This window comes from Pollicipes pollicipes, unplaced genomic scaffold (assembly GCF_011947565.3).
Source record: "Pollicipes pollicipes isolate AB1234 unplaced genomic scaffold, Ppol_2.1 Scaffold_3447;HRSCAF=4054_pilon_pilon_pilon, whole genome shotgun sequence".
In the NCBI taxonomy this organism is placed as follows: domain Eukaryota; kingdom Metazoa; phylum Arthropoda; class Thecostraca; order Pollicipedomorpha; family Pollicipedidae; genus Pollicipes; species Pollicipes pollicipes.
Genome location: NW_023596297.1, coordinates 37,864,794 through 37,936,882, shown reverse-complemented (window position 1 = coordinate 37,936,882; position 72,089 = coordinate 37,864,794). Strand labels below are relative to the sequence as shown.

At 51.3% G+C, this 72,089-nt stretch overlaps 2 protein-coding genes across 2 annotated transcripts; both read right to left on the bottom strand.

Moving 5' to 3' along the window:
• Positions 1 to 44,152: 44,152 nt before the first annotated feature.
• Positions 44,153 to 58,987, bottom strand: LOC119091915 (coiled-coil domain-containing protein 77). Its single transcript, XM_037214842.1, has 4 exons — positions 58,876 to 58,987; positions 57,519 to 57,635; positions 55,495 to 55,695; positions 44,153 to 44,796 (listed from the first exon to the last, which is right to left on the bottom strand). Exons 1-4 carry the CDS (start codon positions 58,936 to 58,938, stop codon positions 44,674 to 44,676), a joined length of 504 nt encoding a protein of 167 aa, XP_037070737.1. The 5' UTR covers positions 58,939 to 58,987; the 3' UTR covers positions 44,153 to 44,673.
• A 39-nt stretch (positions 58,988 to 59,026) lies between these two features.
• Positions 59,027 to 64,717, bottom strand: LOC119092520 (coiled-coil domain-containing protein 77). Its single transcript, XM_037215480.1, has 7 exons — positions 64,593 to 64,717; positions 63,402 to 63,564; positions 62,586 to 62,763; positions 62,059 to 62,108; positions 61,787 to 61,941; positions 59,094 to 59,212; positions 59,027 to 59,031 (listed from the first exon to the last, which is right to left on the bottom strand). The coding sequence occupies exons 1-7, from the start codon at positions 64,715 to 64,717 to the stop codon at positions 59,027 to 59,029; spliced, it is 795 nt and encodes a 264-aa protein (XP_037071375.1).
• Positions 64,718 to 72,089: the final 7,372 nt, after the last annotated feature.

The window sequence follows — 72,089 nt, the reverse complement described above, 5'->3', positions numbered from 1 at the left end:
GCCGATGGCACCACAAACAAACCGAACGTTTTGGGGAGCTCAATAAGCTGTGGGGCAGTCATCTGGTCCACCCGATTGCTCTGTGGGGCTTGCAGTTTGGTCTTTGAGGCATAACTGACCTTCGGACGGCTCTCTTCGTATAACTTCCTTGCCTCACGGAACGATAATTGCTTTGTGAAGTTGAGTGTGATTATCTCTTTCTTTTTGGCATAATCCGAACACGACCTATCAAACGTGGAGTGAGGGAGCTGCTCTTTACCACAGTTTGCGCACCATGGTTGGTCTGCGGTGCGGTCTTCTATTGCGTGGTCTGGTGAGGAACACTTACCACAAACAGCCTGGTTGCGACCGGTGGTCCTCCCAAACCGCTGACAACCAAAACATCTCATAAGGTTGGGAATAAAACGGCGCACTTTCAATCTCACATAGCCCACTCTGATGTCTTGTGGTAGGTCGGTTCTATCAAAGGTGAGGACGATGTTGTTGGTGGGGATCAGGTCAGCACCACGCCGCACCTTGATCTGGCCGGCGTCCGTAACCCCAAACTCGGCCAATCCTTCCACGATCTCCTCCTCATTCATACCCTTTAGGTCAAAACAATTGATAATGTCCTTGGCAGAATTTTTGTCTTGTGTTTCTCTACAGTCAGGGCGAGAGACGCGTCTCTCTTATCCTCTGCGTCTCGCATGCTGTACACGAAACGTGAAGCATCCATTGCTCGCTTAGTATCCGTTCCGTTGCTAAAGTCCTCCTCTATGCTGCCATCTCGTAGTTTATCACATCGCACCACAGTGCCAAAACGGTCACATCCATTCCGACGCTGAAATGGAGAAAGGGATGAAAGGGCCTTTCATCACTGATAAACACCAAGATCCGAGGAGCAGGGGCAGAACCACTGCAGTCGGACGCCACGACGGTCCGTCCCCCTTTCGGGGACCGGGTGCTTTTGTAGTTGGAGATGCCATACAAGGTACGTTCAGCTTTCGGCACCAGGGCTCCCTACCCGCCCCGGAGCCCAACTGGGGGACGGCCCAGCACTCCCTTGAGAGGTGGTCGCCGCCAGGGATACCCCGGTGCTAACGGGACGAACGACGCCTCCCCCACGGCCAGGTGTAACCGGGGAGATCCCTCCCCGTCCTGACCGTGGTTCAGCGCCGACGCCCCTTGATCCCTTAAACCGCTGCGCGCAGCCAGGCGCCCCAAGCGGAGACCCGCAAGGAGCACCCAACCGCAACGCGAGCGACAAGCCGCTAGACCCGTGTGGGGCCCCACGGGCCCCCGCGCCACCGGATATCCTGGCCAAAGTGGAGTGTTGGGACGCGCCGTGACTAACCCGCACGGGCGCTGGTCCCCTACACCGACCGAAGCCGGTGTCACCGCGGGCACTGATATGCGACTGATTGTGTGACATCAATGGCCTTGGGTTTTCACGGGCTCTTTTGGACCGGCTGAATGCCGTAAGGCATCAGCTGACGATATAACGTCACGGATATTTGGCTGGACATCAAGCAACAAGCCATACTCCATCCATACCTTTCGTATCCGTCTGCTGCAAGTATTGGCGTGCTGAAGGGAGGCTCTGCCAAATCACCTGTGTATGTGTGACGTCACTGCTCATGAGTTTTTATGGATTTGTGGGGGCCAACTGAAGGCCATAAAGCATAAGCTAACGATGTGACGTCACTGGCATTCGACCGTGTGTGATGTCACTGGTAAAGAGATTTTACGGCCTTTTTGGGCCGACGAAAGGTCATACGGCATTAACTGACGATGTGACGTCACCGGTATTCGAATAAACTTTAGGCGCGATAGGCCATGCTGCACCTTTGCCTTTGGTACCTGTCCATTGCAAGCATTGTCATGTCGAAGGAAGACTTTGCCGAATTACCTCAGTGTGTGGCGTCACCGACCATGAATTTTTATAGACTGTTTTGAACCCACTATAGGCCATACCACACCAGCTGACCATATGACGCCACTAGTTTTTTACTGGACACCTTGCGCAACAGGCCATGCTCTATCTTTACCTTTCGTACCTGTCCACCGCAAGCATTTGCGTGTTATATCAAGGCGATGCTGAACCATCTGAGTGTGTGACGTCACCGTGCATGAGTTCGTACGGGTTCACTTGGGCCGCCCAATACAACGAAGCATCATATCCCGTGAAATATCGCGGGAGGATATAACATCGCTGGTATTCCACTCAACATCAAGCGCAACAGGCCATGTTCCATCTTTACCTTTCGTACCTGTCTTTTACAAGCATTGGCGTGCTGAATGAAGACTGTGGAATCTCCTGAGTGTGTAACGTCACTGGTTAATGGTTTTTACGGATGTTTTACGGATGATGTTATGGACCTGTCTTTTACAAGCATTGGCGTGCTGAATGAAGACTGTGGAATCTCCTGAGTGTGTAACGTCACTGGTTAAGGGTTTTTACGGATGTTTTACGGATGATGTTATGGACCTGTCTTTTACAAGCACTGGCGTGCTGAATGAAGACTGTGGAATCTCCTGAGTGTGTAACGTCACTGGTTAAGGGTTTTTACGGATGTTGCCCCTTTATGGTATAATGCATCAGCTGACGATATGACGTCACTTGCATTTGACATAACCTCAGGGGCAACACCATGCTCCATCTTTACTTTTCGTACCTGGCTACTGCAAGCATTCGCGTGCTATATGAAGGCTCTGCCGATTCACCTGCGTATTGACCCACACTGAGGAGACTCGACAGAGCCTTCATTCAGCACGCCAATACTTGTAATAGACAGGTACGAAAGGTAAAGAAAGACCATGGCCGGTTGTGCCTGATGTTAAGTCGGATACCAGTGACGTCATATCGTCAGCTGACGCAATATACCGTAGAGGGGGTCGGAAAGAGCCCGTAAAAATCTCTTGACCAGTGACGTTACACACTCAGGAGACTCGAACGAGCCTTTATCCAGCCAGTGCCAGTGACATCATATCATCAGCTGATGTTTTGTGGCCTATAGTCGGTTCAAAAGAATATACAAATTGATGGTCAGTGACGTTACACACTCAGGTAATTCGGCAGATCCTTCCTTTAGCACGCCAATGAATAGGTACCAAAGGTAAATGTGGAACATGGCCCGTCGCGCATGAAGTTTATTCAAATACCAGTGACGTCACATCGTCAGTTAATGCCGTATGACCTTTCGTCGGCCCAAAAGAGGCCGTAAAATATAATGACCGGTGACATCACACATAGTCGAATATCAGTGACGTCATATTGCCAGCTGATGCCTTACGGCATTCCGTCGGTCCAAAAGGACCCGTGCAAACCCACGACCACTGACGTCACACAATCAGTCGTGTAGCAGTAACGTCGTTAGGTGACACCTTGTGGCCTTCAGTGGGCCCAAAACCACCGGTGAAACTCATGACCAGTGACATCACACGCTCAGGTGGTTCGGCAGCTTTCATCCAGCACGTCAGTGCTTGCAGCAAACTGGTACAAAGGTAAAAATGAAGCACGGCCTGTTGCGCCCAATATTTATTCGAATACCAGTGACGTCACGCTATCCAGTGATTCTTCACGGGACATGACACACCGTGGCCGTGGAGCCTAAGTGCACTCGTATCAGTGATGATTAGTGACGTCACACATTCAGGTGATTCGGTCAAACCTTTATTCGGCCCCCTAATGTTTGCAGCAGGGAGGCACGAAAAGTACAAATAGAACGAGGCCGGTTGCGCCTGATGTTTAATCGAATGCCAGTGACGACATATACCCAGCTATCATCAGCTGATACCTTACAGCATTCAGTAGGCCCAAAAGAGTTCTAAAAACTCACGACCAGTGACGTCACATACCCAGTCGAATACCAGTGACATCATATCACTAGCAAGAGCCTTGTGGCCTTCAGTTGGCCCAAAAGAACCTCGATCCGATCGACTCAGAACCATTTTCAGTGACGTCACAATGTCAGCTGATGCCTCACAGAATTTCATCAGTGCGACATTACGCGAATCCCTGCAGCGAGCGTAGCTCTTCCCTCCGTTGGCCGTATAGGTACCAAAGTAAAAAAAGTCTCACGTCCACTATACCCCAGCCGCAAACGCGTCGTGGGCGTCGTTATGCGTTGCTATGTAAATACCCACGAGCTACCGCATTTACTTTGCCTCTCGGCCAAGTAAGGAATGGGCTTGGGCCATGACATCATAGGTAAGTCGGTAGCCACGTGCTCCATCGACTGGGCTTACTCGAAGTAAAGAGTGGGCTGCAGCCGACCGCTCTCAACAATCATTACAGGATTATCGTCAGAATTTCGCCCAGAGACAGAAACCTAGTTCACATACCACCAAACGACAATTCTAACTCTATCGCGATCAAAACATTGCACGAATGCACACACTTGGCTAATGGTTGTCTCGCAAGGCTCGAACAGGATCCCTGGTTCGGGTGACTACTCAGAGTGGTCTGACAGGCACGGGGGCATGCTACAGCCCGTACATCATCGTCCGTCAGATGTTCACGAGCCGACTGCATGTGGCGCACGTCTGATCGTGCATATGTGGTCGCACCTGCAAGTCACCACGAAGCTATTCATGAACTGGCAGTGACGTGTTGCACCTCAGGAAATGCAACGTCGCAAATAAATGCACGGACAGCACGTTCCCTACAGGAATATTGCGGCGGCTCTGCCTGTGCATTCAGACAGTAGTAAAAGGGTGTTCTAACATACATGTCTGTGATGATCAGCTCGCGACTGAAAAATGCATGTCGAACTGTGAATCGAATGTCAGAGAAAATAAAGAAAGGGAATGACCATTTCGAACGGCCTTACACCTATGACACATACGCACTGAAGTCGCTATGCACGGGGAAGGTTCTTCCCCAAGCTCCGGTCTGTGTAGCAAGTCTATCTCTGGTAGGCAATGTCCTTTTGGCATAACTCCCATGCAAGCCCTCACGCACGTATGCTAGCACTACACCGGCACACAGCAGGCGCCGGCACCACTACTGGCCAAGGGACCGCACACTCCACAGCCCAGTCGCCGCCTCACCCGACGTAGTCAAAAGTCTTCTGTAGACAGGGGCGCAGACATTATCTGCGGTGGGGGTGGGGAGGGATACCATATTATGCGCTGGGCTTTTTTGCGAGTGAGACTCAACGTCGCGGACAGCACCTACGCACTGCGAACAGGATAAAAGGCCCCCCAAACGCTGATAGGTACATTATCTATGTATCAATGAGCTATTCCATGCTAGTTTGCCCTGGTATGTTAAACGATTCTTTCAGCTGCGTAACGTGCCAGCCCACTCCGCTGGTCTTATAACCAACTTGCGGCTGTTAGGCTCTACATGGCACTGACCATGGGAGTGGCTATGGAATGCAGGACCAAAATAGTGTTCTTGGTCACAAAATGCCAGAATTATATTCGATAGTGGCATGACAAAAAACAGTTCTTAACCCTTATGGGGGGGCCCCACGAGCCCTCCCCCCCCCCCCCGCTGTGGCACTGACTGCAGAGAGCAGCGCCGGTCCTGGCGGAGGGACGATGGACTCCGCAGACATCGCCAGCCTGCCTGGCGAACAAAAGCAGCGCTGGTCGGGTGTCGGGCCGCTGCTGTCGGAAGCACCGCCCAGTGAGCCGCGAGCGCCGCTCGTGGCAACAGGCGACGACAGAGGCCCGACGCCAGTCGACCGCGGCTCTGGCGGTCCTGCACCGCTGCCGTGAACTTGGGTGGCTACGCTGGACACGCCGGCAGCGTAGATCACAAGACGCCGGATAAGGGGACCAACTGCTCAACCCAGGTCAACCAGCTCAACCCTGGAGCAAAGTGTCAGCAGGCAGTAAGTAATTATGTGATGGAACACGTGCCTAAGGAATTATTCTGTGGCAAAGGCTAAAGGAGGCCATATACAAATAACCTTAACGTTAGAAGGCAAAAATGTACGCAAATGTATCAGCATATTTGTCAAGTCCGTGTTCATGTATCAGATGGTTAGAGCGCGTCTCTTCCGATCCACCCACTCACAGCGAGGTGAGTTAGCGTCGCTTTAGGTGCTCACTATTTTCCCTTCACAGATATGACCTGTAGTCAGTGCCAGTGCTCTCGCTAAAGGTCAGTTGACGTCAGGGGGCGGGACAAACTGAGCCAAGTACTGCGTAACGTTATTATTTCACTTAATCCTGTCGTTAGCCTGACAGTACACGATCGGGTGGTTGGAACCAGAGCTCACACAACAAGCATTGCTTAGCGTTAGATCTGATCCCAGAAATCCCTCCATTCAAAAGGCTTGGATTAGATTAGCTGACAGAAGTTTCCAACATACCTGTCGGTTTTTAATTTTTTTGTAAACCCTTTAACTGAAACAGGAAAATTTATGACACATGCTTTGCTACTTCGCTTCCTTCTTCGCCCTTTTTTAGTGAAGCTCTCGATAAGTTGTTGGTGCAGCATCTACAGTCTCAAATACAAGAGGCTGTTACCTAGGCCGAGCAAGCTGGGGTGTGAAATTAACACAGACCTAAAGCCCAGCCCACGGTAACCAGCATCGATGTGAAACTGTCTCGTGTCTCGCAGTGCTTTAGCTGCAATCGCCCAAAATGTGTCATCGCAGGCTTCACCGTTTTCGTCAGTCCAAAATGCCGCATTTATTTGCCGGTCTGCCCACAACCACAGCACCCATTGCCGTTGGGCCTTCGCAAGTTTAAAGTGATATAGTCAGCGCGGCGACAAGTTTTCAGATGTGTCGCTCGACATTCGGAAACCAACGATCGCAGCTAAACGTGGCAAAACGATTCTCCTCAGATAATAAAAGCACACGACTGCATTTTCGTTCACATCTGTTCCCGTGTAAAGCCAGCCTTTCGATGTCGAGGGCCATTGTCGATCTGGCTGTTTCTCGCATATATCGTGCATGTCAAATATCCGTGCATTTAACTATATGAAAGACTCTGCGGCCCGCGGCCGTAGCGAAGGCCATCAAAGCTATTCGACTAGGACAAGGTCGTGTAAGTGTATTAGCACACATCCACGTTCTGTGTGCTGCTGGTTAGGGGCTGTCCAGTGCAATGCATGAATTGGCTAATGCATCATGCGATGTGACGGGCTTCCAGAAATTCGACCAAGATTATTGAGCTAAGTCAGCTCACCGCCGAGAAAAATTAGCTTAGACAGCCTTAAGCTCCACAACATTTGTTCCTCAAGTTATCAAAATACAATGCATGATACACGATCAAATAAATTGCACGATACACGATCAAATACACTGCACATCGCGCAATGTTGGCTTTCCAGTACATTACAGCTTTCGCAGTGTTCGTCTGTGTATAATGTTCCAATATGGACACGGCTTGGCACCGGTGCCAGCTGACTGTAATTTTTGAATTACAGCCAGGCCAGCAGAGTCACGCCATTGCAATGCTGCGATGAAATGGTCACGCGCCTGGCGGGCGTATCTGGTCCTAAGCGGGCATCTGGTCCTGAGCGGGCATCTGGTCCTAAGCGGGCGTCTGGTCCTAAGCGGGCGTCTGGTCCTAAGCAGGCGTCTGGTCCTGAGCGGGCATCTGGTCCTGAGCGGGCATCTGGTCCTAATCGGGCATCTGGTCCTAAGCGGGCGTCTGGTCCTAAGCGGGCGTCTGGTCCTGAGCGGGCATCTGGTCCTGAGCGGGCATCTGGTCCTGAGCGGGCATCTGGTCCTAAGCGGGCGTCTGGTCCTGAGCGGGCATCTGGTCCTGAGCGGGCATCTGGTCCTAAGCGGGCATCTGGTCCTAAGCGGGCGTCTGGTCCTGAGCGGGCATCTGGTCCTAAGCGGGCGTCTGGTCCTGAGCGGGCATCTGGTCCTAAGCGGGCGCCTGGTCCAAAGCGGGCATCTGGTCCTAAGCGGGCGTCTGGTCCTGAGCGGGCATCTGGTCCTAAGCGGGCGTCTGGTCCTGAGCGGGCATCTGGTCCTACGCGGGCGTCTGGTCCTAAGCGGGCGTCTGGTCCTGAGCGGGCATCTGGTCCTGAGCGGGCATCTAGTCCTGAGTAAGAATCTGGTCCTAAACGGGCATCTGGTCCTGGACGGGTGTCGGATGCAGCGCGGGCACCTGGTACGTCGCGAGCGAGCTTGCCCCATGCATATGGTTAAAGAGAGTGTTCCACATTTGTGCGGGGCTCCGAACTGAAATAGCCATCTTGAATATTATTCGGTGCAGTTTACAACCCTGCCCGTCTCAAGACCTAAATCCCTCAAGTTTTCGAGCTTCACGCCCGCGAAGATGTGCACACTATTTCGGAGAGACTATTTCAAGGTCATCCAGACATCCATGACGCCAAAATAACGTCATTCAAATCCTGTAAATTCATGATGTATGTAGCAGTCAAGATCAAGAAAAATAGAACTTTTTGGTGGCTTATTTCTGGCGTTGGTGAGCATGATTTCCAGATTAATCGGCCGTCAATGGGCTCTCGAGCAATATTGTGCAAAGCATGATTAGGTAATCAAACAATCACGCGTTCAGGAGCATATTTACTAACCGAAGAAACTGCGTTGCCTTGATCAGTCTCTTCCGCTTCAAAGTGTACCAGTACTTATAACTGAGCGTGTTTCATCACATCTCATGCTTGTTTCAATACCGTCAGATGTGAAATATTTATTCAACGTGCAAAACACAAAACTCGCCAATTGCCTAAAATCGCCTGAACGCGTGCCGAAACGTGGCCAATAGGTTAGCAAGATCGGATAACACTGAAACGTGATCAGCATATTTCGGCTGAGAAGAGTGGGCAATCGTCAAATCAACAGTGTGAATCGATGCGCTCGGCTGCCCATGTGCACTCGTGCAGACTCGAGGGTTTTGGGGCGGCTTTCACGATTTGTAAAGAATATCGGTGACCCAAGCAGATAGTGAAACTAACTGCAGCGGACTAACTGCAGATAGCAGAGCGTGAAGCTAACTGCACCGTGCAGATGCGTTTAATCTCTGAGCCCCTCTCCCCCGCCCCCCCCCCCCCCCCCCCCCCCATTAGCCCATCACAGTCTGACACAAAGCGACTTCAGGTATCGCCCGAAGCCAATCTCACGTTTTTAGAGAACAATCCGGAACACAACACGTTGACGCCTAAACGAGAGCATCTGGGGCGATTGACAAAGCCAACGAAGCCAGGGCCCTGCAACTGAGAGCGACGGAATCCTCAGGCCAAAGGGACCGATATATACCCAAACTATTTGGGATTTGCAATACGAATAGGCGTCCAAAACGTCTGTCACTACAAATTTCACCTGATTCGTTGGTGCAAACTGTCGCGCTTAATTGCCAGTCTGCCAAAGATTACGTATTGCTGTGGAAACTTAGGGAATGACTGCCGGTGGTCCTCTGCGCAGCGCCTTTTCTGGCGTGTCACTGAACACTCAGAAGACGATGGTCCTGAGCAAACCGGACGAAAACGATTCGGATAAAACAATAGCATGCAGATGTATTTGCGCTCATAGCGCTTCCCGTGTGAAGCTGGTCATCCGCTGTCGCGTACAGTGGTTGAATTGAATAATTCTCTCATATCGTACACATCACATATCCGCACAGCTGATATTTAGTCCTGTGAAGGAACGTTCGGCAGCCCGGGGTCATAGCGGCACTGCACCAAAACGCTCCGAATTCCACTGACACCCATATGGGTCGTAGTGTGCCGCTGGCCCGCGCCGTCAAGCGCAATGCATGTCTGAACGGCAGCCTCGTCAACGTCCTGCAAGTGTCGCCATACATGCTTGACGCAGAAAAAAGCCTGAGCATCATAGCTCTCGGCGTCAAATATGCCGCTTGCGTACCTATATGCATTACCGTGAGCAGGTAACAACGCAAACAGCACATTCGTGAAATCCTTAATACACACAGTTATGCTATTTCCAGCTAGTTTGCATAGGTGACTGGTTTCTGAGTACACGCAAAGCAACGTTTGTTGCATGTACCCTGCAAACATTTCCTTATTTGTACCCCTCAAGTCAATGTATAATTTTGCCGCCGCTATTTCGCCGGAGAGAGGGAGGGCATTGGAGCTTTTAATGCGCCCCACTGCGCTGCGACATGACCGATCGTCAGCTGTTGCCCGTTTTCCAGTTTTCAGTTGCCGATCTTTAAGCGCCAGTTGCGTCAAACAATGGGCCAGCTCTGGAACTCGTACCCAATGCGGTCAAACATTGGGTCCAACGTCCCTCCCCAAAAACATGGGGGGGGGGGGGGGCAGGCCGTCCATTATCGAATCGTGTCATTAAATGGCCTTCGGATGACGTCGTGCATTAGCCCCCAACAAATCAGCTAGTACTCGTCATAGCACATCGTTCTGAGCCCAACAAATGTCGCAATCTAACTGAATAACCTCAAATAAATAGGTGTAGGTGCGCTATCGAACCGCACCCCCCCCCCCCCTCCCTCCCTCCCCCTCCCCCGAGCTAACATAACGTCCCGTGTGTTGTGGAAACGTTGCTCGTAAACCGTGCATTTATAAGCGCTCCTCGCTGTAGCCAACGGCCAAGCGCACATTCGGGGGTATGACCAGAGTGTTTATCACTAACACCACATTCCGTACGTCATCTTTGCATCGCAATTTTGGCCACATAGGTCGGATCAACTGATTTTGCGAAGGCGTTACGATTGAACACTCGCTTAGCCCATCGGCGGGTTAAACCTCTGCACTTTTGGATGCTCCACTTAGCTGAAAGGCGCCCGGTCATCGTCTTTTGTCGTCTTTCCGTCGTCGTCTCTCGTCGTCTTTTTTTCCATTCACCCGTTTGCAACTGAAGAGTCGCCCAGCGAACTGGGTGGGTCTTCCCTGTCAAACTATTAGAGCAGGGTGCGTCTGTCTCTGTCTGTCTGTCTGTCTGTCTGTCTGTCTGTCTGTCTGTCTGTCTGTCTGTCTGTCTGCCTGCCTGTCGTCTTTTGCCTATTGAAGCGTGTGCAGGTTGAACGGCGGGTCGCTGAAAAGTAAGACTCACACCTTGCACGTGCGTGCGGACCGACGTGGCACGGCGAGCTTCGTGCTGATACGATCAACGGGTGGCGCAGGGCGCGTGTTATACACACAGCAGTGTTCAAAATGGATTTACCCGCTTTTGACCACTTTTCAAGTTTTTACCTTACCTGGACAGCCAAAGCTGGCGGAGGCACCGATCCAGTTTCAAAGCGTCGACAAACAAACCGTCTGTAATAATGCACTCAATAAGAATTTGTGCGACACACGGTTGAGCGATCGTCGGGCACGGTTGAGTTGAGTAATCGTCGGGCAAGCCGGAAATGTTGGCATTTCTAAAGACTGTGCCGAAGACAGCACGTTGCTGTCGAACGCTGGTTCGTAAAATTTACATCACGGCATGCAGCGGCTCATCGTCCGGATTTACCACTCGTTTGTTCGTCATTCTATGCGCTGTTCCAATCAAACATCAATTATACCTATAGCGTTGCAATTTCACATTTTTGCTTCGCCAAAATGCCACCGGTTGATCCAGTGTTCCTGGACTCACCCACTGGTTTGATCGCTCAGTCGTCGCCCGTGTTCTAAGTAAAACAACCAAACGCGAACGTGCCGTGCGTGGCATGCGGTCGATGGTAGTTTTTTTTAGCTAGATGGCTTTCAGTTGTAGCAGCGGAAAAGGAGAGCGACAGTGACGATCAAATGAATTGCTCAAAACTCTTGCCTTGAGAAATGTCAAAGAAATCACACATGTGGGGCGAACAATTATTTGCAGCGGGTACGATAACCCAATGCCAACCAAGCCCATCATAACCCAATGGCCAAACAACATTCCCATTGGCTTCGCGGGTTCTGTTTTAGAGTGACTATAGGGTCTTACAACACATAAGCATTTTAGCATTTACAAGTGGTCCCTGTGGAATTAGGGAGATCTGGCATTTGCAATGGCAGCAAGGACGGTTTTCTTGAAGCCTTTAGAACGCGTGACTTCAATCCAGCTGCAGTGCAAATCTGCAGATCAGGATCCGAAAACTGAGCAGTCGTTGATTACATCTAAGTAAGCAATTCGTGGGCTACTAACAGTAGAGTGCCATAAATTGTGCTCCCATGTCATTTATTTTACTGTTTTGGATGTCTCACCAGCTTCGGCGCATGACAATATGACACCAAATTGGTGAGCAATTTTGAAGCGTTCACCTTAAGTTCTATCACTACCCCCATGGGTCAACGACCGCTTCTTGAATCAATGCAGCTCGAAAGCTTCCTGGGAAGTTCGTTGGGCATTTGCGACGACCAGCTTTCAGCGCGCCTATGCATATCAAAAGGGCGGGAGGGGCTGAGCGGTCACCGAACAGGTGTCACCGAGGCTGTACGTGACTCACTCGATGTTGCTGCACTACAGACTGACATACAAATGTACTCCGTTTTCCCATGACTCACATACGTCTCTGGTGGTCAACAGATCACATCTGCCTCCCGTCAAGCATTTCGTCGGTCAGAGGTTCGAATGGCCACTAAATCCCATGAACAATGTTGGATGTACCTAGAAATCATGCAAAACCACGTCGTCCATAGAACGTAACAGGCCTTTGCATGCCACTTAAATAACCAGCTCCGTCGCTTAGCGAAACAAGCTCGCGGGCGCTTACGCTGGCTATTTAGCTATAACATACTTGCGATAGTTCTTTGCAGCAATATCTCTTGCCGAGTCTGCGCCCGATGGACCTGGGCGTGACGGGAAAACCCAGCTGTGGAGAACAACGTTATCTACGACCCACATTGCTACCCTATTAAACTGCAAAATTTCGCAGGTTTGGTTAACTCGCACTCGGGTGGGTGATCAATTTGACTCGTTCTCTCGGTTTTTCCGGAATGGTTCTAAACGACGCGGCATGCCCCCGCCAAATGTTGCATAACTGTACACAATTGAATAGCAGATTGTTTAGCACCCAAACCTTGCAATGTTACCGACGCACGGTAAGTCAAAGCCAGACCACGGATTCAGCACAGACAGTTTTGGGGGAATTGTTCAATCTGATGCAACAATAGAGTGTTAAACGAAGCCATAGATCTCTGGGATACTTTTGTAGGCAACACACCCTTTTACCTATTTACCCTACCCTTTTAAACCGTAAACTTACCAGTCTTGGTTAAAACGAAATACAGTTAGATGTCGTTGTTTCTAGGTTGCTTGATTGTTCCAGGCTGTTTTATATGTCGGCAAATTAAGGCAGTTTTCAGTTCAGCTCTGCCACCATTTACTTCCAAGGATAAATGTACGATCGTCTTGGACCATTCCATGCTGTTTCATAACCTTAAACTTGGATAATACTGCGCTTCCCACATTCAGGTACTACTGTGATATAAAGACATTATACAGCATTAGGTGAAATTTGGGCGATTAGCATTGCTTAATCTGACGTGACCTTATCGTGACCTTAAGGTCACGACATGATTCCTCTCTTCCCCATTTGGACGTGTCAGCCATCTTTGTGAATTATTCAGGCTGAGTGAGGATACTTGTCGCTGGAGTCTGGACAACTGTAAACGTTTCGTTGTTCAGTGCATTAGCGAGGAGCATTATTCACATAGATAAGAGAGTACTAATGACCTGATTTCTCGGAGAAAATATAGAAGAATGGAGATAAAGTTGGGTTGGTATTTTGGCAGCATGCCTTTATCGAAAAATAGCGGAAGCAAATTCACATTTGTTATTGAATTCACTTCTGCTGTAACAATCCGGGGGGATTGTTACAAAAGGGATTTACTTCTGTCTTATCTATGGAAACGTTTTGCTTACAACGGCCCGTTCTGGCCAGTTACACTTTTCATGGGCTTGTCTTTGCAACCGCTGATCGTGCCCCCGCTGAACTTTCAGCAACAAGTGTGCAAATCTTCTGAATTGTCCTGCAGTATTCTCAAGGCATTGTAATGCGAGGGGTTTGATCGGCACATACACTTGAGCAGCCAATAACTCTCGGTCCTCTGATTCGACGTTCAGAACTAGTTGTCAGGCGTAAAAAGTCGAAACCCGGGGAGCCAAAAGTGTCTTATGAGCCACTGAATTGATCGCGAGGTATCCCTGTGAGCAGACTGATGTCTTCAAGCTGTATGGCCACTTGAAGCCGTCTCCCTACAGTGTAAGTTGTGCGAAGCGTGCCAAATTTCGAATACCAGGTCCTGAAACATAGCTTTCCTAATAAACCATATTTTGGCGTGCTGGCGATTATAGCTTGCTGTATTGGCAACCTTTCTGGCTGTTCGGGTAAGCGAGGAGCAAGGGTATTACAGGTCTCGCTTGCGATGTGGTTAAACGATTTTCTGCTTTAGTGCATTGTCGCTGCTGCATCCTCCATTAAAGCCGTATTTCTAACATATCTCTGCTGTAATATAGTGATGCGGCTGTGCCATCTGTCGCAGTGGTGTCCTGGCCGTATCAGCTGTCGTAGCACTGAGGTGACTGCTTCATACTTGTAGCTCGGAAATGTGCCTCTGCTCTTCTGTGTCAGTATCATGCAATGTAATACAGTAAAAACGGCATTATTTGGCACAAAATAACGGCGTGGACTAGTTCTCTGCTGAGTAGCGTGGCATCACTGTGCCTTCTGTTGTAGCACAATGCGGCAGTATTTATGTATATTAATATGGGTTCTATACTCAGCAGTGTTGATGTGACCACAACACTGCTGCAGTGGAGAAACAATATCTTATCTTCTGCTGTAACACAGTGAATGACCGTATTATCACGCAGTAGAGTAACGTGAACGCGTTCTCATATAGTAGAGTGACGAGAACGCATTCTCAGGTATTAAGGTGACATAACTGTACTCTCTGCTACAGTGAGGTGCTATACCGTAACCTGGTACTGTACACTGTACAGTGGTGTGGCTTCACCTTCTATAGCACCCTTTTGTGGTCGATTCTTCTTATAAAGTACAGCCAGCGGTGTCACTTTCTAAAATCGGTGGGGTGAGGGGCCTGAGCCGATATGCCTGACCCAACCCAGTTCAAAAATTTTACTTTCTGTCAGTCAAAAATATTTCGTCGAATCCAAAATGGGGCGCATCACAGTGGGCAATCGACCGGGCAATCGCCTGCCTGCAACAGGCCTGGCTACGGCGCATCCTTGACTGTCAAGGAGCCATCTGGAGCTCCGTTTCTCTTCATAATTTTACGCATTCACTCATGACTTCCGCTGCTGCTGATCGTGCTGTGCTATTCAGTCGGCAGTCGAATGTCAGCACAGTTACATGTGTGCGGCAAATACACTTGTCATTATGAAGTGAAACACGGGTGACGTTCATCCAGACTTCTGTGTGCTTTTAAAAGTTGTCGCGTATTGTGGTCAAGTGTTCTTTATCCTAAACCAAATGTAATCATGCACAAAACTTGTTAAACATTTGCAGACTGGCCTGCCAAATGAAGAATGTGGCATGCCAAAAACAGCAGGCAGCTACAGAATACTTCAGTATCAAATGCCTTTCGTAGAAAATAAATGGACATGATGCTAATGATGATGCGTCCAGGTATTGAAAGTACCATCATCCAAGGAAATTTGCTTCCATTTCTTTGGCTCAGCATTCTTTTCCCACTCATCTGCGTCTTTTGTTGCGTCTACTCATGTCCGCACACCGCACTAAGGTGCTGAAGCCTGACTGCGTTCCTCGCTGTGCCCCAGTACACCGCACTGAGGTGCTGTAGCCTGACTGCGTTCCCCGCTGTGCCCCAGTACACCGCACTGAGGTGCTGTAGCCCAGTACACCGCACTGAGGTGCTGTAGCCTGACTGCGTTCCCCGCTGCGCCCCAGTACACCGCACTGAGGTGCTGTAGCCTGGCTGCGTTCCCCGCTGTGCCCCAGTACACCGCACTGAGGTGCTGTAGCCTGACTGCGTTCCCCGCTGTGCCCCAGTACACCGCACTGAGGTCCTGTAGCCTGACTGCGTTCCCCGCTGTGCCCCAGTACACCGCACTGAGGTGCTGTAGCCTGACTGCGTTCCCCGCTGTGCCCCAGTACACCGCAATGAGGTGCTGTAGCCTGACTGCGTTCCCCGCTGTGCCCCAGTGGCAATCTCCCGGCTGAGGACGGCGCTGTCGCGGACTCGTGCCCGCGCCCGGCTGCTGCTGATGCTGTCTCTGGCTCTCTTCCTGCTCTGGACCGGGCTTCTGGGCCGATGGCCGCAGGCGGCTACCGGCCCACAGTGTGCCGGCGGCGGCTGCGTATTGGCGCCGACAGAAGCCGGTCCTTTCAGCCCCCTTCTATCAGAACCTGATCCTACCAGCTCCCTTCCATCCGAAGATGGTCTTATCGGACCCCTTCCAGACCGAGAGGTAAGTCGCCACGTATTCTTATCCTGCTGTTCTCGCGGGGCAATACGTGTACACGCAGCCCGTGACGTGCACTACGCCGCGGCTGCTTTTTCAACTGGATTTGAACTGACCCTAACACTCAACTCTCGGTGAGGCACCGCACCATGGTGGACACACAAACGGGCTGGGCCGGTATAGCTGGAAATCTGCCGGCGTTGCGCCGTACGAATGACGCTGATGTCTCGAGAGTACCACAAGGCACACCTCATCTGACGACCGACTGTCGGCCGCGCACGCTGACCTCTCGAGAGTGCCACAAAACACACCGCATCTGACGACCGACTGTCGGCCGCGCACGCTGACCTCTCGAGAGTGCCACAAAACACACCGCATCTGACGACCGACTGTCGGCCGCGCACGCTGACCTCTCGAGAGTGCCACAAAACACACCGCATCTGACGACCGACTGTCGGCCGCGCACGCTGACCTCTCGAGAGTGCCACAAAACACACCGCATCTGACGACCGACTGTCGGCCGCGCACGCTGACCTCTCGAGAGTGCCACAAAACACACCGCATCTGACGACCGACTGTCGGCCGCGCACGCTGACCTCTCGAGAGTGCCACAAAACACACCGCATCTGACGACCGACTGTCGGCCGCGCACGCTGACCTCTCGAGAGTGCCACAAAACACACCTCATCTGACGACCGACTGTCGGCCGCGCACGCTGACCTCTCGAGAGTGCCACAAAACACACCGCATCTGACGACCGACTGTTGGCTGCTCACGGTCCGTGCTTTGGGTGGTGGCCAGCTGCACCGCGCCTCCAGCCGGGCTTCGTAGTCCGTCAAGATTGGCTGGACTCGGTCTGGCGACCGGCAAGGGAGCGGGTCGGGGTTGCGAAGGTCAGTTGCGCAGTGTTCCGCTTCCTCGGCCGTAGAGGTGTCTGGAACAGTGCAGCGGTATAGCTGTGCTGACCTTGGGGATGCTACAGGGCACCGGGCTGGATTAGCTCGACGGCAAGCCAGTCAGCTTTCAAAGCAAAGCAAAGCAGGTGAATGAAAGGCCTGTGGGCTTGTTGTGCCTGTTGACCTGACAAATAAGGTCCAGCCCGCAGCCACTCGAGTCCAGTGATGCAACCGAAACGGTAGCGTGGACGCTGGGTAGATTGGTCATGTACTATCATGACCTTTTGGGGTCTCTTCTGAAGAATCTAGGACTGGAATTCGATAACGGAACCTGATGGCATTAGCGAGGTCAATGGGCATTGCCAAGGAGCGTGTCAGCAAAGTCCGTTAGCAGTCGGACAGAAGAGTTAAAGGGATGAACTAATTCATAGGCTAACGAATCCATTGGTTCGGCACTGCACAGGAACGCACAGGATTTAGGTGGACACTGGGGTACGATTTTAATGCTCCGCTTCCGGCACCTGACAGTAAAGAGCACTACCGAATGGTCACCGTTCAGTTTGTAATATGGTCGTAACCCACCCACCCCAGAGGTGGCACGACAGGACGATTGTCCTTCAAATTACGCCGCTGCAAAACAAACCTGGGGAAGGATTGTCATCAGAGGCTCTGAAAAGTCTCACGAGAAGTCGTAAGTGGCCAGAGAAGAGCGAAAGAGCAGAGAAAAGCTGGCAAGACGCACGGAACATAAAATGTTAAGTGGAAGACAGAATTTTCCTGAATGTGCTAACAAAACGAGGCCCACCAGGAGAGCTATAGTTCGGTGAGGTGAGCCCTTGTCGTCACCAGCTGTCCGCAAGGGAATACATACCGCATCATAAAAGGACATACCTGTGTATTTACCATATGACCAGTTGAAACCAGTAGAACGTGGAGATATGCGGCTTCAAACCCAAACAGAAGACGGATCAGTAGGACGGGAGCAACAGCAAGCACCCTGCACAGCATCACAAACGTCCACATGTCCTTGCAGCGAAAAAAATCGGCAGCTCCTTGAAGGCATGAATCACATACTCTTTATATACCCTTTCCCCAGGTTTGTTTTGCAGCGGCGTAATTTGAGGGACAATCGTCCTGTCGTGCCACCTCTGGGGTGGGTGGGTGACGACCATATTACAAACTGAACGGTGACCATTCGGTAGTGCTCTTTACTGTCAGATGCGGGAAGCGGAGCATTAAAATCGTACCTCAGTGTCCACCTATATCCTGTGCGTCCCTGTGCAGTGCCGAACCAATGGATTCGTTAGCCTATGAATTAGTTTATCCCTTTAACTCTTCTGTCCGACTGCTAACGGACTTTGCTGACACGCTCCTTGGCAATGCCCATTGACCTCGCTAATGCCATCAGGTTCCGTTATCGAATTCCAGTCCTAGATTCTTCAGAAGAGACCCCAAAAGGCCATGATAGGACATGACTGATCTACCCAGTGTCCACGCTACCGTTTCGGTTGCATCACTGGACTGGTGCATGCGTTGAAGGAGGAAGATGGTGCGGTGCATGTGGTGAAGGAGGAGGATGGTGCGATGCATGTGTTGTGGTAGGAGGATGGTGCAGTGCATGTGATGAGGGAGGCGGATGGTGCGGTACGTGTGGTGAGAGGCCCAACTCCGACTTGCTGGACGCACCCTTGCGGGGACGCTGGGCGTGAGTGGATGACGGTGCTTCTGCGGGATTGCCGCTGTGAGTGGATGACGGTGCTTCTGTAGGATTGCCGCTAGTCCTGGCTATCTCCTCTGCTTTAATTTCGCACATCAGTTTTAAGCCACAACACGGGTAAATTATATAACATTGCCACTTTTGTGCTTCTCGCAGTGACTCACTGCATTGTAACGTTTCGGTGCGGCAGCTGCGGCAGCTCTTGTGCTGCAGTTGAAATAGTTATGACCAGGTACCGGTATATTTTAGTCTACAGCGTAGGTGCAACTACGAATTGGACCCTAATTCAATATGCATTTGAAGCGCATCAGTGTGAGCATTAGACTAATGTATCATTTAATGGCGGAATCTTTCTAACGACAACAATATCAGGAAAAAGGTCACGTGACCAAATCGCGCTGAGGTCACGTGGTTGCAACGTCTGCGCCCGGCACTAAATAGCCGCAGGATCAGGCAAGGCAAAGCATTATGGCGACGCTCTAGAGTGGCCATGACTGAGACGGCAGGCGAGGCTGCTTCAGGCGTTCGTGTTTGAACCCAGCAGACATTGTGGACTTAAGCGCAGATTAACAGCAAATGATGCAGCGAGTTGGAAAAATCTCATGAGTATGAGGGAAGGCAGTGCGTGCGTGTTTTTGGATCAATATGCATGCATTAAAGGTATGAAAGGTTATCCTTCTAGGCCGAGCAGGACAGAAGTATTGCTGAGTGTCTTGCGACTCACACCAACTAGACGTCAAATAAGTTTGAACTGCGCAACTGATAAGTTATTGCCATATGTGAGATAACAGACCAAAGCAGTCTTAAACAGCAGAAGAGTATAATTCAGACTATTCTCGGACCAGCCTAGCCTGGCCCCACGCTACTTGCCATGACGCTATTGGAATGATCACATTATTGCAGTTTTGTTGTTTCATGCAGGTCTCAGAAGAAAGATATGCACGATTCTCTTAGAGTTGCTATCTGCAATATTTACCACGCCTGTGCGTACGAGCCGTTAAATCATACGCATTGCCATGCAACATTGACATGACACAATCAGCCCTTTTTCGAGAGTGGTCTGTTTCTCTCTCATAAAGAACGGCAAATGTAATCTGGTTATATTTTCCGTCGAAGCACCACACTTCAGGCCACAGCGCCTCCCGTGATCCGGATTTCCTCATGTTAGTACTTAACCTCTCAGTTTGAATGCATAAGACCCATTGTGCGATTTATTTGCGTGTGGGCGTTTCATGTGAAAGCGTGAATGTTGTCATAGCCGAGCAAAGGAAACAGCAGCAGTCAGTGACAAGGTTTTAGTTCAGCTTTCGGTTTTTAAGTGTAGAAATGAACATCTAATAACGGAAACCGTCCATGTATCACCGGTTTCCACAAATCACTCAAGGCAAGAGTATCACACGGGGCCGGTTAAATAATTATCAGCACCAATGTCACTGATGTTTTTCTGCCACGTACCGTTGGTTGATGTAAGAAAATGTACAAGCCACCAAGGCCTCGCAAAAATTATTCTGGTCCCAGTATAGTATGACCTTCGCCATATGCCCCTTAGTCATCAAGATTGTTAACAGAAGTGAACTGAACATTTCATGAGCCCGGCACCTCTTTTTTGAATGATGTGCAGAAATGAATAAATGCATTTAATGCATGTTATGTAGTAAATGTAGATATGCCTGATGTGTAGAAGGTGTAAATGTATGTGAATGTTCGGTACGCCTGAAGGTTTGACCAAATGACTCGCCAATTGATTTCAGCGGACTAAAATCACTTGCCGCACGTAGCGCTAATGTGAAAAACGTACGATGACATGAGGTAAGAGACTCGTCCAGGCGCCTGCTTATGTAAAATAGAATATGCACATGTAGTTATAAAGTTAACCCGGCATTGACCGGGCTCCTCAGTGGCACACCGTTGATCGGAGGGGGGGGGGGGCAGATTCGATCCCCCTTGCTTGTCTCGAGAACGGTCGAGCCGAATTCAAATATTCAAATCTCGTCCGATAGCGCAGTGGTGTGCGGTCTCAGACCACAGAACAAAACTTAATTTTAGGCGTGTATTAAGGTCACAGGTCAAGGTAAAATTCTTAAAATGTTTCTTTAGAACATCTGACCGCTCCTATAACACAGTTGATTTAAAAGCGTATCTCGTGGTGTGAAATCACTGCACCCTGTCAGGTGCTACATAGGAAGGTATCCAAGGCTACGCCCACCATGCCACACCTGGAGCCGAGGTCACGTGCCATGCAAATGAGTGCTGAAGCTTTGGTCTTGATGTCTATTTGTTTGCACGACACAAAATCAGCATATTTCGACTAGGAAGGACTGACTACCGCACTGGCAAAAGCGCGGGCTATTGAGTGCGGCCGGCCACGTGCGCTCGTTAAAAAAAAAAACACGGATCCGGCTGATTCTGGACATTTTACAGGATGCATGTCAGGTCTCGGCAGACCATGCACATAATGTCATGAAACCAACAGCATGATGTAGGCGCATCTACCGTCTTCAAACCACCCATGCTACCCAACTCTGCTCGATCCGTAGGAACGTCAGAAATCAATTGTGAAACGACCAATCTCGCGTTTTTCGAAACGGGTCTCGAAAGCAGCATGCTGTCGCCCAAACCGAATGAGAAGTAGACATAAAAACGACCCAAGTCCGTAACGTGACCCGCCACAAATTTACAGATATTGTCGGAAAAATTCGGTTCTGAGTCACAGCCCGCTTGTTGGCTATGACTTAACTGGGTCGCATGTTCTACTGAAGGTCCTCCGCGCAGCAGATATATTGCAGAGGCGCGCTACTACGCACTGAGCAGCCGGGGGTCATAAAAACACTGCACATAAATATTACAGACGAGACAACAGCATGCGGTCGCACTGACACACAGATGCGTTGTGCACATCTGAATTAAAACAGGTGGAGGTGTGCGGAAGGCCACGCGATGTGAAAAAGAATAGATACACTTTATAATTGTCGCACGTGAAGCCTGATATGTTAATAACGAGTGTCCCAACTTTGGAACGAATTGCGAGAGCGTGACCTGGTGAGGCACCACGACCTGTCATTAATATAAATAGCACTGGCGTGCGAAACCGCATCACTGACGGGATATTGTGGGCAAGTTAACTGTGTTTGTTTTCCAGACCAAATTTCATGATCAACATTTCAGACCAGCACTGGGTTTCTTCCTGCTTTAAGTATTCCCATGTGTTTTGTCGTGCACACGTAGTCTTGCACGATTCTCGCGTATGCAAGACAGCATTCGCCATTGCGAAGTTTACGGTCCTTCTCGAGGATTGTTTGATTTTGCACACCGTCCGTAAATTGTGACTGGAGGCTTTCTAGATGTTAACACAGACCTGTTCAGAATATGGTGAGTTCTTTTATGTTTTGGTCAATAAATTATCATTGGTCTGCCTGGTTTTAATGGGCAACTCTGACGCTGCTTGCGTATTCGTAACAGCCATGCGTGGAGACACTAGACTCAACCTGACAGGCCTTGGCCCAGGTTTTCCAGCCGTGTTACCTGTCCTAGCCAGCTCTACTTACCATGGCTACCCACCTATGGTTACCCTCATCGCATCGCAAAGGCTGTTTGGTAATGAGGCACGTAAAGCCAGCCAGGAGGGAAGCAAAGCCGTGTTTAAATGGGTTCTAGCCAGAATGACCTCCATGACATGCATGCTTTAAGGAGTTGAAGACACGTGCACGCTGCTCCGGTGCAGGACGTGACGGGAGGTCGTCATTAATATCGCATGGAACGCATATGCCATGCACGTGCGCGGTAGGCGGAGGAATTGAGAGTTTATAGCCTGTACCAAGCGAGGTCATCATGAAATAAAGACCCTTTCTTTGCTTTAAAAGGAGTTTTCCACGTTTGTATGGGGTTTTAACTGCAATGGCCATTTTAAAGATCACTTGGTGCAGTTCACAGCCCCGCCCTTCTGAAGGCCTATGCCCATCTAGTTCCTGACGTCCGCACTACATGCGGCTGTCACGCACGCGTCACGCGTGCGTGGTTATGCGCGCCCGCGAAGATGTACAGTCCATTTCGGGGAGACTATTTCGAGGTATTCGAGGCCCGGCATCCATGATGCTATAATAACGTCATTCAGATCCTGCCATTCCATTGGTTCTGCGGTGACCAAAGCTAAAAAAATACAATTGCCGGGTCGCCCAAATACGGTGATCGTGAGCACGATTTCCAGATATAATGGCCCCAATTGGCTCTCAATCAATGTTGTGCAAGATGCGATGACCTTATATCAAGCAATGACGCACGGAAGAGCATATCTCCAGACAGAGAAATTTGCAGTCTTTTGAGAGCGGTCTTTTCTACTTGGAAATGTACCAGTGGTTGTGAATGAGCTTGTTTTATCATACCTGATGCTCACTTCAGTATCTTCAAATGTTGAGTATTCTCCTTAAGTACCAGTGGCGCGCGCATGTGAAATACCATGTACGTTTAGCCTTTTCCCTCCCAACCTTGACAGCGTTTCTGTAGGCTCCAACCAGCCTTTCAACCTACAGCGTTAAGTCCCAAAAGAGGGGAGCATGCTCCGCGGGAACATGTCATAAGGTGGCTTGATAATAATGGCCCTGATACAAAAGCCAGGGTACGTTGCTTATCTAATGATTCCCCTATGCGCGTCTTCCAACGGCTTTGTAATTCCGCCTAGGGCGGGCGGTCCTGGCCGGCGATAGCCATAGCGAGCGTGCGTGCATAGTGATCTCCGAATGGGTGAGACAGCTGCCTGGAAGCGTCGGGGGAGCAGCCCGGTTGGGGTGTCCCAGAATGATGTTGAAGTGTGACCACGTGCGTCAGGGGAGGGGGCACCGTCTGGCGCTGGTTGTTATCTTTGAGTGAGCATCACGAAAAAAGCGCCTATGAGAGCAACCAAAACTACTCGAACTGCAATTTGTTTGCGTTTTAACAGTTTTTGCATTAGTAACTGGGTATTTTAACACGCGCTCGGGTGAGGTTCAAATCGACCCTCCCCCCCCCCCGAAGGTTTTTCTAGAATGGTTTCCGAACGGCGCGGCGCAGCGGTTTAAAATTTTGCATAGTTGTAAACAATTGAATAGCGGATCGTTTGACATAGAAATTTAGATATACCTTGTAAGGTCGCGGGCCTATGGCAGGTGATAATCAAGCCACGGTTTCAGCGAAGGCAATTTCTAGGGAATCGTCCAATCTGATACAATAACGGAGTGTTTGACGAAGCCATACATCTCCGAGATGCATTCTTAGGCATTACAAATATTTAATGAGCAAATTACGCTGACCTATGGTCAGGTATGAAGGTCAGACCAAGGTCACAACCGACCTGATTTATTACTCTAAAGCTTGCTGTATGGGACGTTTGTGGCGCTCATTTCAAAAATTGTTGATAGCAGGAACCGCGTTATACATCATCCATGGACCTCTAAGAGGTCAGAATAGGTTATTGACCTAAAATGACATAGGTCAACATTTTGTTTTAGGAACATACTGCCTAGCATAATCTTTTCCGCTTAGTCAAATGCAAAACTTAATGCAATCTTGTATTAGTTTGGTCACCTTGACCTTCAAAAGGTCAAACATGGTCATTGACCTTAAATGAGCACGTAATCTTTTGCTTAGAAACGGTTATCTAGGTTCTGGGGGCACTTTGGAGACCAGCCTGGAACTTGACGTTGTTTGACATTTTTTGACCCGAAGGTCATAACCTAGGAACCCGAAACTTTTACCTAAGTGAGTTCACGTACAGGTCAATGCATCCTGCAAATTTAATGTTTCTGTCTTTTTTAGTTCCCGAGATCTCGGAGGGTGGGGGGGTTGTCAAATTAAAACCCCTCCCAACCAAGCGAAGGTTATCTAGCCGGCCATTCGGGCGCGTGTTAATATGCGTAGGCAGTGATAGTTTGTTCCGAACTTAAAAAGTAGCACCCCTACTGGTATGAACAATGCCAGTACAAATCAACGTTTGTGATTGGCGCAGCGGGCGGCGAAGGTCATTTGCCGAGAGCAGTGTTGGTTAAAGTCTGGACCAGCGCGCTCCTATAAACAGCGTGAAACTGTTTCCCAAAGCCAAAGCGCGCCTCGAAAAGTGCCTCTGTGCTATACGCATAGGGGAGAAATCAAAGTCATAGCACAACGTATCGTTGAATTAGCATGATTACAGCGTCATGTTCGCATGCATTTTCCTGAAATAGATTTTGCCAGCTTTCGTAGCATTTGTTGCACAAGCATTTTGACGAATAAGTGTATTGCAAACATTACAGGACGCATACCCTGAAAAAACGAGGCGAAGGAAGAATTTCACTCTTATATTGGTGAGCAAGGATTTCTAAGGACTTTCGCCCGTTGGAGCAGCTTCTTCAAATCGAAATTCTAAATTTTGATCGATCAAATTAAAATTTTCGAGACAACTAGTAGTATTTATTAAATCGTGCGCATCTGGTGTCATGAAAAGTGAAAGGTGCAAAAAGCTGCATGCTTCATTGATTAAGCACCTGTCTCAGCCCCAATAGCGAGCATGACATTCCAGGCCACCAGCACGGGAACTTCCGAACATTCCCGCCCAACTTGCCGCCGCAGCTCATGTAACATCGCAGTACTGTCCGGGCTCTGCGTGTATCCGTTGCCCGACGCACAGCTCACACAAAGGGCTGTCCCAAACACCGATCTCGTCAGGTGAAACAACTTCTCCCTATGCTTTTGATCCCGTTGCACGGGCATCCATCCCATCGTTCAGAAATTATAGCCCATCCGCTACGTCACAAACATAGCCTGTTCATAGGTGCTCGTGATATCCGGCAGAGGTGCAAATATTGGAGGCGGACTCCACGCCGTAGCTCCTAATGGGCCAAACCTGAAAGACGGTGGCAAGAGCCAGAATCAATGCTTTTATAGTTAAACCAGTTGTTGCGTGATTATCGGAGGTCTCTTGGTGCGTTTCAGACTGTTATGAAGGACCGCATGCGCCAGAGAGCGGAGACGATACGGAGGGTATGCGCGGCCCAGCTAAGCAAAAAGGTGCGCATGGTAGCCAGCGACATCTTCTACGACAGGTGAGGAACGGGACACCAGCAACGTCCTCTTCGACAGGTGAGGGATAGAACAACAGAGACTTCCTCTACGAAAGGTGAGGCGCGAGACACAGTGTACGTCCTCTTGGATGAGGGGTGGGATACCAGCGACGTCCTCCACGGCAGGTAAGAGGAGAGACACCAGGAACGTCCTCTACGACAGGTAAGAGGTGTGGCACCTGCGACGTCCTCTACGACAGATGGGGGTGGTACACCAGTAGCGTCCTTTATGGTAGATCAGGGACGGTACATCAGCGCTGCTGCTCCCTGATCCTGACCACAGTTTCTACCGGATCATCTTTCCACACCAGGTGACACATGAGACGTTTGGAGTTCTGCTCTCCAGACCATTTTTCTGAGACGCATGAGATCAGCTTAGCTTAGTGGACCCAGTGGTCCACACTTATTGCTAGGATCTGATTTTTTAGAATGTACGCCGTGGCGAGCTTTTCAGGCTTGCTGATAGGTATATGACTGATGACCACTGGGACCATTGGCAACAACGAAGAAATTTCACCACATGCATGAACAAACGACGTAAGAACAACCACTTGTAACATCAAGTAAACAACCTCTTGCATGCAAAGCAAAACCCACACAATAACCATCGCATTCTTAAACAAATGATAGGACGGACACGAGCTGGGACAGCACCGCCGCTTGTAGGAGCTGATTCAACACCATTGACGGAAGACTTAGATGAGGCAAACCTACTAGGTGACTTTTTTGCCAGACAATCACAACTCGCAACCGACGACCCACCTGTCCCCGAGACCGCGCTTGCGGATCCACCACCCACGTTAGATAGCATAACCATTACAGAGGATGAAGTACTGAGCGCACTCAACTCTCCCGATCGAAACAAATCGTGCGGTTCTGACAACCTCCCAGCAAAAATATTAATCATGACTGCCATATTGATAAAGACTCCGCTCACTAAGCTATTCAACATGCCATTAAGCCAAGGTATGTCTCCTTTCACCTGGAAAAAAGCAGTGGTTCATCCCATTCTCGGAAACAAAAGGTTAAGCTCGGATCCTGCTAACTACAGACCAATCAGTTTACTTCCTTGTGTGTCAAAAATTCTTGAAAATTTTTTTTAACAGCATCTATCAACACCTAGTTCAGAATGGGCTGGTCTCTGAGAAACAAAGTGGAGGCCATCCAAAACATATCACATAAATTCAGCTTGTATGTCTAATTAACCATCTTTATGCAGCTTTGGACCGAGGCAATGACTTTACAACCATTCTCTTGGATATAAGTAAATATTTGACAAAATATGGCATAAGGGCCTCCTGCTCAAGTGCAAGAATTATTGTGGTGTGTCAAGAAGTCTTCTAAATTGGCTGAACTCATATATTTCAGACCGTAAGCAGATGGTAAAGGTAGGCAGATAATAAAGATAGTCAAGACAGTTTAAGTACCCCTAGGACCATACATGCTGGATGCCCGCAGGAGTCAGCTCTGGGACCTCTCCTTGAGCTTGTATATCTTAACGACCTAGCCGACAAACTGACAACGGCATATTGTTCTTTGCCAACGAAATCACGCCATACACAGCTTACTCACATGGCCCAGTAAACGTACAAGCGCCATTCCAGCACGACTTACACAGTATACAAGAGTTCGGTAAAGACTGGCTGATCACGTTCAACGCAACGAAAACAATTCAACAAACATTCACCAACGGAAATACACCTAACCCACCGCAGCTGGCCTTTGATGGCCAGCGAGCCCCTTCCGTTACAAGCCACAAAGACCTTGGCCTGACGATATCCACTGACTTGCCCTTTCATCAGTAAATTAATGACACCATCTCAAAAATCGGTGGAGCCCGCGGACTTTTCTACCCACTATCGCGACTTCTGCCTGGGCATATTCTCAACGACATACATACCACTTAAAATCTTGCTTTGTTTTATGATTGTGACGTAGTATACGACGACTTTTGACAACCATCGACTCCCTTAGATTTGACGGGTTACAGTACAGAGCAGCAAGACTTATCACCGGTGCACTCCACAAAACACACTCACGCACTTTGGGACGATTTGGGGTGGAATATTTTCAAATCACGAAGGAACATACGCAAACTGACGCTGTTCCACACTCTCATCCACAACCAACATCAACTGCCAACAAAAGTCACCGCACCTGACCGACCTGACACACGAGCACATGCAACGGGACGCCCACTACGCAATGCAATGGCACTCACATTACTGCCTAACAGAACCTCAAAATACCAAAAATCATACAATCCACCAACTACGAGAAGATGGAGCCAGCTCCCGCTTGAGGTCTCACCATTCCAGTCTTTCCGTTCCTTTAAATGAGAAATATACCAACGCTGCGGTGTGGCTACGCTTCCGGCGTATCACAGCTTTGAATCCAGGCATGGTCACATCCTAAATACTAGGCTGATATTGGGAATGTCAGATCTTAACGCTCACATGTTCGAAATCCAAAATCCAGCTACGCCTAGTCCCGCTTGCTTGTGTGGCTATCCCCATGAAGGCCCTAAACACATTGCATTGAACTGTCCTTATCATGAAATCAGAATTGCGATGCGGCGTAGAACAGATCGTATCATCCCAAAGTTTTCTGAGCTCACGCACGACCAACTGAGTATCTATCTCAGAATTAACGGTTTGCAAGATTTTACTGGGCAGCAGAAAGCAAAAAAAATCCAAGCATTTCTTTTTCAGGCCAGAACGATTCGCCCAAAATAACTTCCAGGGGGCGCGGGCAGCAGACGGGCCACTGGGTGGCGTTGCCGGGCCGAGCGTCCGCCGCCGGTCCGCGACGGCTTTATGTGTAAACCGGAGCGGCGGCGGACGCCCGGCCCGTGTCGTCTTACAGATCGGACGAGTGGACGATGGGTCGTGGGTTCCCTGGCGGCGATGACCATGTCTTGCTATTTTCAGGAGAGGCGCTCAGATTTAAGCGTTGTGCTTATGCGCCAATCCGCTCATCATATTATGCATTGCGCCGTGTCCATAATCGAGAATAAACATCAAATCAAATCAAAACCATGACCCTGGTGAGATACTCACTCAAGGTAGAGCTGAGCACGAGCCGAACAACAATGGCTTAGCGCGTCTTTCTCTACGTCACTCACGACCGCGTTGCGTACTGAGACATGCCATGCCAGACTCCCTCGCAACTAAGGACAAGGAAGCATAAAGCTGCGTGTGCGCCATCCGCCCGGACCGTGCGGCTTGGGCGCTCCAAGGGAGCGGCACGTAAGCGCGGAGGTGTGCACCGCGCAGTGTGTTTTTTCGTCCTGTTGTGACCCCGTCATTGATGTTAATGTGCCTGGGCAGTGTGCACTAGAAGTCGCGCGATCCTCTCCAGTCATGGTATTGACGGGCGCATCCGGCCCGGCCCAGAATACTACTGCCATGCAATCTCCACCCGACTCCGTTGTACGTCAGTCCAGCTTCAGACGTGACAAAGCTGGTTCATTTGGAACTCTGTTCAAAATTCTGCTGTCGTTAAGGGAACAACGAATACCTCGGCCGTGTTTGATTATGAAACGTCCAATGTGGAACAAAAGGTGGTGGTAGACTGCTGTTTGATGCATAACCCGTCCACTATGCTAATTGCAGGCTGGCGCTGCACGAACGCCACACAAGAGCAGACAAATTAGTTAAAGATTTGATACCAGCATTGCACAATGTGCCTGGGCATGTACTAGCGGGGCTTCGGTCGCTGCCTGTGCTGTCTGTGTATGAGCTGGAATCAAGGCCACCGGCAATAGACCCGACAGTTAAACCCTTTCTCGCATCGATTTAGAATAGTCTGATCCTGCATTGCGAAACTAACCGTGAGTGCTTTTAAAACCGGGTTGTTTGATGCCGAACACCTTCGGAAAGTTCTACCGCTTTTATCGCCTCGAGTCGCAAGCACACGAGTTTGTTCCGTATTGACACTACATCACGCTGCACATTAAGTGGACTCCACGACGTGAGTGCCGCGCCAGAAATATTTATCGATGTTATTTCTGCTGCCAATAATTATGAGTGACATTAGCACTGCGCAACAAAACCCACGCTTCAAAAACTCATATTCATCGTCACTTCTACCGCAGAAACTCATATAGTTGTTACCTATACGTGGCATTACTTCTACAGTCAATACATATACGCAACATGAATGCTGCATGACAAAACTTATATTTCCAAAAACCGGCATGAATACCACTGCAAGAAGTTTTATAGCGTTTATCTGCATGCAACATCACTTCTATTACCAATGCTTGTAAGCGGCAGTAGTGCTATACGGTACTTTTTCTAAAAAAAAACTTGCACCCGTCTTGCTTTCAGCAGTAAAGATATCCACAGTCCTCATTTGTGCACAACATAAGTTACATTATAGCATTTACTGGACGGGATGGAACGGTCAAACGGGAAAAAGTGGAACGGAACGGAAAAGATCGGAAAGGAACGGAACAGAAAGGAACGGAACGGAAAAAGACGGTAGAAGTTTGGTCAAGGCGGAGCAGGGATGGATAGGGCACAGTAGGGAAGAGGAAACGACAGGATAGGGCACAGTAGGGAAGAGGAAACGACAGGATAGGGCACAGTAGGGAAGAGGAAACGACAGGATAGGGCACAGTAGGGAAGAGAAAACGACAGGATAGGGCACAGTAGGGAAGAGGAAACGACAGGATAGGGCACAGTAGGGAAGAGAAAACGACAGGATAGGGCACAGTAGGGAAGAGGAAACGACAGGATAGGGCACAGTAGGGAAGAGGAAACGACAGGACGGGGTAGGCTGTCAGCCTACAGGTCAGAACAAGGCGGCACAACAGAGGTCTCAAGATGGAGCAGATTGTGACCGGCAATGTCTTGTTTTGCTCTGTGCCTTTTCCCAGTTCTGGCCCCTTATCCCCTGCCCCACAGCCCATGACCCGAGTAGGCTGCCTTTCGCACTGTCCTGTTCTATTCCGTGCCCTATCCTCTATCCTGCACTATCCTTTGCCATATCCAGCCTCCTGTCCCGCGTTGGCTCCGGTCCCGTTCCGTCCTCCGCCCTGCCCTGTTTTCTGCCCTGCCCAGCCATCGATCCTCCCCCGTCGATGTCCCGTGCCGTGTCACGTGCTGTGCTGTGCTGTGTTGTCCTGCTTTGCGCTATCATCTGCCCCACCGTATGGCGGGACAGAGGGCAGACAGCTATGCCTTATCCTCCGCTCTCCCTCTTTCCACCCCGGCCCTGACCTCTGACCTCCTTTTGTACCCAGTTTTCTTTCCTGCCCTATGTCAAACTATGTGCTGTTCTCTGTGCAGTTGGTTTATCGGGGTTTTGGGGTGCGCGGACTGCTGGGGTCATCTTACGCCCAGGCCTGATCTCGATCCTATCCTTTGTAATGTCTTCCGGGATCACGTTTTGGTCTGTCCCGATCCTCTCCCCTGCCCTGTCTTCTGTAACTACGCCTTGCTCTGTTCTCGATCATATGCCCTGTCTTGTCTTCTGTGATGTCATCTGTCCCTTGTCCTCTATCCTCTGTGCCGCACCCTTCCTGTCTTCTGTTCAGAGCTCTCTCTACGGTCCTGTGCTGTTCTGTGCTATCGCGTCTTGGGCACCATACAGGTTGCTCCCACTCTTGATGCCCGGCGTTACATCGTGTTTTATGTTAGATGGGAAATGCCGTCTTGCCATGCTGCTGTGAGATTTAGCTGTGCCTGACTGCTTTGTGCCGGTCTTAGCCCGGGGGGGGGGCATATCCCAAATAGAGACATGGCCGGAGTCAATGATCCGCAGTGCTCGCGGCTCCTGAAACAACAAAGGTCCTGTGTCGGTCAGAGACTCACAGTGATTAACAGGGTCCTGTGTCAGCAAGGGGCCCGAGTCAGCCAGGGGAACATTTCCTAACGGTGACAGGGACGGGACTCGGATGCCAGAGGGCCTCTTGCGTTGAGCGGGGCCCTCTTACAGTGAACGGATATATAATAACTCATGATGAGAGTTCATCGTGAGACGATGGAAGGCCCCGTGTCAGCCAGGGGCCCACTACCAAACGGATTTTCTCCATCCCATTTCATCCAATGGCCCTGTTAAGTCTAGTTGGAGTCTCTGGGCTGATTATTGGACCCCTTGCGGCGATAAAGGATCTTATTGTATCAATAAGGGTCTATCCGGGGCAAATGCCCGGTTCAGGAGGCCTCACCCGTCAGGGAAGAGACCAATGTATGACGCATCCTCTAAGGGTCTCCAGATCAACCAGGGGTCCCTGCCCCGTGTCGTTAGAGTGACAGCCGGTAGGCACCAAGCACTGGGCCAGGATAGTCCTTCAACCTCTGGCCGGGAACGATAATGTGCTCCCTAGCACTCTACCAAATGGGCTCTTTGCCCGGAAAAAGCTGACGCGTCTCAGAAGGATTCGACTGTGTGGATCAAAAGGAGGTCTTAACTGAAAACGACAACCTGTTACTGCTTAAGACCGTCAATGCTTTCACAGAATCAGCTAGCGAAACTTATTACATTAAGACATTTTTACTCCTGCATTTACGCTCCCGTCCAAGACGGTATTGAGGACAGCCTCGGTATTTAATATGTTCACCAAATGAAAGCCTTTGGGATAACGGTTGCTAGCAATCATAAAAACGTACGCAAATTAACATGGAGCCAAACCGTGCTGCATAAAGAGAAGCTAAGCCAGTGGCGTAAAAAGCTCACTGTGTTAGGAAGTATTACAATAAAAAAGCCCCTACCTATATCTAAATTAGCTTCTTTGCTCACTGCGTTACCAAACCCATCCACTAAAACCTTAAAGTGAATCGAACACCTGTTCTTCTCCTCCTTGTGGGGAAGTATAAGCGAGAAGACCCGATGTGACAACGTAATTCAAAATGTCGGTCATGGTGTACTGCTCATGGTTGACGTGTAGGAATTTGCAAATAGTACACGACTGAAGAAACCATAGAAACTTATTAGATACAAACTTACATGACTGAAGGAACTGCTTAACTTGTATTAGGTGTGAACACGATCAGCCGCGCACATGAATTATCCGCCTTTCAAAACTCGGGAGTGTATATATATATATATATATATATATATATATATATATATATTTATGTATATATGTGTGTGTGTGTTTGTGTGTGTCACGCAAACACACACCCATGCACACATCTACTCATGTTCACCAGTTTGCTCAAACATGCACATCTGAACACACACTAGTCGCGGCGGGCTGGGAGCGGCCTGGTGCCGCCCCAGTGCGCACCACGTCAACCCAGACAAAGTTATCGCAACCCACCCCGGAAGGGCGCTGTCCAGCCAACGCCACGTGTGATCACTGTGTGGGAATATATTTTAGTGATTGTTAATATACTTGCAACTAATAAATCATGGCAAGGTTTTAGCCCTGCGCCGTCACAATCTTTGGAACAAGTACAGCGATGGTCGGAGTAGCGGTTTGCGTAAAACTGAACGGTGTTGGCCGCTGAGGATAAGACCAGTCAGCGGGTGCCGGCCGCGCGAAAACGACCGGCGTCAAATAATGCTTCCGTAAGTCTCAAAATCAATTCGTACCGTCTAAAGATAAGCGTGGTGAAGCATACGCATCACCTGTAAAGCTTTGAGGCTGTTTTCTGAACAGTTGACAGCTACAGCAACACGGAAAACGAAAAATTGGGATTTTTCTTCTACTCTTCTAGTTCCACCACCAGATTCTAGCACCAGCTCGTGGTGCTGTAAGTGCTAATTCGTTCGTATTATCGACATAACATTATCGTCGGTTAAACGCGCACCCAGAATGCCCTTTAAAGTAGGAATTGATGAATTGATGACATCCCAGACGGACATGGGCTGGTCATGTACATAAAAATGCTTGACCCCAGTCTGATCTACAATCTGCGTATATCGAGTCCTAGAAATATCTGTAGAACCCACACAACCTCTGATAAAGCCTCAAACTTTTACCGTTCTAGAACGAATCTATTGAACCATTCCAAAATACATAGCACCGGCGAATTATTCCATGCAGTTGTTCAACGTCCGCTTCCTACAGTTCATTGAATTTAAAATACAAATGTATTTGTATTTTCTTGTAGCCTTTGGTTTCTGTTCCACATAAAAAGAGCGTGAATATGAAAACAAAGCAAAGAAAATCATGCCCACTCGAAATCGAGAAGGCTTTATCCGGTGCTTTTTGGCGGCGAGAGCTGTCACCACCAGGTGGCCCTTTGTCAACCCTATGCTCCTTTTACCAACACTGGCTGTTCCTCTCCCGTTAAGTGCAGTATCGGAACACTCAGCTTGAAAGAAAGCCATGCAAACGGTGCGGCAAGGCCAGGGTTATGCAGCCATGTACGAAACTCGCCAATACCAGAGGTGGCCAACATTAAGGACAACAGCGCCAGCGGGGCCGGGCAGATGGACCACGTCCACGCGGCGCCGACTTACGGGCCCTGTCCACTCGTGAGCCGTGCCGATGTAAACCGAATACGGGGGCGTGAACGGTGAGGCAGTCTACCTGCCACGCTAATACACCGCCACGCCGACACACCCAGCTAACGAGCTCGGGTGTCAACAGGTGGCTGACGAGCACAGCGCCAACTGCTGGTTATCGCAGCAAGAGAGCTCCGCAGCGGTTTCGCTCTCCAATTTTGATGCGCAAGCGATAGCAAGTCCCTGAGCGACCATGTTCACTTTCAATTTTGGGCAGTGTTGTGGAATGTACGCGCATGCTACGGGCAAGTTTATAAGAGAGAAGCCGGATAGAAGGCCGAAATGTGCGACTGCACCCATGCTACGGGCAAGTTTATAAGAGAGAAGCAGGATAGAAGGCCGAAATGTGCGACTGCACCCATGCTACGCATGACGTTGCGTGTCCCTCCCCCGTCCCCATGCGAAGTTTGTGAAACATGCTGCATGTCATTAAGTGCTAGAACGCCCCAAGCAGGTGTTGTGGTAACAGACAAACTAACCCTTTTCTTAAAAAAACAAGCCCCTTCTCAGGCTTTAAGAAATGCCGCCTCTATCGTCCTTACTTTTAAATTGTTGTTAGTAAAGTGTGTGACTAAGCACTGCTATGTTAACAAATACATACGTTGCTTTCGTTATAGACCATCTTCACGCGCACAGCCAGAGCCTTGGGAAGGGGGGGCACAGGGTTGAGAAAGGGCCCCCTGATAAGAAAAGGCACCACCAAAAATCGCCGTATATAGCGGTTTTCAATGAGAGTATGCCATTTTTTAATGTTATTTATATGACTTTATTATAGACATGTATATATATATGCGTGTGTGTGTGTGTGTGTGTGTGTGTGTGTGTGTGTGTGTGTGTGTGTGTGTGTGTGTGTGTGTGTGTGTGTGTGTGTGTGTGTGTGTGTGTGTGTGTGTGTGTGTGTGTGTGTGTGTGTGTGTGTGTGTGTGTGTGTGTGTGTGTGTGTGTGTGTGTGTGTGTGTGTGTGTGTGTGTGTGTGTGTGTGTGTGTGTGTGTGATGCATTTCTACCTGCTATAACCGCAGTAGATGTCAGACGCTACACCGAGATAAACTTCGCCTGAAGTTTGTAAACGACAATTAACTGTAAAATCACGCAAGCGACTGCATGAAATATTGCTCGCCCTTATCATTATACAGTGGTCCAGTGGACTCTCTTTAAAGGATGACACTCAGAAACTGCGTCAGAATTGTTTTCCGGGTTGCATAGAGAAATAAAGTACCGTGCGAATGTAAATTCAATATCAAAATGGGTCTACAATTTGTATTCGTATTACCAAGCCTTGTTTGTCTGGATATATTCAACATTCGGTCAGAATGTATTAGTGATACAAATTACATGACGTAGTTTTGAGCATGTGCTCGCGCACATCCTTGCAGCAAAAACGTTGCAGTCTCCATAAGCCGCGCAACGTCGGTCCAGCGGCTAACACCAGGCCGTGGCGAACATGTGGACGAAATGAAGCCTTTGAAAGAAGTACCTTTGAACGCTTTAGGAACTAACGTCGTAAATTTAAAGATGTTTCGGATATATACTTCACCTGTGCGACTTTTAGATTGACGGTTATAATAAAATGACCTTTACAGCATCCCAAAAAAGTGACATCCCTCAGAGTAGTTCTGGAACCTGGTGGTGGAACTGGAAAAATAAGGGAAGAATCTCTATTTGTCATGCTGCTGAAATTGTTGTCCTCTGGACAGAACACAAGTTGTAAAAGAGCCTCGCTCAGTCTATTCTTGGAACTGCGTGCAATAATTTGGAAAAACATTCAGAAACCTTATTTTACGATTGTCGTTGTTGCGCATACGGCGCCCACCGCCCGGCGTTATTTTCAGTGGCCAGCGCTGATCGGTTTTACGGAACTGCAACTCAGGTCATCGCAATCTTTGCTCCCCTAGATTGCCGGAGTGTCATTGGGACTTAACGGCGCACTCAGCTGCTGAAGATGTACGGCGCCGCCAGCCTCCCACCCTGGCGAGAAGGGCAGGCATCACGGCAACTCGGAACCCCGTGCCTATGGCTTCCCAGATGCGCAGTGGTTAACGCAGGCGCGTTAGGCTGTGCACTATCGACACCCGCCGCGCAGACTCATCTTTTGATGTCATTTGTTTCACTAGTCGATGCTGCAAAAGAATGAACGCTCTCAATCAAACATGGGATGGCCTCGGGCGTTTTGAACTCATTTCGACCCACTCTGTTCAACAATAATGATACCCCTATTTTTTTCTGGGAATGAATCCACTTGAGTGGAACACTAGGAGGCACATTGCTATTCCGGTCAGGGGCTGAAGGGCCATTCTGTTCCATGGCGGTGTGCCTTCCGGCCGTCAGCCTGGCGACACGGGACGGAACCCCTTAGCCGATCAGGAGGCCCCTAGAGAGATACATATCACCTTGGTCCGCTCCCTGACGCGGGAGGCCTCCTGACCCGTGCAGTTTGACCATGGATCGACGCAGGAACCCCCATTGAGGCGAAAAACATCCCTAATGGCCACAGTTTGTCAAAAAAATTGGCACACAGACTCCAGTTCGGCTCAACAGGTCTATGCTGGAATGAGATGGAGCGCCCACCGATCGATGCTGGGGGCCGAGGGCTCACCGATCGCAAACGGTCCTAGGACCGTTATTGGAGGGCCCGTCCCCGCTGGCCGAGCTGATAAATAAGACCGGCCAGCGCTTCGTGCCCTTAGACCCTCTATCCGCGCCCTTGATCGTCAGATTCGGTGGGCCCTCGATGGGTCTCCTTGAGCACTGCCTTTATCCGACTCAGTGTCTTTGCCAACACAGCGCCGCGTTAGTGGCTTTGGGGCCCTGACATGCTCTGCGGCCCCGACCAATGCAAATTGCTGGCTCCGTATGTGTTCCTGCCTGGAAAGTGGGCCCTGATGTTCATGCTGCTACGTGGGCGACTTTGCTCTACCGGTGGTGGACGACGGACGTATAGGACCTTATCGACTCAGCGGGCCCCTGATCAGCACACAGGGCCCTCTGGCTGGCATTGGAGTACCCGGCCCTACGGACCGGGCCCCTGAATACGACCTCTGGACGGTCTTTCGGGCTGTCAACATGCGTCCGGGTGGCCGGTTGGATATCCACTAAGAGAGCTAGAGACACCAAATGTGCAGGGTGCGTTGGCCTGTACCTCAAATCACTCAGGTCAAAGTTTGAGGTTCCTAGATCATAACCTTCGGATCAAATAAGGCCAAGCAAGGTCAATCTCCAGGCTTGTTTTCAAAGCACCCCCCCGAACCTAGATACCTCTTCTTACCAAAGGTCACATAATAATTTATGGTCAGTGAACTTGTTTGACCTTCACGAAGGTCATGGGACCAAAATCATACAAGACTGCTTTGAGTTTTGCATTCGAATAAGCGACAAAGATTACGCTTGGCATTATGTTCCTAAAACAAAATGCTGACTTGAGTGATTTTATGTCAGTGACCTATTCTGACCTTTGAAAAGTGTGTGGAAGATTATGATGCTGTCCCTGCCATCAATAGATTTGAAACGAGCACCAGAAACTGTCCCGTAGAGTAAGCCCTGGAGTAATAATACAGATTGGCTTTGACGTTGGTCGGACCTTCAAAACTGACCTTAGGTCATTGCAAGTTATTTATTTAATTGTTGCGTTTCCTAAGTAGCTATCTCAGCGATCTATGGTCTCGTCTAACACTCCGCTGTTGCATCAGATTGAGCGAATCCTTAGAAACTGACTTCGCGGAATCCATGACCTGATTTTTGACCTGCCGTAGGTCAGCTGCCTTACAAGATAAATTTAAATTGCTGATACCAAGCGATCCGCTATTCGGATATCTATAGCTAAGCAAAATTTGACGCGGCTGCGCCACGCCATTCGGAAATCATTCCTGAAAAACTTGGGGGGGTCAATTTGACCCCCAACCGAGCGGGTCAATCGTACGTCCGAAGGGGCCTGAAGGGCCTCCCGGAACCTAAGCGATGCCTTGTTCAGCACTGTAGGCCTCTGAACGATACAGGAGCTTCCCATTGTTGCGTTGGCCCCGACCAATATGAATTGCAGTCCCGGCCGTGTCCCTGCTTGGGAAATGGGCTCCCAGAGCTCAGACCGGCACGGGTCCGACTATTGGTTGTTGCGATCTCTGGCCGAAATAGAGAAATGCTCTCTCTCTCTCTCTCTCTCTCTCTCTCTCTCTCTCTCTCTCTCTCTCTCTCTCTCTCTCTCTCTCTCTCTCTCTCTCTCTCTCTCTCTCTCTCTCTCTCTCTCTCTCTCTCTCTCTCTCTCTCTCTCTCTCTCTCTCTCTCTCTCTCTCTCTCTCTCTCTCTCTCTCTCTCTCTCTCTCTCTCTCTCTCTCTCTCTCTCTCTCTCTTCTCGACCTTTGATCCCAAGGGGTCTCACGGCCCCTTATCTCTTCGGACCTCTTCAAGCAAATTCCGTGACCGGAAAGGGCCATGAGTCAAGACATGACCACCTGTTGAGCGCTGTGGGCCCCCGACCGACGAATGGGACCCAACCATTGTTTCAGGGACACAGACCAATGCAAATCGTGGCCCTCGGTCTTGTTCCTGCTTGACAAATGGGCTCACAAGGTTCAGTCTGACAGAACAGCCAAGTGTTCGATATTCGTGTCTCTTGCCAAGTCAGACACCCGCATTGTCTCAAGGGGTTTTCAAATGGTACAAAAGACACTTTGACTGATATTTCAGGTCACGACCCTACGGTCCGCAACTGTTTATGTGACTTTCAGCCAATTTCTATTCTTTTTCTGAAATACAGCCAATCCTTCTGGCCCCTATGTCCTTGGACCGCGCGTTTGATGGTCTGCACCGTTGGACCGCCCGAGTTCCTCCTCAGGCCTCCTCGAGCACTGCCCTCGGTCGCCTCGGGGCCCTGCGAGCGCAGGACCCTCTGTTAGGCGTTATGGGCCACTGACAGATAAATGGGCACAGACCAGTGTAAATCACTGGCCATGGCTTTTAGCTGACTGAGAGGTGGCCCTTCAGGTCCGATACGGGGCGCACTGCGCGGTGCTGGTGGTGCCTAACCGATATACTGACCCATATCAACTCAGGGTGTACCCGAGCGCTGTAAAAAGGCCTCTGACTGTCATTTGAGGGTCCGTCCACGCAGGCCGGGGCCCCTGAATAACACTCCGACTAGCCCGTCGTGCCCGTAGACCCCCAATCAAGCCTTTGATTGTCGGACCTGGTGGGTCCTTCAGGCTCTTTGAGCCTGCTCAAACACTGCCTCTGGTTGGCTTGGTCCCCTTAGCCCGCGCCGGGCACCCTTTAGGCGTTGTGAGGCCCGACCAATATAAATCCCTGGCTCTGGCTTTGTCCCTGCTTGGGAAATGGGCCATCAGGCTCATGCCGCAAGGGAGTAGACTGTGTTACTGATGGTGTCTGACCGACATATAGGCCCTGGTTGACTCAGGGGCCCTATACCAACGCGCTGGGCCCATTGGCTGGCATTGGAGTGCCCAATTCTGCGGGCTGGGGCCCCTGAATATAACCTCAAGCCGGCCTTTCGAGCCCTCCGGCTCTCAAATCAAGCCCATAATGGCAGGTCTCACTGCCATTAGTAGGGTATGTTTTTGAAGTATGCCTCAAAGGTGACGCACTCCCTGCAATGTGAACATCGGATGAGCAACGCGTTTCCTAACTCATGTACATCGTGTGCACAAAACCTATCGATTCGCGGTTATCTCGTTAGCTTTACCCAGTCTGCTCCATGAGATGCTAAAGTACACAGCGCGTCGCCAAAACCCGGAGGAGGCTGTGCCGCACTCCAGTGTATTGCCGGAACCGTGTCATATGTTGGCGTAGCGCCACTAATTTATTCTAAGAGCCTTGGCGCCGCACATACTAAACTTCCTTTGACTTGTAACGTACGTCGGGCGAAGCACGCTTCTAAAGAAAACATATAATGGGATCACCAGTCCATTCCGACCCAATGAATGGGACAGATGTTGAGGTCTTGTACGCCTGAGCAATTGTACAATGCTTGGCGGTGAGATGCGGTCATCCATTCATTTGATACCTGACGCGTGACGCCGTGAAGAGAGCATGAACACAAGCTCGTCATTCGTTCATTGTTCTACCGCTCACCATGTATGGCTGAGCGACAGTCCGTGCTCCAGTTCAACTCACTCGGGACCTAGCGGCTGTCTCGCCTATGTGGAGGGCGCAGCAGCAACAACGCACGCTCAAATGCTAGCAGAATAGATTTCCTTTGCACAAGACATGGAATACCCTGTCGCTCCACAGACGTGTATGGCAGCCGGTCGTTGGCTTTTGGCAGTAAAACTGGTTGGCGCCTGCCCAGGCTTTTCCTGAGATTTGCTTGTCAAATAAAAGTATTGGCGTAAATGTGTGGTGCGCATGATTTTCCGTTGTCCGTTCGCTATTGTCTGCTTTTTATAACTGACATAAGCTGTGTAATGCAAATTAAATTGACAAAAACCCTATGAAACCATACTGTGGGTACAATTCGTCGATCGAATTAACACGATTCGTCGATAAATCGTGGAATTTTGGATTTAGACACTGAAAATGAACTGGTCTGATGCATCTCCGTATTCTAACGACGCACCAATTCTTTTGGCGGGCCACACCCATTCGTTACAACTGTCAGCTGTGGTTTTTTGGATCTCTAGATGGTCTATGGCGCCAGATTTGTTCAGACCATTAACACTACCGAAGCCGGCTAAGCAGACATGTCGTTGGCCAACAACCGAGCTGCTGATTGATATGTTGTAGCACTTTCACACCTGCAACAAGCCCCTGCATTGCCTCTCCACTGATAGTGTTGCTATGTCCAGTCCAGCGTTCAGTCTCAGCCGTGTGGATCAGTCCAGTGTTCAGTCTCAGCCGTGTGGATCAGTCGTGTTCGGTCTCAGCTGTGTCGAGCCTGCCTGCCTGCCTGTGTCGTCACCTTGACACGTGGCCATCTGCTGCTGGCTGCCTGTGTCGTCACCTTGACGCATGACCGTCTGCTGCTGGCCGCCTGTGTTGTCAGCCTGACGCGTGACCGTCTGCTGCTGGCTGCCTGTGTTGTCAGCCTGACGCGTGGCCACCTGCTGCTGGCTGCCTGTGTCGTCACCTTGACGCGTGGCCGTCCGCTGCTGGCCGCCTATGTCGTCACCTTGACGCGTGGCCGTCTGCTGCTGGCTGCCTGTCTTGTCAGCTTGACACGTGGCCGTCTGCTGCTGGCCGCTTGTTTCGTCACCTTGACGCGTGGCCGCCTGCTGCTGGCCGCCTGTGTCGTCACCTTGACACGTGGTCGTCTGCTGCTGGCCGCTTGTTTCGTCACCTTGACGCGTGGCCGCCTGCTGCTGGCTGCCTGTCTTGTCAGCTCGACACGTGGCCGTCTGCTGCTGGCCGCTTGTTCCGTCACCTTGACGCGTGGCCGCCTGTTGCTGGCCGCTTGTTTCGTCAGCTTGACGCGTGGCCGCCTGTTGCTGGCCGCTTGTTTCGTCACCTTGACGCGTGGCCGCCTGCTGCCGACAGCAGCCACGCTCTGGTTTGGTGTCCCATCTTCAAGGCGGGCAGCACCAACTGGCTGAAGGTGTTCTGCCGGGAGCACGGGATTGACGCGTCGCTCCGGCCTGGCCTGCCTGGCCGCTGCACCATCGAGACGCTGCGCGAGCACCTGGGCTCTCAGCGGCGCGGCTGGAAGGTACGGGCTCGGCCGGCCGGCGCCGCCGCAGGCCCCGGTTGGAGCAGCAGCGGCCGGCACCATCGGAACGATCAGTCCACCAAACGTATGGCAGTCTCACCCAGGAAATGGGCACGTTCACGCGGTGAAAACGGTGAATGCTAAACCCCGCCGAATATAATGCGACACCAGTATTCCGTTATGATGTAATATGGTTGACGTGTTGCATTGCTCTTAGAAGTCTTGGGGCTCTTGACTGCGCCCCGACTGTCTGACGGCTTCGTCCGACTGTCTCATGCCGGTGTCCCGGCGTCAGTGCATGCTTTTGTTGTTGGCTTTTTTCCGCGGGACTGATAAGGTGTACGGAAAATTGACTATGATGGTAACGTAGACAAAATGATTACATTGTCACTGAATTTGGGGCTTTCTAGGTGTAAACAGCGTGCCAGCCCGCGTTGTTAAGCATTCATGACAGACATACGGAGCGTTTTCCCTTTTCGTTAGCTGAACAGAGAGGTAACAGAAATCAGGGGAGACGTCGGGATTGGGGAAGCCTTTCCAGTCACAACATCCGCTTTTTAGCTATCCGTCGGTGCAGCTTCTAGCTCAGAGACGGATCCCCGGTCCCATTCAACACCGCTGCCGTGAGAGATCAGCAGCAACGGGCCACACCAGGTTCGGCCGAGCCGCCGCTAACCGCCCGCCCGTTCACTAGGTACCGGAGACCGTGCGCCACAGACTCCTGGTGGTGCGCCACCCGTTCGAGCGCCTGCTCAGCGCCTACCGCGACAAGCTGGAGGGCACGAACGTGCACCCGTTCTACCAGAGCAAGGCGGAGCGCATGGTCAGCCTGCACCGGATCCGCAAGGGTGCGGCCTGGGCCTGGCCCGGCCCGTGGCCGCCGCCGTCTGTGAGCCGGCCGTTGCCGCCGCTCACCTTCGACGAGTTCCTACGCAGCGTGGCAGCCAGAGACGTCCTCGACGAGCACTGGCGACCCTACCACACCCACTGCACGCCATGCAAGGTCGACTACGACCTGGTGGCCAAGTTCGAGACGCTGGACGAAGATCAGCGGTACATCGCAGAACAGCTGGGGTTGGCCAAGCACGCGCATCTGTTGCTGCCGGACGCGGCCAACGCGCACCGCGCTGGCCCGGCCGGCGACAGCATCGGGCAGTACTACTCGCAAGTCACGAGGGATGAGCTGATGCGGGTCTACCGTGTCTTCAAGATAGACTTTTTGATGTTCAATTACACTATGGACGAGTATCTGAAGTACGCCAAGCCAGATCCCCGTGATAAAACATACCTGCGTGACCACAAACACCATGGCAGGTAATTAATGGTGACAGCCGTGGTCAAACGCAGGTTATATACCGCAGCATAAGAGATATGCTCAGGTGCTGGGAAGAACGCATCGTTAGGAACGGAATAGGCGCTATGCGTAACATCCGTTACATTCGAACTCCAAATCTGGTGCTGCTCTGGCATAACTGTGATGCGGTCCTCATGGTAGAAACACCTCCTGCGGGAACTTGCACGCAACAACTGTATTGTTTGACTCATGATCGCACGGCATGGCAGATCGTGTTGTGGCACATGTGGGCACAGGGACGAGGTGTGAAGCTCCTGTGTGAGGCGGCTGTGCTGTGGGTGCCTCCCAATACTTTCTATCGAGCGTGTTTCATACATCGCATCTGGTACGTGTAACACCTCGGCCATCAACTACGATCGGTCGAACTGATGACGGCCGAGGCGACGCTCAGTTCCGCCTGGCGAGTGGCGGCGAGGCGCCGCCTGGTGACGACCGTGCGACGCATGGGACGGGCGCCGGGCCGATCGGAGCTGGACACGGCTGATCTGGGGCTACCAAATGTCGGGGAACAATGGTCTGATCTGGGGCTACCAGATGCCTTGTAACAACAGTCTGATCTGGGATTACCAAATGTCTGGTAACAATAGTCTGATTAAATGTATGTGCATCTCAGGTCCCAGGTATCTCACGGTTGGCCATTGCTGTCGACATTCAACCCTCGGCGGCCGTAAGCCGTGATTATGGCTAGCCACCCAGAACATACCTGAATTACGCATGTATAACTTGCAGACAAAGCACCAGAAAATTACCCGGAATTCATCTCACGTACGAAATGTATTAAAGCAACAGAATAGAGGAAACAATGCATATACTGATAAACACACAATGACAAGCTTCACTTGCGACAAAATTTGGCGGTGCAAAAATAACATTTCTCGTTCCGCTTCCATCCAACGGAAAGATTGCGTCCATTTCATAACGGTAGTGTTCGCCTCTTTTAAACCAAATTGCCCAAAATAAGCATTATTTGCAGAGTGGACTTCATAGCCTAGTCTCGAAAAGCTCGCTGTGCCGATAGACCCATGCTTCAGAAATTTCCGATAAACACGCTATCGCTATAACCAACCGAATTAGCGCGTAGAGTCGCAGCCTGCCTCTGCAAGTGGCGGCCAACCCCGTCGGATCGATACGCGGGGCCAAGCGACCGCTGTCCGTCCCGCGCCGGCCGTGAGGTGTGGCGAGGGTCAAGCGGCGAGGTCGGCGCTGTTGGCGTGTGCTCGCGCGCGGCGAGGCCAACCACGGCAGGCGACGTGGCAGTGTAGAGGCACCATTACCACCGGCGTCACCGCGAGTTCCACAGGCTTGCCAGCTCCCGCTCCAGCTGGTAGATCTGCGCCTTGGACTGCCGGATCTCCTCCAAAATCTTGGCCGTGTTGCCCAGATTATGCGACATCTGCGACCAGACCTGCAAACGGAGCCGGTACACACACGATCAGACAGGCGTAAGGCGCCCTGGCACAGGCTGTTGCACCACACAAACAGTAGACACAGACGGGCGCCAGTAACGGGCACACCCGTAATGCTGACACAGACGGGCGCCGGGGCACCAAACAAACAGTAGACACAGACGAGCGCCAGAAGACACAGACCAGCGGCGGCAGACACAGACAAACAGCACTCGTGCAGGAGGACGAACGAAAGCGGCGCAGTCAGACACATGCCGTCGGTGTAGACCAGACGACGGTGGTTGGCATTCGAACGCTAACGGTACGGACAGACAAACAGAACTGGTACTGGCAGACGAACGGCAACGGTACAAACAAACAACATCAGTACAATACAAACGACACCAGAGCAGACCCACGCAAAGCCCTAGAGCACACGAACGGCCGATACCGGCAAGGCCCAAAACACACCGGCACAAACGACAAACGACGTCGGTACACCCCGATACACGGCAGCAGTGTAGACAGGCAGGCAGTGCACCACGACAGATGAGCGGACGGCAACGGTACACACCAAAAACGCCTACAAACAGGTGAAGACACCGGTACATACGAACGAACGGTGCCAGTGTATGCAAACGAAGAACACTGGCACAGGTGGCGAAGACAGTGGTGAAAATCAGTGTGCGCAAACGGCAAAACCGGCACAGAGCCAAAAGCAGCGATGGAAACATTGCTGAGAAGTGGAGGTGGGACAGCGCGGCTGATTATCTTCTGGCCGGTCAGCCACACTCTCCACGCGACAACCCCAGCTGTAGGGAGCGGTCTGACGTCCCACATCCGTCCCACATCCCAGCAAGGACCGCTTTACACGGCTTGGAGGGGAACGATGGTCCAGTTTATAAGCGACATTGTCTCAGGTACGCCAACATGTATCGCACAAGCTTTTCGTTCTTGAAGAGCATTTCGGACGGTAGGCACGGGCATTCACTGTTTTCGTCCGACCTTCTTCGAACCAAAGACGACAGAAATATGGCACACCCGTAATGCTGTCCGCTTGCTGACTTCGATTATAATCGCCAGCAGTCGGGCGTGGAGCGATCCCATTCTCGCCGTGGGGAAAAAACGTGAAGCAGCCATAGGCAAGGAATGAGCATTCTCGACCACCTACCAGCCGGACTGCCCGGCGCTTTTCGCCACAATTTGCGTCCTGCCGTGGCCGCGCCGGACATGAAGGCTGCAGTGCACCATTAACCTGCTGTTATAATTAAAGTCCAAATAGCCACCTCGTTTCTGTCAAAATTACACAGTGCTTATCGCACTTTGGTAATGACGATTTGGGGTGCAGGGCGCCCGACTGCCTGGCACATGACGCCCATACGCATTGCCGTGTAAACTTACAGGGGAAGCTTGCCGGCTACTAGGGATCGATAGGACACGCGTGAACACCGCACGCTGGACCGGACCTTTGGCTCCTGTAAAAAGCTCTATCCCTTCTGTGAGAAAAGATCTGGCAGCGTTGCGTCATACTGCGCATGGCGTCACATTTCACCAATCAGCGGCCGGCAGCGGCAGTGACGGCAGGCGGTGGGCCGCTGGTGTCGACATGCCTTGTCAGGCGCCATCCTTGCCATAATTGCCATCAGCGTGGTCCCGTAAAAAGCACTCAAGTTCAGGAGCTCGAGCGTTTTAGGCTTTCGAAGGGATTGCATCCAGCACAAAATCATTTCAGAGCTAAATATGTGAAGAGCTGTGGCACACTCCCCTGATTCATACAGTATATTTCCTTGCTGCCTTTTACGCGGTAATACACCTCCAAGGTTTCAGAGTTAGTACGGGCTCGATGAGCGACGGGTAACAACGGGCGGTACATTCATTCACAGCGGCAGCGGTACAGACGGAAGAACGACACGGCTGTAGGCAGACGAACGAGACCGGTGCAGTCAGCACAAAAACGACGACAGTACAGGCAGACGGAACGACGTTAGCAGACCTACAAAGGCCACCGGTAGCGCTAGAAGTGCATCACCAACGCAGACAGAATACCGATGCCGATATACGCAGGCGAAGGACACCGGTAAAGGTGGACAAAAAAAAAAACACTCCACACAGACACCAATACAGGCAGAAAGGGATAAATGGCACCAGGATAGGTTTATTAGCGAAACCGGTGCAGGCAGACGTACGATACCTGTGCGTGAAAACGAACATCACCGGTACAGAGATAAACGTGGCGGTGAGAAACGTTGTACACAAATAACTAACACCGGCATAAGGAGCCAAAAACAGCGGTGAAATCAGTGCCGACAGATCGGAAGGGGACAGTGCGGTGTGATTGTGGGGGGGGGGGGGGGGGATGCTCCCTCGCCTTCGCTGTCTTCTGAGCTCTACATCTGACGGAGTGCCAGGGGCGTCACGTGACCGCGAGTCTCCCGACTCGCCGGGGGTCAAGGGTCGGCCGCTGAGGCGGCGGCACGGGCCCGACGCTTGCAGGCGCCAGTCGGTTTTTGGACGAGTCCAGGCGGATACACACTACGTTCTCTTACAAGCTATTTCGGCCATCATGCCCGAAACCGCCGCGGCCAGTGGCGACGCTGTGACAACGGCTGCTGCGGTGTCCCAGTGCCGGTGATGTCGACTACTACGGCCGGAGTGGACAGAGGGGCCGCGGTGACTGGTGGAGGCCCATTCGACGTGTGACTCATCCCCGAATACGATGGTACGGCCGACGTCGTAGAGTGGTTCGCGAGGGCGGCCGTGCTCTGCTGTCACCGTGGAGCGGACTTGCCCAGCATTCTGCCGGCACAACTCACGGGTGGCGCGTTTGCCGTTTGGCTGCAGATGCCGGAGGAGGCGCGCGCATCGAGTGACACCGTGCGTGACGCTCTGTATGACGCCTTTGTGATGGATCGGTTTGCCGCGTACGACGCATACACCAGCCCATGGCTGCTGCCTGGTGAGTCGCCTGACGTGTTCCTGGCGGACCTACGGCATCTCGCAGCTCTGTGCGGTGGGGTTCCGGAAAACGTGCTCACGTGCGTATTTGTTGCCGGCCTGCCTGACGAGGTGCGGAGGACTGTCCGCGCTGGCTCCCGTGCGGAGGCTTTGAGTCTGGCGAGCATCCTGGTGCGAGCCCGGGCAGTGGTGAGCGACGAACGCGTCGGTGCGGCGGCGGCAGCGACTAGAGCGCACGAAGAACGAGGAACCCGACAGGTACGACCGGCAAGGCGACCCGTCCGGACGTGCTGGACCTGCGTACAGGCGTCACCGAGGCGAGTCACCTAGCAGTGGCGTGCCCAAACGGGCAGGGGGAGGGGCTGCGTTGGCGCCAGCGCAGTCCCCAGAGCAGAGGCGCGCGCTCTACCAGTCGGTGACAGTGCTGGTGGACCAGCGCCCCCGGCGTGCCCTGATCGGCACGGGATGTACGGACACCTTGGTTCACGTGAGCTGCTGCCGCACGTGGCGCCCGTGCGCGGTCAAGATACGAACGGCGAACGATGGAGTGTTGCGGTGCGTGGGCACCGCCCATGTGACGTTCGACTACAGAGGCAAGCGAGTAATGTTCGCGGCGCTGGTGGTCCCGGATCGTCCATTGGGGTTGGACGTGCTGATTGGCATGTCCGGCATCACTGCGTTAGGAGGCATCAGTGTTCGGTCCCCAACTGACGTGTAGCTGGGTGCGGCAACGGAGGAGGCGCCTGAGTCAGCAAGTGACGAGCCGGCATGCGGCGCGGCGGCCCCGGGCAGCGGCACACGAAGCTCACTGGCGTTGGGGCGGCGGATTTCACGGCTCGGTTCGACGGCGCTCACTGGAGTGTGGCGTGGAAGTGGGCGCACGGACGTGGTCCCGAACGTCTGGGGAACACCGTGAGTGAGTACGCTGTGCCGGCTGAAGCACGAGAGGCCTACGAGCGCGAGTTGGCTGAGTGGGTGGCGAACGGATGGTTCCGGGCCTATGACGAGCAAGAGGACGGGCCCGCTCGGAGCCTAATTCCCTTGATGGCACTTCAACAGCCGCACAAGGGAAGGTCAGGCCGGTGTTGGACTACCGCGAACTCAACCGGCACGTGACCGCGCACACCGCGGACGCCGACGCGTGCGCCGAGCAGTTGCGCCGCTGGCGCCAGCATGGTGCCCGGTTGGCCGTGGTTGATCTGCGAAAAGCGTGCTTACAGCTGCGTCTGGAGCGCCGACTGCGGCCGTATCAGACAGCGCAGGTCAAGGGCTGTACCTACAGCCTCGCGTGGCGCGCGTTCGGCCTCAATGTGGCGCCGTTGATTATGACGGCCGTTGTTCAGGCGGTGCTGCGCGAGAACGAGGCGATCAGCCGGGGAGTACTCGCCTATGTGGACGGCCTGCTCGTCGACGGAGACGTGGTCAGCGCCGACAAGGTGGTGGAGCACTTTGCGAGGTACGGGCTAGCCTGCAAGCCGCAGGAGCGCGTCGCGGACGGAGCGCGAATGCTCGGCCTTCGAGTCGAGGTTCGGGATGATGAGCTGCGGTGGTGTCGAGAAAATGAGGTGCCTCCACCACCGACCGAGCTCACCCAGCGTGTAGTGTTTGCGTGGTGCGGGCAGTTGGTAGCGCACCCCCCCCCCCCCCCCCCCCGTGGCGGGATGGTTGCGGCCAGCAGCTGCCTGGCTAAAGAGGCGAGTGAACGGCCTGACGATCGGGTGGGACGACCCAGTGTGGGATGATGCGTTGCGCGCGCATGTCCGGGAAGTCACAACGCGGGTGAGGGCAGCTGACCCTGCTCGTGGGCCGTGGCGAATGGTCGGCCGGGAGCTCGTGGTGTGGACTGACGCGAGCGCTATCGTGAACGGGGTAGTCCTAGAGGATGCGGAGGACGGCGTTCTCGAGTATGCCGCGTGGCTCCGGCCAGAGTCCATGGCGGCGGGCCACATCAACATGGCCGAGTTGGCCGCGGCGATGAGTGACGTGAACATGGCACTGGCATGGGGCGTTAACCGTTTCAGCTTACGCACGGACTCGGCCAGTGTTCAGCATTGAATGGACGCTCTCGTTTCAGAACAAAGACGCAAGGGGAGATGCTGACCAAACGCAGGATTGGCCTCATGTGACAGTTGGTCGACGAGTTCCAGCTCTCGGTGACCCTCCAGCTGGTGCGGTCACAAGACAATCCTGCCTTCGCGCTCACCCGAGTTCCACAGACCTGGCTGCGAGCAGAGCCTCGAGATGCGACCTCGGCCGCAGCAGCCGCCGCGCCAAAATGCTTTACGGCACCCTCGCGAGATGTAACTTCGGTGTTCGCAACTATCGGGCCGGAAGAAATCGCGGCGCCCCCGGCGGACCAAGAAGCCGCTCACGAGCCCATGGCAAGCGACGTTCGTGCCCGGATTAAAAGTATACACGAACGGGCGGGGCACCAGGGGATCCGCCGGTCCCCGTGGTGCGCCAGACAGGACCACGGCGGACACGTCGCGCGGGCCGACGTGCGAGCCGTCGTCAGCCAGTGCGATGTGTGCCGTTCGATTGACCCGGCGCCGACTCGCTGGCGGTCCGGCTCACTCGGCGTCCCGACAACATGGACTCAACTCGCGATCGACGTGACCTATTGCCAGGGCCATCTCTATCTCACGATCGTAGGCTACGGGCCGTCCCGGTACAGCATGTGGAGCGCACTGTGACGGTCTGACGCAGCACGAGTGACGGATTATCTGCATCGAGTGTTCCTAGAACGCGGCGTGCCGGCTGAGCTTTTGCTGGACAATGCCACTGAATTCCGGAGCCGGCGAATGGCTGCATTCGCCGCGAAGTGGCGGGTTCGGCTGCGGTTTCGCGCGGGGCACGGGGCCGGCGGCAACGGAATCATGGAGCGTCACCACCGAACTATAAAGGTGATGGCCGCCCGCCAACGGTGCTCAGTCAGTGAAGCGGTGCATCGGTACAATGCGACTCCGCGGAACGGTGCTAACTCGCTGAGCGCGCGGATGGCGCGGGTATTCCGCGCAGCCGGTGCCACCCTGCCGACCGGCCAGCGCGCTGCCGAACCCGCGCCGCTTCTGATGCAGGAACCTGTCTCATCGTCGTTTCGCGTGGGTGATGCGGTGTGGATGCGGCGCCGGGGGCCCGCCACGCGGTGTACCGATGTGTCGCGCCAGGGCGTAGTTACGCGGGTCCTGTCGGACCAAGTGGTTGAGGTCGACGACACGCCCTGGCACGTGCGGTGCCTGCGGCGCCGGAACCCGCAAAAAGGCTCAGATGGAAGCCGAATGCCGGGCGCGGGTGAGGAGTTTGGAGACAACACAGGCACACTGCCCATGACGGGCATTGTCGAATCATGAGTCCACGGGGGGGGGGGGGGGGGGGCTGTTCAGAAACGCCTGCCGTGCCATCAAGCCCGTCGGTCGCGGACCCTGCTGAGCGCCCATCGATATCGTGGAGTGATCGCGATGACGTGTCGGGCGCCAGTACAAATTCCCAGTCATTGTGCTGTGGTGAGCATGAATCGGATGAGTGTGGTGTGCGCAAAGATGACTTGTTCGTGTCCAGCAACAGTGCGACACTACCACCGCCTCGGCCGGATCCTCCACAGGGGGAGGGAGAGTCGCAGTAACCGCGGACGAGCGGTCGCGCTCGCCGGCAACCAGTCGAGTTGTACGACTTCAGTGTCTTCACCGATCTCGTTGACGATTATGAGTGTTTGTTGATTGGTAGAGTAGCATGATTGCTTACAATCAGGTGGAGGTGTGGTGTCGCTGCGCGGGGTGCGCGCCCTCGCCCTCGCTGTCTTCCGAGCCCTACATCTGTCGGGGTGCCGGGGGGCGTCACGTGACCGTGGGTCTCCCAATTCGCCGGGTGTCAAGGGTCGGCCGCTGAGGCGGTGGCAGGGACCCGGCGCTCGCAGGCGCCGGTCGGTTTTTGGACGAGTCTAGGCGAATACACGCTACGTTCTCTTTCAGACAGCTCGGGGGATGGTACGCGGGGCGAATCAGCCGCGCTGGTTCAGCTCCAGCTGCACGGTACGGTCGGACCCACATCTCACCGCAACCCGTCCACGGCCGCACTGGTGTATCCCCAGTTGCACGGTACGGTCGGACCCACATCTCACCGCACCCCGTCCACGGCCGCACTGGTTCAGCTCCAGCTGCACGGTACGGTCGGACCCACATCTCACCGCAACCCGTCCACGGCCGCACTGGTGTATCCCCAGTTGCACGGTACGGTCGGACCCACATCTCACCGCACCCCGTCCACGGCCGCACTGGTTCAGCTCCAGCTGCATGGTACGGTCGGACCCACATCTCACCGCGCCCCGTCCACGGCCGCACTGGTTCAGCTCCAGCTGCACGGTACGGTCGGACCCACATCTCACCGCACCCCGTCCACGGCCGCACTGGTTCAGCTCCAGCTGCATGGTACGGTCGGACCCACATCTCACCGCACCCCGTCCACGGCCGCACTGGTTCAGCTCCAGCTGCATGGTACGGTCGGACCCACATCTCACCGCACCCCGTCCACGGCCGCACTGGTTCAGCTCCAGCTGCATGGTACGGTCGGACCCACATCTCACCGCACCCCGTCCATGGCCGCACCACGGCAGCCCCAGCTGCATGGTGCTGTCGGACCCACACCTCATCGCACTCCATTCATGGCCGCACCACGGCAGCCCCAGCTGCATGGTGCTGTCGGACCCACATCTTATCGCGCCCCGTCCACAGCCGCGCCGGATCGCAACGGCACGAAGCAAGACCGGTTACTTTGAGTAGGTCTGAGGGAGTTCTGAGGCATTATTACGTCTTGGTTTGTGATTATATGCCGTGGAAACTTTTTTCGGACGGCAGCCCCGGAGATTCAGTTTCTTTGACCGACCTTCTTCGGACAGAAGCACAGGAATATTGCACACCCGTAATGCTATTCATCTGCTGACGTGGGTTGTTATTGTCTACATTCAGGCGCAGGGCGGTCCCATTCTCGGCCGTGAGGAAATGAAGTGAAGCGACCATACACCACCTATGAATACTCCCGGCCAACCCACACCAGTCCGACTACCAGACAATTTTCGCCCTGATTTGCGTCCTGGCAAGACCCTGCAGCTCGACATACGTCCTGGCAAGACCCTGGAGCTCGACATAGTCCCAAGATCCTGCAGCTCGACGACATGCGTCCTGGCGAGACCCTGCAACTCGACATACGTCCTGGCGAGACCCTGCAGCTCGACATGCGTCCTGGCGAGACCCTGCAGCCCGGCATGCGTCCTGGCAAGACCCTGCAGCTCGACATACGTCCTGGCGAGACCCTGCAGCTCGACATGCGTCCTGGCGAGACCCTGCAGCCCGGCATGCGTCCTGGCGAGACCCTGCAGCTCGACATACGTCCTGGCAAGACCCTGGAGCTCGACATAGTCCCAAGATCCTGCAGCTCGACATACGTCCTGGCGAGACCCTGCAGCTCGACATGCGTCCTGGCGAGACCCTGCAACTCGACATACGTCCTGGCGAGACCCTGCAGCTCGACATGCGTCCTGGCGAGACCCTGCAGCCCGGCATGCGTCCTGGCGAGACCCTGCAGCTCGACATACGTCCTGGCAAGACCCTGGAGCTCGACATAGTCCCAAGATCCTGCAGCTCGACATACGTCCTGGCGAGACCCTGCAGCTCGACATACGTCCTGGCGAGACCCTGCAGCTCGACATACGTCCTGGCGAGACCCTGCAGCTCGACATACGTCCTGGCGAGACCCTGCAGCTCGACATACGTCTTGGCGAGACCCTGCAGCTCGACATACGTCCTGGCGAGACCCTGCAGCTCGACATACGTCCTGGCGAGACCCTGCAGCCCGGCATGCCTCCTGGCGAGACCCTGCAGCTCGACATACGTCCTGGCGAGACCCTGCAGCTCGACATACGTCCTGGCGAGACCCTGCAACTCGACATACGTCCTGGCGAGACCCTGCAGCTCGACATGCGTCCTGGCGAGACCCTGCAGCCCGGCATGCGTCCTGGCAAGACCCTGCAGCCCGACATGCGTCCTGGCGAGACCCTGCAGCTCGACATACGTCCTGGCGAGACCCTGCAGCCCGACATGCGTCCTGGTGAGACCCTGCAGGTCGACATGCGGACTGCAGTGCACCATTGCGCTGGTACCATTGCCTTCTAAATTACAGCCTGTTTGGTGTTAAAACTATAAATAGCATGCAGTTTTGCAACTAAGAGTCATGGGGTTAGTGGGCAAACCTTGCCTCTACAAGGACATCAGGGAATGGCGGAAAGTGGCTACGAATGGCACGCTGGAAGCGACCATACCACTTATGTTCGTCAAAAGGCATATTATGAATGAGTTTATTCGCCTGTAACATACTGTTCTGGGACCCGCACCATCGCAGAGTCGGTGCTTTTAAGAGCAATACACGTATTGGTCGTGCCAATCGCCATGTACTGTGCCAACGCAGTAGGCTTGCCACATTAACATAACAGTGAAGCTTCACCTGCTGAATTATGAATGCTCCTTCACCAAACTTGCGCTAAGTTCCAACCTTCGCTCATCGATGTTTGCATGGCCTTGCCTGGTCTCCGCGCTGACCTTGCCACACTGTTTATCCATTATGTTTTTGTTTGTTACAGCTTATAAAACACACGCCGAATTTCTGTTTTATGGCTAAGAAAGCAAAAAAACGCAGATAGATTTCACCCGAGGAAGCGCGTCCTAGAAAACGTCAGCATTGCTCCATGGTGCCAGCAACTTGTGCACTTTGATGAAAAACAGCAGTCAATGAACTGCGAAAAGATCCAAACGCGTAGACATCACGACAAGAAAAAGAAGAAAGTAGAGAGGTACCCCGAGCTCAGCGATTACTTGCGGGCGTCCAGTTACATGGTTCACGCACAAGTTTGCATTTTACGCATTTCAATACAGTTAGGAAGACAGGCTACATGGAAATATGTGTAACGAAAACGATCCTCAATCATTCGCATTGCAAACAGGAAGTCAGCAACACCTCAGCCAAGATCATAACCAAACATTTAACGTATGTGCACCACACGATAACCCAGCACACAAAGTATGTGCATCCGTATCTAGTGTGTTGCAATGTAACCGGCTGTAAATGTTCGTAAGCTCGGCTCATCTATGATTGACAATGTGCCGATTCAATTGCAATGCACTGATTCGATTAGTGGCAGTAGTTTGGGAAATGACGAGCGTCCTTGCTTGACTTACTAATGACATTTCTCGTTCAAAGATTGTCCACATTCAACCTGAACACGGTGCAGAGTAACAGCACTCTATCATGAGCCGACCTCGAAGCTCGGTGCGCCTCTGGTGCCAGTTATACGCCCAGTTGACGTGGCAGGGCCAGCCTCGAAGGCCAGTCCAGGGTACGCCCGACTACCCCGCAGCACGTCCCCAGCTAGCGTGGCCCTGAAGCACTCTCGACAGCACGGCTTCAATGACGTGACCATTTCGTAAGATACGCAAGAGCGTTTTAAGTACGAGCAACTAATTGTCAGCTTTCTGTTCATGGTGCGAACTTGCAAGGGACACACCGACGTCAAGAAGAGGGGTAATTTATATATATGATGCGAAAATTATTGCAGCTAAAGCCCACCATTTGGGCTGATGACCTGCTTCGACAGGAGCCCTCAGCTGACCTCACTTCTACCCACTCTCGGAAGACGCCTGCGCCACCAGCCACCGTGAGCTGGTCCTGAAGCTGTTCCCGACTGAACCCCCCCCCCCCCCCCCTCCCACGTCACGTACCTCTCTGGTGGCGTGCTGGTGGACGTCGCCGAAGAACTGCCCGGTGAGCTTGCCGAGCTTGCGCTCCAGCGCGCGCACGTCTGCGCGTAGTAGGCGCACATCGCTGCGGAAACCCTCTGCCTCCAGGCGGCGCCGCCGCTCCAGACCGTCGTAGCGGCCCTTCATGGCGACTACCGAGTCCCGCATCCGACTCAGCCGCTCCTGATCCCGAGTCAGGAAAGACGCGCGTCAGGATTGGATGTCCAGACGCCAGCGACTTGACCCTGCTATCGAGAAACTGCGCGGGCGACAAGGCCCGCAAATAAAGCACACGGAATGGTTTACATAGAACCAGTGATGCGCCGGGTGACGTCTTCTACATTGATGAGTAACTACCGTATGGTTCTTTACGACAGGCGTCCTCTGCCATTCTGGTGCACAAACACGAAGAACGGGCGCAAGTTTTTGCAAGTTTTGCTGCACATCCGAGCCCCGCCAGGGGCGATTGCGTTTCCCAAAAAGTGGGAGAAAACCTCGCTACGGATGGCGGTGTAAGAGTCAATTGCAGTGTGCGTGACGCGTTGAAGATCGACTCGGCACGGTAACCTGGGTACTTTCTGGTAGCTAAGCCCACCCCAATATACCTAACCGCAGCGGGCGTAAGTGGTACGTGTGTGTGCCGGTTGTATGGTGATCGTGCAGCGACCGTGTGAGACGCGTGCTGGCTGCAGTGACTGCGCGCATTGTCTGTCAGCCCCTGGGACCCTGCAGTGACCATGCGCGGCGCCCACGGAACACTGCAGCCATGGTGCACTGTGCACCGGTACCGATGTACGTTTGAGAGTGGGAACGCGAGTCCTCCGCTTTCTCGACTGATGAGCCCGAGTCTGAGTTCGATTCATCTGCGGTTCACAGCCGTAGGCAGACGCGACTACGTGATGGATTTCGAGTCCAGCTGAACTGGGGCGCGGGCCTGGACAAGCGTCTGTACAAAACCTGGCAACATCCACTCGGTCTCGCTGGTGGAGGACGGGACACGGAAACGATTTTCGTGACAGTCCTACAAAAATACCTGAGGGCGTGAGTGAACTTTGTTTTCATTGTCTCACTTCCGAAAATACGTTAAATGACGAGCATCACAAACAACAAAGGTACTGTCTTGCGAAGACTAAAAAAAACAACAAAAGCTGCAAGTTAATTTCAACAGTTTCGCTGACCGCGCACAAAAACAGCACATTTCCGGCCATCACATTGACCCTGGCATAGATGTTGCTGTGGTCAGTCCCCAACCGACTTCGGCTTACAAAGGGCTCCATGACGGCGTTACAAATGGGCGATCCGTTTCCTTCTGATCTGGGCACACCCTCGATCGCTACAACCCAGCAATCCGATCCGGAGGCTTATCTAGCGACGTTTTATTCCTTATTCTAGGTCAACCACGTTTGCACTTCTGGCCGACTGGTCTAACAGTGCAATGTCAGCAAAGCCACAGCAGATGCTGTACACGGACACACCCGGCAAATTAACCATACACTTTTAATCGGCCCGCTATTCAGACATTTAACCAGTGGTGGCACGGGGATCAACGCGGCAACTGTGTCTACGACGAGAAATAGTGGGGAACATGTGGGTAACTGTACAGAAGTGGTCTACTTATGGCCTGAGATCACTCCAAAAATTTTGCTATTAGACGAGGTTGTTGCGAGATCACTAGACCACCTTTCGTGATTGAGATTCTAACCACGTAACTCACCTTGAAACGCTGGCGGTTATGAGCCAGCTGTCGCGGCCACCTACTCTTTGAATCCCCGGAGACCCGTCTACCGGTGTCAGCGGCGACCCCGAACTCATCGAGCTCAATGTAGTGACAGCTACATCCTTTTTAAACCTCAGGCGGTCATTCTGCCAGTGACTATGTCCACAATGAACTCTTGACGGCCAACCAAGTAGAAGTTACACCCACCTTGAACTCCCGGCGGTCTGTTCGCTGGCGGCTGCACCCACCTTGAACTCGTGGTGGTCACCCCAACAGCAGCTCTACCCACCTTGAACTCCTGCCGGTCCGCCTCTCGGGCGTCCCGCACCTCCGACACGAACTTCTCCAGCCGGGTACACTGCTCACGGTACTGGGCGCATCTCGTGTTGGCATCCTCCAGCTGATTCTATAGCAGTTCATTTGAGCACAAGGGTAACTTAAAACCGACACAAACACAGTCGCCAGTGCACTGACAGTCAAATCATACCATAAAAGCTGCAATCAGCTTTTTCAACTCATGCATGAGGTCACAGGCCGAGTAACACATCCGATAGGGGGCGTCGTTCCAACAGGCAATGCCACGAAAGCATTGCGACCAGTGCCGCACTGACCCGCGCTTTGTGACTCAACACTGCGACGAGTACTACACTGACCCGCACCTGGTGACTCAACAATGCGACGAGTACTACACTGACCCGCACCTGGTGACTCAACAACGTGACGAGTACTACACTGACTCGCACTTGGTGACTCCACATTTGATTCGCCACTTGATAACGCAGACTAGCAGGGAGTGGGAGGGGGGGGGGGGGGCGACGCGACCCCCTCCCCCCCCCTCCGTTTCGAAACCAAGAACGATCAAGTCACGCGAAAAACCGAAATTGCATTGCTTTCGCCGATATCTCGCGATTGGCGAAATATTTCATGTTGATAGGTTAGCAAATGACCTCATCATGCCAAGCCGAAGGCCAGTTTTCCCCAAATCGCACTCTTTCAGCTGAACATACCAGTATTTACGAAACCATGGTACGCGGCGATATCAAATTTCCACACGCGAAATTCTGTTTAATTCTGAGCACATAGGTATGTAGTGCTGTGTGTTTTAAGCATACATTTATAATGTAGCCCTCCTTTAATTAGACAGTGCCGGCAAATGTACAACAAACACAGATGGTATGTGGATTTGCATGAAATACGAATAACACACTATTAGATGGGAGTGACTCTCTCTTGAGTCCGGACGTACACGATATAGCGCAATGCAGACCATGAAGAGGAAGTGGATACAAAATTACCATGGCGATTACTTTGTATTTACTTGCTGTTCCCCCGAGTCAGACATGAATCCAAGCGTTAGACATTGTAAATTTGTCTAATGGGTTGGTTTGGCGCATCTCTCTGGCGGGAACAGGTGATGCCAGGTCGGCGGCACCAGTCGGGCCCGGCTGAGGCCACTGTCAACGGCTGACAGATCGTCGCATCATGTGGGTGCGTGCTGAAAAAAAAACTGGAAGCCTGGCTGAGTGCTCCTTGTATCGTACTGGGCATTCATCACCTGACAAGATCCCAGCCCTCGCCTAGCGTCCCCGAGATCCACCGCACGCCTGTTGGACGCCCCCGCTCTCGTCTCCGGGCTTGGACCGTACCATGAGCTCGGTGGCGCGCTGACGCAGCTTCTGGTAGGCCGTCTGGAAGGAGCCGCGTGCCATGACGGCCACGGTGGCGGTGGGCGGCGCCGGTGGCCGGCCGACCGGCCCAGGGCCGGGCCCGCTGCCAGCGCTGCGGCCCGGCCGCGGCTCAGCCTGTGAGCCGCGCTCACACCGCGCCGGGAAGCGCACGCTCAGGTTCTGGCAGAGCAGCTCGCGCTCGCGCAGCAGCTGGTCCTTCTCGGCCATCCAGACACGCTCCTGCTGCTGCTGCTCGGAGTACAGGCGCAGTAGGTCGCGGCTGGTGCTGTAAAGCAGCTTCTGGGTCTCGTGCAGCCTGCGCGCAGAGTCGAGGTACAAAGTCAGGACCCGTCGAAAACGTTTCAGCGCTGGGAGACGTCATCACCGTCGGAGTCATCATCTCAGGAAGCGAGCAGGCAGTGAGTGGTACCAGTCAGGCGGCACATGGCCTGTGCATTCGGCGTACTGCACTTCAGAAATATATTGGCATTGCCATGGTGCGATCAGAATGAAGGATGGCTCAGCGATAGCACGCTCACCCAATCACACTGCACAGGCCATACTTTAGCACACTGTACAGGCCATGCTTTATCACACTGTATGGGCAACACTTAATCACACTGTATGGGCCACACTTTATCACACTGTATGGCCATACTTTATCACACTGTACAGGCCATACTTTATCACACTGTACAGGCCATACTTCATCACACCGTACAGGCCCTGCTTTACCACACTGTACAGGCTATACTTCATCACACTGTACAGGCCATACTTTATCACGCCATACAGGCCATACTTTATCACACTGTACATGCCATACTTTATCACACTGTATAAGCCATACTTTATCACATTGTACAGGCCATACTTTATCGCATGAGCACCGTGTGGCCGTATGACAACCGTAATGTTATCGAGGAGGCAGCTGTTTCGTGGTGCCTATTTAGCGAAAAAGGTAATGCAGAATGCATGTGGGGATAACCAATTAAAGGAAATTTTCCACATTTGAAGATATTGAAGCAAGCACGATATCTGATGAAATAGGCTTACTTATAATTATTGGTACACTTAAAGCAGAAACGGTGCTCTAGACAACAAAATTTATCTATTTAGTAAAAGCAAGCGTTTGCACGCTTGCTTCGCTGTGCTAATCAAACACGTAGAAAATTCCATTATGCATCCCTTTCAGTTTAAATCACGATTATACTATCCTGGGGATAGGTAGCTAGGTAGGTATAGTAGGCAGGTAGGTAGCTAGGCTAGGTAGCTGCATAGGTGCTCTGGTTGCCGAAATATGGCGCGAAAGTTGAAAAACGGCTGGTAACGGTCAAATCTATCTTGCTGGCTGGTGCATGCATGACAAGCAGCACGTGTGACATGATCATTCATACAATGTGATTTTCTGTTTCAATGTCTATCAACGCATGCCACTCCCCAGCGGCTGGGTGCAATGGGTGCTGCAATGCGTCAAACACTTTTAAACCTGTGAAAACACGAAATTCAATTTTTCCGGAGCTTGTGAGCGCGACACGTAACCTGTGGGCACGCACACCTGAAACACATGACTGGCCATGTGATTTCTCGTCACGCTATACCAGTTCCGTGTGCCTATAAGCTCTAAGTGCGAAAGTGTGGCGTAAAACGTAAAAACCGACGAAATCAGCAAAATGGATCTTCACAGCTAGTATGCACATGCAAAATCGCACGTGCAACATAACATGTTACACCACGTGATTGTCTGCTAGACTGCCCACCGAAGCATGACACTGGAGTCGCTTCGTGCCATAGGTGCCGCGATATCGCAAAAATGTGCAAACCCGTCGAAAATAGTAAAATACATATTTTGGCATGCAGGCGCCCGGACACGTGGCACATGCGACCAATCATTGCCATTTTACTTCTTCCATTTATCATTGAAGCGTGACACTCCAGAGTGTGTCCGCGTTCTGGATGCCGAGATTTGGCACAAAATGTGTAAAACCGTGGAAGAGAGCAAAATTCATCTTTGAGCGCGTGTCACGTGATGCGTTCTGACGTAGCATTTTGCATGCCACATCTTTTCGTGCCACTCCCGGGTCGCTGCGACTCGGCGTCGTCGAGATGTCCGTGCGAAATGACATAATCGGTCGGAGGCAGTTGATTACGGCAGCCAGTCACGTGATCAGACGGCCGCTTAATATTAAAGCAAACTCCGGCGTCAGCCGAGACACTGTACGGCGCCCTTTCGAAATGCTTATCTTGAAATGCTTACTTGTTATGACATTTACTTGATCATGGCGCTGTTCTCAAGTTATTCGCTTACAAGTCTTATGCCCGTAATAACTAGCAACGATGTCCAATTTCTGATATTGTGTGGTACAAAACATGGCTTGCGTCGGAATCTTGCGCAGGATATACAATACTGATTGGAAGCCAATTGAAGTTCGTTATATCTGAGAATCTCACAGACACCAGATGTGAACGGCTCAATGATATTCTCCCTGGCCTTGAACGCCACATGGCCTATGGAGCGGCAAAATTTGAATGGCGTTGCTTTGGCGTCGTGCACGCCTGAATGTCCTTGAAATTTGGACGGTCTGCATTACATAGCCTGCACTTTTTCACTGTCGTGCAGCTCAAACCCTATAGGGTCCCAGGTTTTACGAAGGGCAGGGTTATAAACTGCACCGAGTGATCTTCAAATTGACTATTTCAGCTCAACAACCCATACAAATGTGAAACATTCTCTTGGAGATTATAAAGAGTGACACGCTTTTCTTAGCTTCCCATGGTGTCACCAGTGCAGAAAACAAATTGTAAAGACAGATGTTCATCAACACTGGACTCAGCGGGTACTCTAAAGTCCGCCGCGCCTACACACCACCACGGCCGCCGTCTAACGTACTTCTCGTTGTAAGTGGCCAGCCGCTGGTCGCGTTTGGCACGCTCGGCCTGGCGTTCTTCGGCACTGACACGGCGGTCATCGAGCAGTGCCTGGCGCTCCTCGCGCGCCAGCCGCGTGCGCCCCTCCAGTTGGGCGCGCAGACAGCCCACCTCCAGCTGCAGTGAGGCGGCGTCGGGAGGCGGCGGGCCCGTCGCCGCGCCGTCGCCCGCTAACCGAGGGGGGGGGGGGGAAGGGGCGCATCAGCCGGCGACATACTCGACACGGCGACGCACCGACCGAAGAAGCGCCCTCTCAACAGCGGCCAGACAGCGGACAGAAACACCTGGCGGGCGTGGTCGGGTCGCCACCGGACGCGCAAGGACACGAGGCGCATCGGCACAGGATGGTGGTGGCCACCACAGCCGTGGCAGACATGGGCCGAACTCTGGTCCTGTTTTGCATCTCTGGTCCTGTTTGGCAGACACGGGTCGAACTCTGGTCCTGTTTTGCATTGAGGCCTGAGCAGTATTCAAGTGCAGACAAGACCTTCCATAAATAATTTTGGAAGCAGTTACCCCCTATGGAATCAAACAGCTTTGTGGCCAAGACTCGCTAGCTATAGCTCTCATGGCTACAACGCCGAAAAGATATGCCAAAGGACGTGGAACTGGGCGACAGAGAATAAGAATACAAGATCAGCTTCTTATCAGCAGTAACACGCACAGCCCCAGGATAGTTCATGATCGACCGGATTCATTGTTGTTTTTTTCCGAGCAGATCGACCCCGTGCAGCAAGCCCACCAGCACTCCATCTCCGTACCTTCCAGCTTCCGACTCTGCTCCAGCTGCTTGGCGTACTGCTGTAGCTGGGGCGGAAGTTGCTGTCGTATCAGCTTCCCCTCGTCCAGCTCCTTGATGAAGTAGGTGAGCGAGGACTCGGTGGTACCCGACAGCGAGAGGAGCACATCAATCTTGCGCCGGTCCTCCACCTCCCGAATCTGGGGGGGGGGGGGGGGGGGGGCGGCGACAAGGCGGCGTCAGCGGTCCCCGTCCACTCACACGGCACGGTGCACGGAGCACTGCTCGGCGCTGGGTTGGCTAGCAGTCGGCGGTGATGTCACTCCGCGTCGGTCAGCATAACGACCGACGTGGTGACGCAGATGACCATCGTGATGGCTATCGCGTCAGGTCACTCACGAACAAAGGCGAATATGCAAAAGGTCAGGGTCAGGGTGGGCAGGTCGTGACAGGTGAGTGTTTTCAAAACTAGCGAATATGTCACAGGGTCGAGGATTACAGACGACAACAATGCTCCTCCGCGACTTAAACTGAGCCTTGGCGCGCTCACCAGTTCTGTGAAGGGTTGCGTAGAGGGCGAGGACATCATGACAACGTTACTGATCATATGATTATGACACAAAAGGTGATGCTGGATGGGGTCACTGCATCACCTAAACACCTGTACATATACACTATTTACAATCACACATCACCGTACCATCAATAAGCTTACACCAACCACTACCACTACCACTACCACTCACTTGCTGAGCATGCGATGTCGGTCGCCAGACAACGGTTTAAGGCACAGTTTAAGGTACCGCCCCACCTAGTGTGAGGATCAGCCAGCCCCCACCTTAAGCCGGTCGTTCTCGGCGTGCAGCCGCAGCACCTGGTCGCGCTCCTGGAACACATACACCTGCATGTCGCTAACAGCCAGCTGCAGCTGTGCCACCTCCGCGTCGCGCTCGGTCAGTTCGGCCTGCAGCTGGCGCGCGTCGGCGACGGACGTCCGGTACCTGCCCGTACATGGATGGCTAAACACAAAATCTGTCCGTCTTGTACCACCTGAGTCAAGGGACCAGGTACATCGCCACATGCATTATCTATGGCAATCCTGTGCCTGCTGAGGTGGGGATGGTCTGATACACCATCTACATCTGTATGGCACCCACCTGGACAAGGGACAGATGGATTCACTGGTTATGTAGGGTGATATGGATGGATGGCTAAACATGGGTTGTCTGTATATAAATATATACACACACACACACATATATATATATATATATATATATATATATATATATATATATATATACTTGTATGTATGTATACACCAGATATATCAGATTATCAGATACACAGCCCACACCATCCAAAGCCTGCCCAGGAGACTGTTAGACATTGTCATCACCATCATAAAACCAGCTAGACAGTGTTTCCCATGGAACGTGTTTTAATATTTGGTCACTTGGGTGGCCAGGATGTGTATTTTTTCAGGCTTTTGCACCCTGGCTCATGGTTCATTGCCTATTGTCTCACCCCTTATAAAAAGTCAGTGAATAAGCATCAAGCTGGGTGGCGGTCAACCAAACATTTCAGTGCCTCCAAATTGACAAATGGATCAGACAGGTCAGATGTGGGGATGCAGGGTCAAAGGGCAATAGATTAGCACCAACATAATGTGTGGGGGGGGGGACCAGATAGGCAGGAACCTGTTCAAATAAATGTCTCACATGTTTCACACCACTCTGGATGAACTTTGGAATGCTGCTTCTAGGTTCAATACAATTCAGCCTCTTGTAAATATGCAAAGTGGAAGTGTAAAAACTGAGAGATCAGAGCTCTGAATTTGAGAGAAATTGCTTGAGAGGTAAAAACTTGTGCAAATATGGTAACACAATTTGGGGCTTTTGGCTTACCCTCAGTGCAAATCTAGCACAGCAGCAACCACATCTCCCAGCTGAAGGGATGCCAGTATCAGTGAGGCACACATACTGAGCTGAACTGCAGTAGGCTGTAATTCCAGTAGGACACAACTCACTGGTCTAGCTTATCAGCCAGTTGGTCCAGTCGGCGCTGGAACTGGTCTGTCTTGGTACGGTAGTACTCCAACAGGTCATCAGATGGTGGCAGTTGCTGGATCAGTTCATGTACATCCCCCTCCATCAGGGGTGAGAGCCCTGAGGCTGGTTCAGCCCCCAGTGGGCTTGTTGACCTCTGCTGTGACATGGCTGTAGTTGCACATCAAACAAAGGATGCTCTGCTCTGAAACAAGGCAGGAACATTTGACATTCAATGCATCTGACACACACAGACACAATCATTACTTCTTGCACCTGAGGCATGTGGATGGAGATCAGCAAGAACCATTGCAGTACAGTATTGATGGGTATAGGTAGACATAGATACTTACTGTTGCAAAGAAACATTATACATAAGTCATCTTCTTTATGGCAATACATGTCACTGATAATCATAAACAGGTACATGTACACTCTACCCTTCAACCTTTAATCATTACCATAGATTATTTCCAAGCATCCAGAGAAGTGTAACTGCAAACCCTCCGGTACTATAGCTATGATGCTATAACTGTTATCATCCTGATCGACCTACCCACCCAATCCCCTGCAACCCATTGTCGCGTTAGCACTTGCACCGTCAGTGTGACAGAACAGCATTTGACTGACATCTGCCATCATTACCATATTGCTATATTGTGAGGGTAAGATAGGATGTCCCCAAAATATTCCTGTTTTGATCACTCATGGTGTCTGATGCTTTGAAAAACATCAGTTGATGAATGATCTAATATTGCATAGTAAGGTTCTAGCATGGACAATTGCCACCATGAGGTAAAAAAAAACAGGTATTGCAAGATTTCTGTCCTCTGTTGTGTACCATTTTCAGGATTTTCATCCTGATCAAAATCACCTCTTTAAAGTACTTCCTCACCTCTGGACAAGACTTAAACACCTCCAGATTATTGAAACTAAAAGTTTAAGCAACAAGTACGAAGCTTAGTAGCTGGTTTAAAAACACAGGTAGGGCCAAATTCAAGAAAGGCCATACAGCCATCATCAAAATGCATACGACCACTGCCATCATCGCAGATGGTCGTCAAAACAATTCAAGCAACGCGCCGCAATGGGTTCGTATTAAATATAATCATGCCTGCTGCCTCCTTGCGCCACGTGAAATTTCTCTTCCTGCGTCTTCTTGGTTCGATGAATAATATGCCTGAAATGCAGTTTCCATATTTTTCAGCTATGCTCAGGAAATCATTTTCGAAAGACTGTGCGTACACACCCTCCAAAACGTAGGGCGATTACGCACCTGGCTTACACACCCTCCGAAACGGAGAGCGGTTACGCGCCGGGCTCATGCACCCTCCAAAAAACCCGGAAATGGTATGCGCACCGCCCCTACGTACACTGCAAATCCTAGAAGACAGCCAGCCCCCTGTCATCCCAACACGCCCTCGATCCTTGTTAATGCGAATCCTTACTAAGAGGGGAACCGTGCTTAGCGCCGATTTGTGCTAAAACTGGCGGAGTTTAGCGCGCATAGATATTAAACAACGCAGTCCCGCAACGAAGGGCTCCACCTTAAATCTTTGACTCCTGAGTACATTCATGGTTCAGTTTAAGTCAAACGAAAGTCTGGTTAGCATGCACATGTGTCCTGACATTATAACTTGATTTGAGTTGAGTTACAAGTGTGAGTTGTAGATGTGAACTTAACCCTAAAATGTGCATTAAGCCGAAGATGTTGGGTGAAGCAAAGACAAATGTACATGTGAGTTATTGCATGGATCAGATACTTGAGCTTTTTGCATACCAAGATAATTGAGGATTCAGCTGAATTTAGTAGTCCACAGTTCGGAAGGCTTGCCTGCCAATATTAAGTGAAAGGGTGCAGACCAACTGCTCTCAGTTTCCGAACTGAGGATCACCATTAAAAACCATTGGGTGTATGATCCTGTAAGATGTGAGGGACAATGTTCTGCATAGCTTTGCGAGTGATTGTAGAAATGCATTAAGTCTGTTGAAGACATGAGGAATATATATATATATATATATATATATATATATATATATATATATATATATATATATATATATACCAAAATCATGCAGGTTTGTCTGACATGAACAACATAACCAGGAAACCATCTCCTAAAATGCAGGATTTTCTACATATATCAACATGCTACCCACACCTGTGTTCAGCTCAGGCTGAATTGTGAAGCTGCTCGTGAGGCAATCATATTGGGGAGAGTTACAGGCTGCGTCTGCTCACTGGGAAAAAAAAAATGTTAGGCAAATGTGATTCAAGTATGACCCAAATAAACATTTTTTGTTTTCTGTTTTTCATTCTGGCCGTCTTGTCCGCTGCCTCCGCTTTCTGTCTTATGTACTCAATCCTTGGATTTTTGCCCCCCCCCCCCCCCTCCCCCCGCCCAAGTCCTCTGTCCTACAGTGTCATTTGTCATGCACTACCGTGTGCTCTGCTGTTCCGTTTTTCCCATCCTGTCCCGTCGCTTCCGGTATCTAGCTTTTGCGCGAGAACGTCCTTGTTATGTATCTGATGCCATAGCATGCATCACGGTGGCCTTTACCTACAATCGATTTTCCAGCATTGTTACTAGCATGATGAGTGAAACGAACGCTCCGTTGATTTGCGTTTTAACTAAGAAAAAATGTCACATGGTCTGAAACGCACACTAGGAAAAAGTGCAGTCATACCAGGTGGTTCTTTCGAAATTGACGTCCGAATACGGAGCCCCTAACGTTCCGGCGCCAACAGTACGCTGTGTTTACGATATCTAAGAATCAAATCGTCCAATTAAAAAATTTAAACAGTGGTTATCCCGTGCAACTGCACCCAGGTATTGATGTGACATATTTGACATACCTGACGATGCTACAGGCAATGCAAACTACCTCAGAAATCACTGAAATATTCAGTGACTTCAGCTTAACTGAAACCACTATTTTCAAACCAATATCAGAGCAAGTATACCAGCAATATTGACCGTAGACCTGCGTAGCTAGGTGAAACGAACGAACGTATGCTTGTTCGTTGGGATCATACCATAAAATTAGAAACTGACTTTTGCAACTTGTTTATACTTTTTAACACTGAATTTTGAAGATTCATGTCAATTCAGGCTAAGGTCATAGCAGTTCAGGCTAAGATCATGTCAAGTCACGTCAGTTCATCTAATGCAATTGTTCCGCTTCTCTGGTCACGTGTAATGGATTTGGACAAGTATGTTTGAGGTGTTAATTACTTCTATTTTCCGTCCTATTTATCTCAAATGGGTGTACCAAGGCGTTTTATCTCAACACGAATTTCGCCTCATGTGACGTCTAATGGTAACCTAATGTAGGGAGTTTCGTGTGGTGTGAACGGCCCGGCTGGAGGACAAGACAGACCATGGTCGAGAATCTTGTGTTTGTCACGATGGTACAAACTGCAACATTTTTTTAGCCCCAATATTGTCAGGGTTCGCAAAGTGAGAAAAAAATGTGGGCTATCGTAAGGTTTTTCAACGCATGTCATGGACGGGCTAAGCCATCCGTTTAGAAATCATTTTGTAATCATTTGGAGGTGTGAAATGATTTGTGGTGTAGACAGTAGAAAACATTTCCCAGATTCAACTAAAAGTGAACTCAAGTTTACCATGGCTTTGTCTGCCGAGCGTGCCGTTCTGTTAGGGCTCCCTGTTTTCACTGTTAGAATTTCATATGCATTTGAACTTTTTCAGGTGCACGGGCTCCTCCGTTCACGGCCTCCGTCATGGCCGGCTTTGTCGTGCCTGCAGATCCGCCGCGGTGTCGTCAGCAACAGCGCCATGTCATCAGCTCCGATGTAGTTTTGCCGTCTTCGGCGTGTCATCGTCACCTTCGTGGTATCGCGATTAAGGGCTGCGTAAACACTTCCATATCACCTCTTGACAAATTCTTCGGTCTGCAAATTCCAAAGTCTGGTTCGGGCAGCCCACACGCACAGCGGGACGAGATGTAGCAGGTGCCGCCTCCTTCGAAAAACTAACTTATCTTAAACTAGGGCACACCACTGGGTATCCAGCGTTGATGCTCTGTAGCCAAGTCATTGTGACGGCACTGACGCCTATGCTGTGCATTAAAAACCGTCACAGAGCAATGCAGGGTCTCAAAGTAAAGCGTCTCAGGTGCAATGCTGGGAGCTTTAGCATGGCATGGCGATGTCCCCCGCCAGGTCAAGATTGTTGGCATGTTTTCTGTTCATAAAAAATGTGGTGGACCGTGTGCAGTCAGCTTAGAGATGCAGCTTGTGTGTGGCCGTTTAAGTGTACTTTGTTGCAGGCATGACTACGCGACATTCGATGTGAACCATTGAATTACTAATAAATGCTGTGACGCGTGGTGCATTGTTCTTCGATTTGTATCTACGTGGTTTCTGAAAGGAGGTGACGTCGAAAACTACACAATGGAAACAGATGTGGAGTTTTCGGGAAATTTTAGAGAGCACAACGAAGTTTGGGGCTGTGTGGAAACATAAAGAGGAGGGAATGTTTTTAGGAAGAGTCTAGGAGAACAAGAGAAGCGTTGGAGGATAATGTGGTATATAGAGGAGAGTCTGGGCAAGTTGAAAATAGAGGACACAGCGCAATAAAGGCTTATGATAAAAATCCTTAAAGGTTTACCGGAGTTCACCTAATTTCCTTCATCTTATAACCCAGTTCCGCCGGCGTTCGCGCCCCTAGGACATCAATGGATCCTCTAAACTTGAGATACCCTCGGATATGCAGGACGGAGGACGTGGGCAGTGCACTAGGATTGTAGATATTCTGATGCGTAGCACATTGCACTTCACTAGCAGATGGTAGCGCACCAGGGGGAGGGGTATTACCTTTTCCGGCCAGTGGTTAAAGAACGTTTCCATCCCAGCGCGAGGAATTCATCAGCTGCCACCTCGCGACGTGGGAATCGGGGCCCCTTGATCCATTCCGAGGCCCTGAGGGAATGTATTGTATAACAGTTCACTTCCCGACGCAGGCTGCCTTTTCACCGGGGCAGCTGCAGCCGGATCGACGCAGTGGCTCTCACTGATGCAAAAAGATCACATGCGGGTGCAGAGGGTCAAATAATTTACACAGGGGACCCAGTTCCACTCAACGAGCCACTGGTCGAAGCGGGTTAGAGGGCTCCCAGTTGTTACTGAGGCATGCTGTGAGAATCGGAGCCCTTAAACTGTCTCGTTGACTCATGCACCCTTTCGTTGCTACCAATCTTCTGTCGTTTTTGTTGTGCGTATGGGCACTAACACTTGAGCGCGTATCTTAACACCAAATGTTTATTCGGCAGTCACTGGGGCAGTGCGCGGCCCGACCGCCGCATGCGAGTGTCGCGGCGTGAGAGAGGGAGCGAATGTTTGCACAGCTGATCTGTTGGATTATTGGCACTAATAATAAAATTATCACAGACGAGCCGAATATCGCAGAATCATTTAACCTCTTCTTCAGCGAGATTGGACAACAGTTAAAAGACGAGATGCCTAAATCATCTTTCGACCCCTTCCAGCTCATCACAAATGTCGAAAATGAAATGGATCTGCCCCCCCCCCCCCCCCCCCACTAATGAACAGGAATTAATTCTTCTCATCGATGGGCTAAACAACATCGGGGCTGGAGTCGACAATATTAATTCAAAAATATTCAAGTTATCTTATAATGTTATACTCAAACCAATTCTCCATCTTTTCAACAGCTGTTTGTCCTCGGGGATATTTCCAAGCATTTTCAAAAAAGCCGTGATTAAACCCATCTTTAAAAGTGGGGACTCGCAACTTGTAGATAATTACAGACCTATCAGTGTTTTGCCGTTTATGTCCAAAATTCTTGAAAAACTTATATACAATAGACTCGTCCTTCATCTAAACCAAAACCAGCTAATTCACCAAAATCAGTTCGGATTTCAGAAGAACAAAAGTACTTACACGCCAATTCTTCTTCTGCAGGAAACTATTACAAAGGCTTTTGAAAATGGGGAATATGTGTTAGGTTTGTATTTAGATCTGAAAAAAGCCTTTGACACTGTAAACATTAGCCTTCTTCTACGTAAACTTACTAAATATGGTATTCGACGAAAATCTCATGAAATAATTTCTTCACATTTGTCTGGCAGAACTCAATGTGTAAAAATCAGGAATGATCTATCAACAATCAAAAACGTAACAATGGGGGTACCCCAAGGATCCATTCTCGGCCCAGTCCTCTTTTTAATGTACATAAATGACCTACCTAAATTAAGCAGTAACATGATTTGTCTGTCTTATGCTGATGATACTGCGATTGTTTTCAAAAATAAAAGTATTGTCGAACTTCAAAACAATGTCAGTACGCTTTTGCTTCTAATGACTTCTTGGTTTGCTGCCAATTTTCTCTCCCTGAACGTATCAAAAACATTCACACAACATTACACAACCCTTTCTTCGCATTTCCTACCAAATGTGCAAATTAATAATTCACCTATTGAAGAGAAAAAAGAAATTAAATACCTTGGTGTAATCATTGACATATCTCTTAAGTTTACAAGCCACACTAATTTTGTTGCAAGCATAGTAAGTAGAAATATTGGAATAATAAGTAGGGTTAGGTACTTTATTGATAAAACAACGTCACATCTACTCTATAACACTTTGATTCTTCCTTACCTAAATTAATGCTGCTTTGTTTGGGGCATAAATTATGCTTCTCAACTAGATCGATTGGTAATTTTGCAAAAAAGGGCTGTGCGTCTTATAGAAAATGTGTATCCTCCGCAAAGCTCAGAGCCAATCTTTAAACGATACAAAATTTTGAAACTATCGGATATTGCTAAATCTCAGATGTTAATTGTGATGCACAAATTTTTAACTTCACAGCTCCCTGCATCATTCGATTTAATTTACAATCTCTGCGAATCCAATGACATGGATATGAGGCGAGCAAAACATTTAGAACAACCTTTCTCTTATCGTAATTATAGACTATTTACAGCATCCTGCCTTGGCTCTAAGCTGTGGAACGACATTATGGTTCCATATTTTCCAAGAATAGCTGATATCCCTGTATCGAAAACCATCGTTAAGAACATCATCCGCAAGCATTTCGTGAACACGTATGAACGTAACAAACATATTTGAAGACATTGCCATCCTTGTGCTGTACATATCCAACGCACTTCATATTTGACCTCCTTCATGTTTCATAATCAATTTCTGATATAAAGTCATGCACATATACTCAAATTCATGGCGCTGGCTCCGGGAGTTCTCCCAGCAACAAGCTCTGCTTAGCTGGGTGAACTCCCTGGAAATCCAGCCCAAAACCCAGCACAAAAATGACCAGGTAATTGCCCCCTCCGACTTCTGACTGTATAACCCTTACTAACACCGGGAATTGAGTGGTTGTAGATTATTGGGCGGTTGTAGCGGGCTGTCATTAGCTGATTTTAGCTAATGACTACTTTAAGCCTTTTCATCTATGATTTTTCCCTACCTCTCACAT

Excerpts from the sequence above, each read along its gene's own strand:
- LOC119091915 (XM_037214842.1), bottom strand. The coding sequence starts at position 58,938 with ATGGCACGCGGCTCCTTCCAGACGGCCTACCAGAAGCTGCGTCAGCGC. Across the intron at positions 55,696-57,518 it reads CGGACCGGCAGGAGTTCAAG|GAGCGGCTGAGTCGGATGCG; the intron begins GTGGGTAGAGCT and ends ACTCGGGATCAG. Across the intron at positions 44,797-55,494 it reads ACCAGCACGCCACCAGAGAG|GTCTGGTCGCAGATGTCGCA; the intron begins GTACGTGACGTG and ends CTCCGTTTGCAG.
- LOC119092520 (XM_037215480.1), bottom strand. The coding sequence starts at position 64,717 with ATGGAGGGGGATGTACATGAACTGATCCAGCAACTGCCACCATCTGAT. Across the intron at positions 63,565-64,592 it reads CTGGCTGATAAGCTAGACCA|GTACCGGACGTCCGTCGCCG; the intron begins GTGAGTTGTGTC and ends ATGTACGGGCAG. Across the intron at positions 62,764-63,401 it reads CCGAGAACGACCGGCTTAAG|ATTCGGGAGGTGGAGGACCG; the intron begins GTGGGGGCTGGC and ends CCCCCCCCCCAG.